General features: G+C 42.5%; 1 protein-coding gene and 1 long non-coding RNA gene across 4 annotated transcripts; both read left to right on the top strand.

Annotated features, from left to right (window-relative positions):
* The first annotated feature begins 17,321 nt into the window (after positions 1-17,321).
* Positions 17,322-42,378, top strand: MAB21L3 (mab-21 like 3). 3 transcript variants are annotated; one of them, XR_006690440.2, is made up of 8 exons: positions 17,433-17,789; positions 17,986-18,243; positions 26,470-26,610; positions 29,597-29,888; positions 33,179-33,357; positions 33,856-34,050; positions 38,557-40,246; positions 41,927-42,378. XR_006690440.2 is itself a non-coding variant. In XM_045364987.2 (7 exons), the coding sequence occupies exons 2-7, from the start codon at positions 18,196-18,198 to the stop codon at positions 38,788-38,790; spliced, it is 1,089 nt and encodes a 362-aa protein (XP_045220922.1). In that variant the 5' UTR covers positions 17,322-17,426; positions 17,986-18,195; the 3' UTR covers positions 38,791-40,429. The 3 variants fall into 3 exon arrangements, 2 of the variants coding, with proteins under 2 accessions (XP_045220922.1, XP_065403313.1); XM_045364987.2 differs by lacking the exons at positions 17,433-17,789; positions 41,927-42,378 and adding an exon at positions 17,322-17,426 and having other exon boundaries at positions 38,557-40,429; XM_065547241.1 differs by lacking the exon at positions 41,927-42,378 and having other exon boundaries at positions 38,557-40,429.
* A 10,506-nt stretch (positions 42,379-52,884) lies between these two features.
* Positions 52,885-59,182, top strand: LOC141409280 (uncharacterized). The gene is made up of 2 exons (XR_012428957.1): positions 52,885-53,034; positions 55,054-59,182. It is a non-coding gene; the product is annotated as an uncharacterized lncRNA (long non-coding RNA).
* Positions 59,183-72,089: the final 12,907 nt, after the last annotated feature.

Below are 72,089 nucleotides of genomic sequence, written 5' to 3'. Positions count from 1 at the left end.
TAATTTTTATATTTTTAGTAGAGATGGGGTTTCACAGTGTTGGCCCGGCTGGTCTCTAACTGGCCTCAAGTGATCCGCCTGCCTTGGCCTCCCAAAGTGCCGGGATTACAGGCATAAGCCTGGCCTTATAATTGTTATGCCTTCTTGATAAATCAACATTTTCATTGTTTTAAAATATCCTTTTTTATTTCAGTAACAATGTTTATCTTAAAGTATATTTTGTCCAATATTAGTATATCCACTCTAGCTCTCTTTTGCTTACTGTTTGTTTTTTAATTCTTTTACTTTCAACCTGTTTGTTTCTGACTCTAAAGAGTATGCTTCTTGTAAATAGCATGTAGTTGGTTTACAGTTTTTAAAATCTATTCTGTCAATGTCTGCCTTTTAATTGGCATGCTTAAACCACTTACATTTAATGTAACTGCTGATAAGGTATAATTTACATTTGTCATTTTGCTATTTGGTTTCCATTTGTTTTATTTTCTTTTTGTTCCTATATTCTGCCATTAACTGAATTCTTTGGTATTAAATAGATATTTTCTATTATACCATTTAAAAGTTCTTGTCATTTCCTTCTCTATATAATTTTTACTTATTTTGTTGACATGGGGATTAGAGTTAACATTCTTAACTCATAACAATCTAATTCAGATTAATGTCAACTTAAGTTGAATTGGATATGAAAACTTTTTTCCTAGTTCTGTTCCTTAATCCTGCTTTCAGGCGGTTACTGTCATACAGATTACATCTTTGTACTTTATTTGCCCATCAACAAAGGGTTATAATAATTGCTCTTTACAGTTGTTTTCTTAATCAGATAGAAGGAAAAATATATAACATTTGTACTCTATTCTTATATTTATCTATGTAGCTACCTTTATTGATGCTTTTGATTTTTTTATGTGGATTTATGCTACTGTTTAGTATTCTTCTATTTTAGCTTGAAGATTCATTTTAACATTTCTAGTAGGGCCAGCTTGCTAGTGATAACTTCTCTGGTTTTTTTTTTCTGTGAATGTCTTAATTTATTCATTTTTGAAAGATAGCACTGCTTAGTATAGTATTCTTGGTTGACATTCACAACCGAGAATATATAATTGTTAAATATGTTAAATTTTTATATGTATTATTATTAAATTGTTTTACGTGTGTTAAATTGTTACTATATTAAGTATTCTTGGTTTGAATGTTAACCAAGAAAACTATATTAAGTTTTCAGATACTGGTTTTTAGGGTTTTTTTTCTTTTGTTGCAGCACTTTGTGTTTGTCATTCCACTGCCTCTTCAGGCAGCCATGAAGTTAAACAATTGCCCACAATTGTTTAGACAAATGCACTCAGGGGAAGGCTATTTGCACTTGGGGAGCAATGAATCAGGTGAAATAGACCGCAGATGAGGTCTCTCAGGGTACCACTAACCAGGTTAAATGATAATTCTCTGGAATGAGGCTTCAAAGGAATTCTAGCCCTGTTCTTTGTCCTCTGGTGACTGCCAAGTGCTAGTTTTCAACATGAATTTGTGCTGTTAATTTTCAAGGCTACTGTGGAGCTGAAGAGTAAATTATGGGACAAGTTAAAATACTAAAAAGCTCACTCTTCTTACCAAGATTCAGCTGTTTTTCTTGAATAAATGCTCCCAGATTGCTGCAAGTCTTTTGTTAATATCCTGATTTCTGAGAAAGTTGATATTGGCAATCCAATTTTTGCCAGTTTTCTCATTATTTGTATGGATTAGAGAATTTTTGGAGATTTTTACCTTGCCATTTTCACTGACATTACTTGCTCCATGCTTTTTTTTTTTTTTTTTTTTTTTTTTTTTCCCAGACAGTGTCTAACTCTGACACCCAGGCTGGAGGTGCAGTGGTGCAATCACAGCTCACTGCAGCTTCAATTTCCAGGTCTCAGGTGATTCTCCCACCTCAGCCTCCTGAGTAGCTGGGACTACAGGCACCCACCACCAGAGCCCAGCTAAATTTTTGTATTTTTTGTAGAGACAGAGTTTTGCCATGTTACCCTGGCTGGTCTCAAACCCCTCAGCTCAAGCATTCCACCTGTCTCAGCCTCCCAAAGTGCTGGGATTACAGGTGTGAGCCACTGCACACAGCCCATTTTGTGCTTTTGAACTTGTTTTCTCTTCCTGGATCACCCTTCCTTTCCTAAACTCCTGCATGAATTCTTTCCACATTTCAATTATTTGTCTGTGTCTTTCTCAACATTAAAATGAACGCTTTCTATTTTATGAGTTTGCAACTCTTCAGCGTGGTGCCAAGTTTAATGTAAAGAAAGGTGTTATCAGTGTTCTATAGCTTAACTTAAATGCACACACCTATCTTGGGTGACTTCACTTAAGGCTTTAAAGGATAAAATGCAAACTCCACTTACCAAAAAAATAAAACTAAGTTATTGATAAACCTCTACATAATAGACAGATATGTCAATTATATATTCTTCTGCCTACCATACCTAGGAGTCTTTCTGGGTGTGGTTGGGCCTTAGATAATTCAAGGTTACAAACTATATGAAGAAGAATCACTGTGTGCCCAGCTTGGGGAGAAAAACTGTTATAAATCTCTAATTTCAGCTATGGCTGTGTAATCTCAGCCTGAAATATTTAGAGAAGATATTTGGTTGAGAAGACTTCTAGAGGTGGTTGATCAAAAGGAGTTATAGTGAGCTGTACTGGGCAATCAAGCTAAGGTACAAAGAGCTGCAGATGTGGTTGACCTATATGCCATGTCTTTCATTTCCTTTTTGATATAGCCTTTAAATGACTTATTTGCTGCACAGTGCTATTCAATGTTACTTTTTAATCTCAAATCATTTTCATCTCATTTGATGATTGAGGCAAAGTAAAACAGCTGGAAGCTGAGGATGTATATAATCTTGCTCTTAATTGGATGTTACAGAAGAAAACAGAATCTGAGTAGTCCTTGGTGCCAAAAGCCTAGAAGCCTCCTTTGCTAATGACTGGCTACTCAATGTTGTAATATGGCAAGAATTCACCAAGTGATAAGATTGTTATTTGAAATAAGGCCACATGAGCTAGGGATAAATGCCTGCTCTTTACTCCTGGTTGGTAGTGTCCTGGCTGCTTATGATTGATAGGGTTTCTCATGGTGATAGAGGAGAATGAATTGGGAGGTGGCTGTGATAGGTAATACATTATGGAATAAGATAATTTAACCTACATATTATCTAGTAGGACTTTGTTAATAGCCTTTCTTTGAATAGAGCTTGAAATGTCAAGTTGTCCCTTCTGATACTAGAGTACAAAAATGAAGACAGTAAAAGTATCCTACAGTTCTACAAATCAAACTTATCTCTGTTTTTATGCCATTTTCTGATGACCCCAAGGAGGCTTGGGTACTGGGGCAGAAACGTGGTAGTGAGAAACATTGTAATGTTTTCATGATACATTTAGAAAATAAAGACAAATGTAAAACAACTATTTCAATTGGTGCCTGTCATTTGGCACTTTGTTTCATGAGTTATTTTTACGAAATGTTTGACAATACAGACTAATTGCTGTTTAGGTATCAAACGTCATTCATTTCTATTCTTTCCTATCATTGTTATTGTTGTGTCTGGACAGGTTGAAATTGACCACTTTTATTGATGGAGCTCCTGCCCAAAAGGCCAAATTTTATTTTCTCAACATTGATTGTAGATTATAAACTCCCATAAACCTATGGTAAAAAGCCATGTTCTCTTGGTATTTGGTTTCCTCAATCATGTTTCAAGAACAAATATTGTGGTTTCTGAATAGTGAAACCAAAATGTGGGATCTGAGTGTTCCTTTTGGTGATGATGACTCCAACATTCACTTTGAGAGATTTTATTATTCTCAGAGGAAGGACAGGATATTATCTCCAAGGTAAACTTTGTGAGCTTTCTTAGCTTCCCAAGGTCCTGAGGGAAAGCTTAGAAGAAATCTTTTGATTCCTAATTTGGATGCCTGAATCAAGAACTTTACGTTATCATGACTGATCACCAGCAGACTGATTTTTGAAGAGTACCTGCCAGGTCTTCTAAAGAAAAATAATAAAGGAGGAATTGAAGTAGTGGTGGTAATAGTTAACTTCCTATGATACTAGGATTGAGACTCCTGAGTAAAGAGGGAAGATAAATCTGTGCCCAACTTCTGATGGAGGTGGGAAGTGTAGTAGAAACATGTACTTAAAAAGCAAAAAAACTCACCTTTCAGAAAATACCAGCTGAAAGGTTGTTGTCCCTGCCTGAGGTAATTGATTGGCGGGTAGTAGGGAGTGCAACAAAGGGTGGTGCCATTAAACTGTCTTTGTCTAGCTCTGGGAAACCCAAGTGAGTTCTTCAACAGAGGTATATTAGTCTGCGTGGACTGCCATAACAAAATACCATAGGCTGAATAACTTAAACAACAGAAGCTCATTTTCTCACAGCTCTGGAGGCTAGAAATCCAAGATCAGGGTAATTTCAGGCTTGGTTTCTCCTGAGACGTCTTTTTTTGGCTTTCAGATGACTGCCTTCTTGCTGTGTCCTCATGTGGCCTTTCCTCTGTGTACGTGTGTGTCTGTCTTCCTCTTATAATGACACCAGTTTTATTGGACTAGGGTTCTTATGATCTCATTGAACCTTAATTACCTCTTTAAAGACTCTGTCACCAAATACAGTCTCATTCTGAGGTACTGGGGGTTAGGACTTCAGCATATGAATTTGTGGGGATATAGTTCAGTTCACAACAAGAAGAGACAGTCAACTTCACCACTGGGAGGAGAAAGCAGGGAGCACACAACAAAGGAGCTGTGATTGACGTGGGAGCTAATGACCACTGAAGTATAGTCATGAGACCTCAAGTGTAGGCAAAAGAACTGAAACCAGGCAGGGGGGTTTGGACCTTTATCCTAGTTTAGCTTGCTCCTGATGCAGCAGGAGAAGGGACAGCAGCAGTGAGCACACAATATAAGGAGAAAAGCTAGTGGAAAGGAGGAACCCATTAACGTGTCCAATTAGAGATCTGTGGAGCACTCAGGAAAGCACTGAGAAGTGTAAGACGTGGACACAGACATCAGAGAGCACACAACACAACATGAGAACATGTGAAAAGTTATGAAATGCAGAGAAACGATCCAAATAGTTACCGATGTTTTGTTGAGTCCTCTTCGTGCTAAGCAGTGGGCCAGGCATGGAAATGCACTGGTGAGCCCACCGGACCTGGCCCCTGGCCTCTGTGGCCTCCACTCTAGGGGTGGGAACAGACCTTTGTCTAACGGTCACACAGATTATTTCAAATGGTAAGAAGTGCTCTGAATGCAAAGGACAGTGTGACAGGGTTGAGTGTGGCAGAGAGAATGAATTCTGATCCCTCTCAAAGGAATTCTGAGGGACCGACATGTAGGTTGAGGCCTCACGAATAAGGACTAGTCAGTCAGGCAAGAATTGAAGGCAATTGAAGGCACTCTGTTCCAGCAGTCAGGGTTACATGTGCTAAAGCATTAAGTGAAAGCTAGCTTTTAAAGAAAAGATAATGAGAAAGCTTTTCTGATTATATAAATGAGACATACTTATAGAAAATGTTTTTTTACACAAGAAAGTATTTTAAAATTACCTGAAATTCTGTTTCCTTGAGATAACTACTATGAGAATATATGCTGTTTTATGTGGCAATTAGCTTTAAGCCTTTTTTCCAGTTTCTTCCCATCCTTCCTGCCTCTTCCCTCTCTGTCTCCTACTCATAAGCCATTTGTGCCTCATTTATTACTAATATTAACCATGTGTGTATATTTCCATACTTTTCTGTTATTATATATAATATAAAATATATTTATAAATATATAACAATTATTTATATATAAATATTTGTCTTACATGTGATAAATATAGAAAATTATTTTTATAAACATTCAGATGTATTAAATGTATAAATATATAATATACATAAAATATTTATATATAATAAATATGTATATAAACTATACATTATATAGTATATATTGTGTATATTGTGTATATGTAGATATAGATAGATACATGCATAGATGAGTTTTTTAATATGTCACTGTTTTTAAATATGGGATTATATAATATACCCTTCTTGGCATCTTTAACAGTTTGCTTTGGACATTCTTCCAAGTTAACTGCCACATGTATAACTCAATGACTTCTGTCCTAACTGACCCTTAAACACTGATTTAATTGGTTTGGGGTGGGGCCTAAGCACCTGTGGTTTTCAAAAGCTCCCTAGATGATTCTATGTGTAGCCAAAGTTGAGAACCACTAATCCAAATCATTCTTTTAAATAGTTGCACAATAGTTGCACAATATCACATTTTATTCAACTATTCCACCATTAATAGGCAACCCCTTTGTCTCTATTATAAAAATACTATAATAAATGTTATATATGTATGTCCTTGTACATATATTTTAGAGTTTATTTGTATAATGGAAAAAATAATAGTACTTATCTCACTGGGTTGTCCATGTAGATAAAATGAGCTAATAATTGTAAAATATTTGAAACAGTACCTGGCATATCAAATGTGCCTAATATAGTTTAGCTATTATATGGCAGGTTTCATCATCATCACTTATATCTGATCATTTATTTCTTTGGGTAGGATTCCCAAGGGTAGGATTACTGACATAGATAGATAGATAGATAGATAGATAGATAGATAGATAGATAGATAGATAGACAGACAGACAGACAGACAGACAGATAGATAGACTCAGTAATCCATAGTGTGAGGCAGGGATTTTATCTAACTTTTCTTCAAGAGTAAACACATATAATTTTGCTAAATATTGCCAGATTATTTTTGAACAAGGTAATAATGATTCACATTTATACCAGCTGTGTGTCAGAAGTACCATTTCCCCTACATCCTTACCAGCAGCAGAATTTTCTACTGTTGAATATTTGTCTGTCAGATAGGTGAGAAGTGATATTACTTCTTTAATTTGCATTTCCCATACCATAAGGGAAAATGAGCTGAACATTTTTCCTATTTTATTGGTCATTTTGAGGGGTGTGTGTGTGTGTGAGAGAGAGATTCTCCTTTTTTTTTCTTTTTTTAATCTTTGATGTTTCTTTTTTAATACACCTAGCAGGAAAGTCTCATAAATATGCAGTCACTGTTCATGACATTGACTAGTCCTTGTTTTCTCCTCATCCCCTACAATGTCAAATATGCACATAAGCAGTCCAAAGCTGCTAATCTCCCTTGTTAGCGGCTTGTAATTTGGTACAGGTTTAGTTCTATTAAGTCATTGATTGAAGGTAGGTACTCATCTCTCTTAGCAATCCCTAGGTTGATCAAAAAATATATATATATATAATATAGTTATATATATTAGATAGATAGATAGATAGATAGATAGATAGATAGATAGATAGATAGATAGATAGATACTTAAGTTCTGGGTTACATGTGCAGAATGTGCGGGTTTGTTACATAGGTATACACATGTCATGGTGGTTTGCTGCACCCATCAACCCGTCACCTACATTAGATATTTCTCCTAATGCTATCCCTCCACTAGGCCCCCACCCCCTGCAGGCCCTGGTGTGTGATATTCCCCTCCCTGTGTCCATGTGTTCTCATTGTTCAACTCCCCCTTATGAGTGAGAACATGTGGTGTTTGGTTTTCTGATCATGTAATAGCTTGATGAAGCTGTAGACTCTCCTCTTATGATCTTTTGCCTATATTTTCTATGGGAGATTTGCCCTTTTTTTCTCATTTGTGAGAACTCTTGATTGGCACATATAGTGACCCTTTTTCTTTATTTACATTACAAATATTTTTTCCCAAAATATTATCTTTTCACTTATATGGTATCTCTTATTCACAGAATTAGTTGTAATGTTTATATTTTCAAACATATCTAACTTTTCTTGCATAGCTTCTGGATTTCTTGATTAAGAAGTTCATCCTAATCCCTAGATTATACAAAAATTATCTTACAATTTATGTCAAGATTTAAAATTTTCAAATGTGTTTTACATTAAAACTATATATAGTGTGAGGTAGATTTTAACTAACTTTGCTTCAAGATGCAGAGTCAGTTTTTATAGCACTATCCTTTCTAGCATGATGCTTTTGGAGAAACAATTTTTAAAAAAATGTCATTAGGGCTAAAACTTTAGAGGTGTGGGGAAGATAATAGTGGGAGATGAGAGTTGAAAAGCAGGCAGAAATCAAGTCATGCAGGGTGATGGGAGCATAGAAAAGGACTTCAGAGCTTAACAATGTAATTACATTTAAGAGACTTTCAGCAGGAGAATAACATGATCCAATATAAATTTTAAGACCACTCTGATTCCAGTGTGAAAATGCTGCATAGGCAGAAGTGAAGAAGTAGAGGGATACGTAGAAGGCATTACAATAGTCCAGAAAAGATATGATGATGACATTGCTTTTGAGACACAATGGCAGTGGTGGTCAAGAGGAGTGGATAGATAGACCTAAGAGCTATTTTCGAGGTGGACAGGACTGAATGGAAGATTGAATGTGGGAGGTAAGGCCTGAGAAAGACACAAAGATGACTTTAATTTGGGGAGAATGATGGTTTCTTGATCTTCATAAAACGAGGTAAAAGCAGACTTAGGGGAAAGAGCAAGAGTTTAGTATAAAAGAGATGAAAAGAATCATAAAGGAACATTGTGTAAAAGTCTATCGCAGTAAATTCAAAAGTTTATAGGAAATGGATAATTTCTGAATCAAACGTAAACTGACAACATTGATCCTAGAAGAGATAGAAAACTTAAATATATCATTAGCCATGAGGATGTTCCAAAATAATTGAGAGTTTTGATTAAAAAAAACAAAAACAAAAAAAAACAGGCCAAAGTGCTTTAGCAGCTGAGTCGTATCTAACCGGTAAAGAAAAGACGTTTGTTACATTATTTAAGCTATTCTGGATGATTGAAAAGAATAGAGTAATGGCAGCATTGTTGTTTCCAGGCAGAAACCAAGAGGCAAAGAGCATGCTGATCAGAAGCAGAGTTAAGTTATGGCACATTCATACTATAGACTGTTATATACCTATTTGAAGAATGAATTCTATCTATAGCTGTAGACATGGCTGGCTGAAGGAGTGGGAATTTCCATGCTATATTTTTAGGATGTGAGAACAGAGAGAGTATATATATATTATCCTATTTTTGTAAAATAAAACAACAAAACTGAAACCTAAATGGAATGTGGTGGTGCTGAATTTTGAATTTTCAAGTTATCTTTTCATATCTTTGAGGATTTTAAAAGAAAGAAAGAAAAAAAAAAGAAGACAGAGTCTCACTCTGTTGCCCAGGCTGGAGTGTAGTGGTGCCATCTCACTGCAACCTCCACCTCCCAGGTTCAAGTGATTCTCTTGCCTCAGCCTCCCGAGTAGCTGGGATTATAGGCACCTGCCATCACACCTGGATAATTTTTGCATTTTTTAGTAGAGACAGAGTTTCACCATGTTAGCCAGGCTGGTCTTGAACTCCTGACCTCAGCTGATCTGCCCACTTCAGCCTCCCAAAGTTCTGGGATTACAGGCGTGAGCCACCGTGCCGGGCCACTTTGAGTGGTTTTACTTGTTACTGTGAGAGTTTTTTTTTTGTTTTTGTTTTTGTTTTTATGATAAGAATAAAAAGCAATCCATGAGGCTTTAGCCGTGTTGATTTTGAGAAATCTTCAAGATATTTAAATAGAAATGCTGAGTGGTGAAGATGCTGTAAGATCTGATGTTCGGAAAAGATGTGTGAACTAGGGTCATCCAAAGGAGTCACACCACCCAAGGCATTTGAAGTCATGGGAGTGGATGGCACCACGAGGTGGGATGTGTAGGTGAGTGAAGTTAAACTCAGGACCAAACCAGGAACTCCAGCAGAGAGATGTTCAGTGGAGGAGGAAGAGCAAATGAAAGAGACAGAGATGGAGCAACCAGATATGCCACGGGAAAATCAGTGTTTCTGGGACAATAGAAGTTAAGTGGTAAAGGGCTAAAATGAACCCCACCTTGCTAGAAGTGGTCTCCATGAATGTCTCAGAAGGCTGTAAGAGAAATAAACACCCTCTGCCTTCATTTCCTTTCCACCACCAGAGAAAATTAGCACTTTTCATAGCTTGTTTTTAAGACAGCATGGGGCCAGTTATTTATATGTACTATTAGCTCTCAGGCTTAAACATCATCAACTGGGAGTGGAAGAAACTGGAGAAACTGGAGCCAATCTATGGAGAAGCCAATGCCTTTGAACAAGACTTTGAGAAGAGAATTTTCTAGCAGAGACATTATTGAGGAACTGAATGGAGCAATTTGTTAGAGAGGCCTGTGTTTATTATAGACAGTACCCAGCATCCTTTACGGCAGTGATTCCTGTTAAAATGCAAGGAGAATGTACATGTCTCTTAGACACTTGTCTTGCTTTTCTCCCCTCGTTTCCCACTGCCATTAGCCTAGTTCAGTGCCTAATCTGCTCACCTCTAAACCAGTCCCTTCCCTGTGGTTCCTTAGGGTCTCAACCTAATGTTACACAGGTTGCATACTGCACAAGGATGTCTGAGTGAGGGGCAAGTAGGGCTGAAATCTAACATGCTCTGCCTGCCAACCCATGGATGCTTGTGTAGGCCTGCTGCTTCCTGGAGAATTTTTCTCACAGGGGTGTGGCAAGCTCATGGAGCCTTGACCTTGCATGGCTGGGTTCGCCCAGAGGGGTTGCTTTCACTATTGGCACAGTGATGTTGAAGTGACTGGTAGCAGCCCTGAGTCCCATGGCAACAATGAACTAGACACAATCTCTGCCCTCAAGATTGACAGGTTAGTAGAGATGGCTAATTCCATAGACGACTAGCTGCAAAGCAAATACTTTAAAGAACAATTGCTCTCATATCAGTCTTCTTTCAAAATGCTTCAAAGGCTCTCTATTGCCTTCCTTAGCCTTGAATTCAGAACTTTGTATAATCTCTCCAAGCTAATCAGGCATCCTCTACTTTGACCCCTGTCCCTGAGCAAGACTCTATGTGTGTGCCCAGCTGTTATTTCTAGCTTAGGACACCCCTCCCACCCACCTCTCTGGGCAGTCACCGCCCCAGTGTGCACTCAGCCTTCCTGCCCATGCCTTCCTGAAGCAATTATGACTTGGGCCAGTTGGGACTCGACCCATCATTCCAAGGCTGGGGACACCCAATCTTTATGCTTTGGCCTTAATTCTCGAACTTTACCTAAAGTAGGAACCTACAGAATCAATAGTATCATTGCATTTTTTGCACCCAGCACAGGACTTGTACCAAGCAGGAGTGCAATGAATTTGTTTGTCTAGTCTGAAGATTCTATTAACATTTTCCAATGTACTTTCAAATATTTCTGTTAAATGCTTGCCCTTGAAATTGTGTAGCTACCTTGAAAAGATAGATGTGTAATGCAAAATGATTTATGAGTGTTCTATTACTGCCTCTGACCTACATGTATTTTTGTTTCTTTTTTATTCATATATTTTCTTCCTCAGCATGATACATCTTAATAAAGAAAGCCAAACACAGAAATACACACTTTACAGTCATACTGATAGTACTTTTTTGCTCTCAGACATTTATACATTGAGACTGGGTCTGTGTTCTAATTATGCAGATGAATGTTGACAAAACTGAAAGGCAAATAAAAAAGAAGCATCAAGAAACGAGTTCATTTTATTGTATTTTTAATGGCATTTGTAGCATTTGTACATTTTTCTGGTTATAAACATGGTTATAAACATATAGCATATGCTCTTTGTAGAACATGTATTGAAACAAATTCACATACACACATAGCCCTAATCCACCATTCAAAGGTAACAATTATTGATTTCTTTGTGTTCCTCTCTGTATGAGGGTTTTTCCTCTGAAACCTTTTATTGTTTTATGTTATTCATTTACATCAATGGACCATTTTGAGTTAATCTTTATTAACTTCGTATAATTCTGAGGTGTGAACTCTATATTAAGGTTTATTTCTTTTCCTGTGGATGACCAGTTGTTCCAACACCACCAGCTGGAAAGGATAAGTTTCCTCCACTGAACTGTGTTTACACATTGTCAAAGATCAAATGGCTGTATTTGTATGAGTCTATTATTGTACTTTCTCTTCTGTTCCATTGATCTCTGGGTCTGTATCTTCGCTATGGGTCTTTTTAAATTAAAACACAGACATATTTGTCATGTGTCATGAGTAATAGAGGCCAGGAGGAGAAAACGGTCCCATATGTGCCCATGAACTGGCAACAATTGCTTCCTCCAACTAGCTAGTCCCTGCCACCTCCCAACACAGAAACTGAGGTGAACAGCTCAATAAAGTTACCACTTAGATCCATCACATAACAAATTAATAAAACCAAATGCCTGTTTTTTGGTTTTGGGTTTTTTTTTTTTTTTTTGGAGAAGAAATCTCACTCTGTCACTCAGGCTGGGCTGGAGTGCAGTGGCACAATCTTGGCTCATTGCAACCTCCGCCTCCTGGGTTCAAGCGATTCTCCCTGCCTCAGCCTCCCGAGTAACTGGGATTACAGGTGCCCCCAACCATGCCTGGCTAATTTTTGTATTTTTAGTAGATACGGGGTTTTTACCATGTTGGCCAGGCTGCTGTTGAACTCCTGATCTCAGATGATCTGCCTGCCTCGGCCTCCCGAAGTGCTGGGATTACAGGCATAAGCCACTGTACCCAGCTTTGTCTTCTTTCTTAAAATCCTTTCTCACTGTCAGTGTTTTTCTGGTGGTGTCAACTGAAAAATATGCCAGCCTCACATGGCTCAGGTCTGAGGGAAAGGAGTTGCACATAGACTTAAGGAAAAGTTTCAGATAAAAATACAAATCTTTTTTTTTTTTTTAAACCAGGAAGGAAAATGTGAAAATGGAAACACCTTTTACTATTTGATTTGAAAATAAAGTGTCATCCAAGCCATAGCAGAAGCTTCATTATATTGACAACTGGTCTCTGTTAAAACTAAGTTTCTGGGTTGCCCTCCAGCTTGCACCATTTGAATGAGGAAGATCCAGAACGACATTCTAGTGTATAAAAATATAGATGGATGGACATGCGGAGAGATGGAAACAGATACAGTCTCCCTTCCCCCAGCCCAAACCGGGATTTTTTATTTATTTATTTTTTATTTTTTATTTTTTTAGACAGGATCTCGCTCTGCCACCCAGGCTGGAGTGCAGTGGCATAATCTCAGCTCACTGCAACCTCCACCTCCTGGGTTCAAGCAATTCTCCTACCTCAGCCTCCTGAGTAGCTGGGATTACAGGCGCATGCCACCACGCCCAGGGAATTTTTGTATTTTTAATAGAAATGGGGTTTCACCATGTTGGTCAGGCTGGCCTTGAACTCCTGACTTCGTGATCCACCCACCTTGGCCTCCCAAAGTGCTGGGATTACAGGCGTGAGCCACGGCACCCAGCCCAAACCAGGATCTTTTATAATGTATGATTTTGTAACTAGAACAGGTCATCTTTGCTGCATAGAGAGCTGGAGTTGACAGCACTGGTTACTTCTCATTCTTTCTTGTTGACCACAAGGCTCAACAGTGGTAGAATTGTTGGTGTTAAATAAACTTTTATTTTCCTCCTTCAGTCTAGTGTTGGGGAACTAGTCCTTTCTGTATGTATTGTGATAATAATTGCAGCTAGGAAATAATGTACTTTTAATTGAAATGGCCAGATGGAGCCATGACTTTTTACAAAGACATGAGTTTTTGCTTCTAAGTTCTACATGGCATGTTCTAATTATTGGGCAGTTTTTCAGCATTCCTGACACCTTTTGGCTGTGAATAGTGGCTTCCTTCAGGTACACAACATCTTACCTGTTTTGCACTTTCTGAGTTGAAATCCATCTTTCCAAGGAAAATTTCCTTATCCCTTTTCTACTTTTGTTGTGTTACCAAATGAACTAATGGTAGCTTATTCATTATTTAACTTTACTTTTCTCACTTTATCTTATGCCTGCAGATGGGAGATAGAATGGGATTAGATTGTAGAATAAGAAAATGGTTCACTGTCATTTAGTCATTAATTCATGCATTCATTCATTTATTAAGCAGCTGCTATATGTCCAATACTGTTTCCAGCAAGGTAAATCTTTTCCTTCAAGGAGCTTTTGGTACCACAGGAGCTAGATACAAGCAAAGTAGCAAAATGCAGTTTGATAAGAGCTAAAGTAGGAGTTTAGCACTGGGAGGCCCAGGAGCATCGTATAGAGTCCCCCACTCAGTCTTGAGAATCAGAGAAGGCCCTGGAGCAGGTGACAGCTAAGATAAATCTTGGAGAAAAAATAGAAGTCCAGTGAAGGGGTGGAAGGTAAGGGGAGAGTCCAAGCAGTGAGCATTGTTGGTGCAAGAGTTCAGAGAAGATGGTGAGGGAGGAGTCTTTCAGGGAACTGTTACTATTTTAGTATTGCAGGAGTGCAGAGTGCAGGGGGGAGTCTTGTGCATACTACAGTGTTGCTTTAAAAAGACAAACAAATTAAACAAACAACCCAAACAAGTTAGAATATCCCAGATAAGTTATGTACTCTTGCATCCACCACAGACCCCCATCCCTTTCCATTATTCCACTCTATCCTGATTAATTTTATTACCCACCTGGCCTATATAGTCATTTGTATTTGGGTTCCCTACCTCTGAACCCAGACCAAAGATCAAATTCAAACTATCTCAGTTACCATGTCAGATGTGAAAGGAAAGACCAGATTTTTGATGGAGCTGTGAAGACCAACCCAGTGAACAATCTTACCCATCAGGTAAGACCAGGAGAATTACTCACATACATTAAAAGAAGGATCTTTCATATGGAACCAACCTAATTGTCCATCGACCAATGAATGGATAAAGAAAATGTGGTACATATATACCATGGAATACTACTCAGTCATGAAAATAATAAAATTATGTCTTTTGCAGCAATTTGGATGGAGCTGGGGGCCACTATTTTAAGTGAGGTCACTCAGGAATGGAAAAACCAAATTCCTTATATTCTCACTTATAGCTGAGAGCTAAGCTATGGGTATGCAAAGGCAAACAAAGTGGTATAATGGACTTTGGAGACTCAGAAGGGGGACCTGGGAGGGGACTAAGAAATAAAAAACTACATATTGGGTACAATGTACACTACTTGGGTGATGAATGCACCAAAATCTCAGACTTTAGTACTATACAATTCATCCGCATAACCAGAAACCACTTGTATGCGAAAAGCTATTGGAATAAAAATTTAAAAACAAACAACAAAACCAAACAACACTAAAAAAAAAAAAGATCTTTTTCCTCAGGGAGTAAAATGGAGTATAAACACAAATATTTATTGAGCTCTTATCATGTGCCAAGTACTATACTAAATTTTTTTATATCGGGCCTTTCTATAAAAGAAGATAATTTAAGCAGTCACAGATGCATGTATATAATTAAATTTATAATCTGTAAGGTGATTTTACACACCTTAAAATATTATATTTTATTTACTGACATTCTAATAATGTCATTTTGCATAATGTTTAATGCAAACAAATAAACATTCAGTAACGCTTATTGAGGGTCAGTTGTATGTTAGGTCCTGAAGCTTCCCTGGAAATACAGAATAGACTGGCCCTTGCCTCAGGTTGTTCACTACTGTGGACTTCATCACATCACAGATGATTATCTCTGTCTGGTATTCTGCATTGTCAGATTTAATCTGAGTCATCCTGGGATTACAGGAAATCTTTTAAAAAGTCAGAGTTTGTAACCCTGGCTAACTTTAACAAATTTGCATATGTAAGGTTGATTTGGATCAAACTAACCTTCCTCTTTCTTGCAATTAAAATCTCAGACACTAAGTAAATCAGTAACAAACACTTCTGCTGGTAAACCAGGGCTAGCATTATCTCCCCGGACTTCTACGCTTGACAGCGTAGGGTTTTGAATACCTTGTTAACCTAACTTGTAGTAAGTTCTTAGTCTTCACAATGGAAACTGAGCCAAAGCAGATTTACATTTCCGTACTTGCATTTGGTGTGAGTCACGAGAAAGGAGAATATTTATTTCCTGAGGAAGGAAAAGAACTTGAGCTAACTTTGAATTTCCTCAGTGGCCTAGCATACAAGTGCCTTAGGCTTACTGTAATTCGATCCCTTTTTGCGGATCCCATATCCAATTACCCAGATATATACATCTAAAAAAAGCTTGCCTTCATCAAACTGTCAGACAGGAGCTGTCAGAGAGTCTGTATTTGTGGGACTGCCCTGTATTTCAGAGCATTTGTCCATAAGGAACTATATCATGGAGTAGGGAACTGAGTTGTGCTCCCACAACACACCTATTCCCTGGATATGACATCCCGGTAAAATCAGACTGTGTAGCTTCCCTGAGCATGTGATTATTTCTTCGTTTCCCAATTGCTCAGTTGGCCCTGTTGGCTGCTTTCCCTGCTCACATCTGGCAATTGTCTCTGGATCTTAGGGCAAGAGAATATTCCAGTTATAACATTTTGATCAGCTGCAATACTGGAGCAATCAAGATAAGGCAGTCACAGGTACAAAAATGATGAAAGTTTGTGCATCTGATGACAGGTGTCTGGGGTAACCCTCGAACATTAGGAAAGACCCTACCAGAGGAGAGGGACTCACAAGTTAATGATTATAGTGAAAGCAGAAGTAACAACAAAAATGAGCACAGGAGAGAAACAGTGGGACTTTGGTGATGTTGAAAATGAGGTGGAGAAAGAATTCTTGCCGTCTGTGAAACACAAATAGTTTGGCACTACTATGATAAGAAAAGCCCAGGGAATAAGATTCTGAAAAATTTGGGAGCACTTAATATCAAAAGAAGGAGATTTAGAATTACATATAGAAGCAAATGGAAAATCAAGGCTGTTTTGAGAGGTGCTATCAGAGGGTCATTGGAGAGGATGTAGCTTTACAATATTTATATCAGGCTGTGCATTGGCAGGAGTTCTGTAGAAGCTGGACTGAAAGCTGGAACTAATGACATGGGTGGGGCACAGAGCAGCTAGGGAGCTCTGATGTGGCTTTTGCTTGGGGCAGAGTATGGGAAGATATGTAAATGTTGGGGCCCCAGATAGTGGAGTGGCCCTTGTGGGTAGCACTTACAGGTGGGCTTGGAAACACTTGCCTTTGGAACATTGCTCAAAAGTGAGCAATGCTCCCAGAAGGACTGCAATTTCTTTAGATTATCTGATAGCAGACTCTGTGATGTTTACCAGCTTCAAGGAGATCAGACCATTGTGAAATTTTTTTTTTTTTTTTTTTTTTCTGTAGTAAAACTAGCCCCGGCCAGCCCAGCTGGGAATTTACTGCCTGAGCTGTTTTCCAACATAAGTTTTGCTGGCAAAACCAGACGTGAGTGTTCCCTCGACTCTCAAGGGATCTGTTTACACTGACTTTATTTTTACTGCCAGCTTTCGAGTTGGAAGAGGGAAATTACGTTGAAAGGTCAGCAGGTGAGCAGAAGGATTCCTGACCAGCCATTCCTGTGGGTGTGTGCCTGTGGGCACTCTGTGTACGTGTGTGTGCCTGTGTGTACGTGTGTGCCTGTGTGTACGTGTGTGCATGCTTTTCTAAATGCCAACCGTTGTGCTCTGCTCTGACTGACAAGACCTGATCACTTGTTTGTGGGCATAATGATGGGTGCCAGGCTGGATGTTGGGCAGTTTCGTATTTGTTTATTGTAAAGAAGGTAAATCTGTCTGTGGGATTTTCTGGATTGGAGAGCAAGGGGTGTTTACTGTCAACAGGATAAGGACGAGGAGATATAAGATACTGAGTTCCACGGTGCATCTAGTGTCGGGATAGGAGCATAAAAGGTGAGGAGAAACCAGCTACAGGGTATTTCTGACTTGGGTGGAACTTTTAAGTACTTGGGTGGGAAATACAATTTGGAAAATTGCTCTCTGGTCAAAGAACCAGTCAGTGTGGCTAAATAAGGTATAATTAGGTTGGACTCAAATTCAATTTTATCAACTCTTTTTTCTAAATTCTTTTTTTTTAATTTCCCAAAAGATGACAGATGGATTTTCACAATTTGGAAATAAAAACATGAGTGAAGGGTTCAGAAGGCAAGTCTCTGGTCCATTACACACTTCCAGAAAAATTTAGTACCCAGAGACTCACATTACTGGGAGTGCTGTTTACTCACAAGTGTTGCACTCCATTGAGAAAAAAAAAAAAAAACAGGAAGTTGCTGTTCTACTCAGGACTGACCAAGAAGCCATGAAATCCCTTACTGTGGGAGGCTTAGAAGATTGCCTACTGAATAAGGTAAGGACAGACCGGGTCTCCCCCATGTACCTCCTCCCCATTCACACTGCTTCCAAACAAACCTTCGTCACTGAATAAGGTAAGGACAGACCGGGTCTCTCCCATGTAACCCCTCCCCATTCACACTGCTTCCAAACAAACCTTCATCCAGAAAGGATCTCAGGCTGTTTCTAAAAGATACATAAAATGCTCCTCAGAAAACAGACTGTCCCCCATAACAATGTTGGGGGACTTAACATATCTCAGCCTTACTTCTCTTTGAGGGTCCAGTGTCCAGAGACTTGCTGGGTATAGAATGGAGAGTCGGAATCTGGGGAACGGGGGAGGAACTCCAGCTCTGCCACTGACACTTGCGTGGTCGTGAGTCACTTAACCTGCCTGAGCCTTGGCCTTCTTCTCTGTAAAATGGGAATAATAATAGGAGCTTCATGGGGTCATGGAAAAAGAGCTAATGAAATCAAAACAAAGCTTTTTAAAATCTCTGAAACTACTAGGTTTTTAAATATTATTACATTTTTAGTACACATCAGTTAAGAACTTAATTTCTTCTAGATGGTCTAGATGGTCATGTCAAATGTTAGAACTTGAAGGAAACTTAAATATTATCTAGTTTAAGCCTTTTCATTTACAGATGAACCTACCAAGGCATGATGTTAATGTTAAAACCAAAATATTTAAATTGACTAAGAAGTAGGCACTGGTCTGTAGTTTTCAGGCCTTTACAAGTACAAAGGCAAAGGTCATTATCATAGTGATAAGTAAAGTATATTTCTTAAGCAAAACCATTAAGAGAGATAAATCAGGACAGCCTGGCATGATAAAAACTAGAGTAAAGAAAGTGATTTCCCATTATTCCTCCCTTTGAGGACTCTAAATGGAAGAGATATTGGCTGGCATTTTTTTCATGGGTCCTGTATTTTTTGTAAGAAAAAACTCCAAAATTTTTAGTGTGGTGTTCAAGTAACTTGAACTGCTCTATCTTTCTACCCTCTGCTCCCCCTGCATTTCCAATGGCAGAAATCCTAAACAGTGTTTGACATGTTGAATCCAGCTTGTGCTCATGTTTTGTTTGGCCTGTAGATTATTTCTAATGTTTTTCACAAACATTTCAAAATAGATTTTGCATAGAAATCCATATTTCTGTCTTTCCAGGGGAAAAAAAAATCAGAATATTTGGCAACTACAGGTCCCAATTTCTTGCCTGGAAACCGTGTGCTGGGGCTGAGTGTTTGTTAGCCAGAGCATGTGCTGGCCAGTTCTCAGGAGGCTGATCACTCCTGTGTCTGACACTTGCTCCTGGCCCCCGCTGCCTCTCTCACGTGTGTCCCCTACTCGATTCCTGTAGGTGGTTGAGTCTTCCATTTCTGCCCAACAAGAACTGGGCCCTGAGCAGGCCAAGGGCCCTAGCTCCTCCTCGCCACTTTTCTGGCTCATATTCATCCTTCAAACTCAGAGTCCACTTTCTCAAGAAAGAGTCCCTGACACCCCAGCACAAAATTATTTTGCCCACATATTCACTCCCGTTATAATTAGTATTACTGGCACCATTTATTTGATCATGAGTTTGTATATCAACTCCTGACACTTTTCTATTATCATCTTGGTTGGCAACTTACATGTCATATCATTTCATTCTTTATAAGTTTCTGGAGGGGAGAATAGTGTCTTGCATGCCTTTCTTGCCTTCAACATTCAGAGTATCTTGCACATATATGATCACAAATATCTTTAGAGTTCATTAAAGATAAGGCAAGATTGGTGTGGAAGGCGACAGATCAAGGTGCATACAGGATCTCATTTAATCTAATCAACAACTATGTGGTGTACATATTGCCTCCGTTTTTACCGAGGAGGAAACAGAGGCTTGTGGAGATTAAATAACTTGTCCAAAGTTACACAGCTAAATTGAGAGGGCTCTGAAGTTTCAGCCTTGTCTTTTTTAGTCCAAAGGCCGAATGTCCTCTGCTAAACTCCTCTGTATCTCTGCAAACACATACTAAGCACCTGCTTTGTGCAAAATACTGTGCTACGGTTTTAGGGTAGACCAAGGCCTGAGATGTGGCCTGCTAAATGAGAGAGAAATTTTGGTTTTGGTCTCTAGGATAGCCCTGTCCCATCTGCAGATTTTGTACATAACCCCAAAGGAAAAAGGAGGGAATTTCACATGCAGTCAGGCAAGTGCTTAATATAATGCATGGTAGACCATAAGGGATGCAGTAGAGATTTCAACAGACTGCTGGAGGAGAACAGAGGTGCATTCGTTCTGATGGGAAAGGTGTCTTACAGAAAGAAGAGTGGAGACAAAGCCTTGGAGGAAGTGTAGGGTTTTAATAAGTGGAGAAGTATAGGAAAGGTCTTCTGGGCTAAGGGAACCCCATTCAAACATTCAAGATGTGTTTCATTCCCAGTCACCTTTTTCTTTTAAGGAGACAGAACAGGGCAGTGGTTAGAAATATGGGCTTTGGAAGGATATGTTCTGTAACTTACTAACTTTGGGAACCTAGGCAAATTATTTAAATGTTCTGAACTTTGGTTTCCTCATCTATAAAATGGGAATAATCATAGCATCCACCTTAAAGAATGATGGATAGGCACAAATGAGCCTTCGAGATTAGGATTAGTCTAAAAAGGAAGGGATATGATGATGGAAAGCCTATGGTCTCGTGTGTATCTATCACTGGATTTAACTTTCCATTTCTTTACGTTATTAGCCCCTGAAAGACAGAGATGGTGCCTGTTTTTGTTTTGTTGAAATTTTTCTAACTGATGATTGGATTTAATGAAATTCTGGAATTAGAGTCTGACTTCTTGTTTTCTGGAAGGAAGTCCTCAGCCTTTTCTTCTCAGTACACTCATTGGGAATGACATACACATAGGCTGTGTGGTCATGGGTGTGACCAGGCCTGTGTGACATTCCTGGCATGCTACTTAGCACCACTACTCTGTCTCTCTCGCAAGGAAGTGTATCGGAATGCAAGTGAGTCAGAGTGATATTATAGGGGTTAACCTTGAATCCCCATAATTTATATTTGAAACAGTAAACTATTCACAAACTTGAGCTATTAATAGCAGCAAATGACTTGTGGGGCAACAATGAGCCTGATGCTGTGGTTAAGGAGGAGGAGGGGAAAGCGGCCCAGGATGGGACATGGACCTGCGACAGCATGGAGACATGCCTTGGAAGAGCGAGGCCCAAACAACATTTGTTTCCATGTTTTGCCATGAACTGAGTTTGGTGACAAGGTTGCCTCAAGGCTGCCTTGAGGCTGCAACTGGTATCTTGCTGGCTTCCTAAAGTTTGAGAGGCAGTAAAGGAATTCCAGGGTTGGGCTTGCAACGGGTCTCTACTTGTGTTAGAGCCTCCTTCTTTAGATCACTGTACAGCTACCCCAAGCCTCACTGCCTGCTTTTCCACACCCTGAAAAGAACTTCTTGCTGTATCTGTTCAGGGTGTGGCCAGAATAAGTGGAGAGAAACAGTCTGGGGGTTCTGTGTTGTCACACCATGAGGGTGACAAGAGGTGTCTGGGACTAAGCCTGGAAACTCCCAGCACAAATCACTTCTGGGGCTACCAAATAGCACGGCGATGCTGTGTGGGTAAGAACGTATGCAGGAAGTGTAGCCAGAGACGTGGGAGGGACGGGACTGCCCATCACCTAGAGGAAGAGGCTTCCACTCAGGTCCCACAGCAGGGGCATCACTGTCTGGCCCTTGCTGCATGACGCTTCGTGCTTGTTAGATGCGGGAATAGTTGCTGACGCCCAAATACATGGAGACTTAGGACTCCTTATTTCATGAGTCTTGACTTTAAATTGAAGGCATTTTTAGGTTCAGGAAGAGGATAAAGGGTAGGCAGTACTTCTGGTACATCAGTACTTAAGGGTGTGGCAAAGTGTGATGGAAAGAAGTGTTGGAGAGCCTGTCTAGTTCTACCTCTAACTGCCAGTGTGATGTTAGGAAAGTCACCTTGTCACTCTGATCCTCCGTAAAGTCACACCAGACAAGGCAACTTCTGGGATCTCTTCCATTTCTAAGATCCTGAGTCTAAGTTGCAGCAGAAGTGATGCAGGAAGAAAATTAAAACTGGAATTTGTGGTTCTGGGTCTCAGAAAGCATTCTCTTACTCTGACTTTCACCTTTGGCAATCAAAACAGGTCATAAGGGTGAGCTAATAACCTGTGTAACAAGTGAGAGATTATAGTTGTTTTCCAGGAGTGTGTGACCTTGCCTGCTCGGTGTGATCTTGTCCTGCTTGTGTCCTCATTTCGCCATCAAATGAGGGCACAATTTGTAGAACAGATTTACAATGAAGTACTTTTTCCAATAGGCTACTCTTCACATGTGTTATGTGCATACCTACACACACATGTACATACATACACACATGCACACACACTGTTAAGCTTCTATTAGTTAAAAATGATTTGATGGTGATGAATCTTTCATGAGTTTATTAACTCAGGAAACAAAATATATATATATAGTCACTGCTATGTTACTAACATTCAAGTTCTATGGAATTACATCAGCGGGGCTGGCAGATTCAGGAGGCTAGTCTTGGTCTTCAACACATTCTGAGAACTAAACTGTTAGAGAATACTATTTCTCAACCACTCTGCCTGTAATGTTCTATCTAGTTAACCCTTGTATTACTTTTCCCCACTGTACCTGCTCAGACTTCAGGTCCCTAAAGTTGCCTAATGTTCGCTGTTCTACCACTAGCTTTATCTGTTCTTTATTCAGGCTGGAAAATATAGCCCACTACCGAAACCCTGTTGCTTTTATATCTTTCTCCAGCTTTTGCCCAGCAAGCTCCAATCTTAGCACCTCAACTCTTACCTTTGGAGGGCTAAGAGATGGTGGAGAAGATCTCACAACTGAGCCTACTGATAGCCCACAGCCTCAGGGACCCAGCCTCAGCCAAGTCTTGATACTGTCGGGTTATCTTTACGCATGTACCTAAACAATCTCTCATTCCTTATAGCAGCTATTACAGCAGTCTATCGCCTGAAATCTCTTGCCTTCCACTTCACTCTTAGCTCATTAACGTCTCCTGCTCTATAAAGAACATAGACAGCAGACTGGAAATCTCTCTGATTTTCACTGCCCCCTGCCCTTTTATCTGTATCTGCATGCACCCTTTTCCCCTTCTTTCCTTCTGCCACACCAAGATGAATTCCTCACTCAGGTTTCCAGATGTGCATGACTCCTTTCAGGTGGGAAATCCTTACCAAATGCTTTTGCTCTCTGCTACCTCTTCTTTCACCACTGACTCTTTTCTCTCAGCATTTAAACATGTTTAAGCCTGTGTGTCATTTTGTAAGGAAAAAACAAAACAAAACTGTTCTCATCCCTGTTGTTTTGGTTTTCCCCATAGTAAAAGTTCTTGGAGCCGGGCGCGGTGGCTCACTCCTGTAATTCCAGCACTTTAGGAGGCCAAGGTGGGCAGATCACGAGGTCAGGAGATCGAGACCATCCTAGCTAACCTGGTGAAACCCCATCTCTACTAAAAATACAAAAATTAGCCAGGTGTGGTGGTGCGAGCCTGTAGTCCCAGCTACTCAGGAGGCTGAGGCAGGAGAGTCACTTGAACACGGGTGGCAGAGTTTGCAGTGAGCCAAGATCACGCCACTGCACTCCAGCCTGGTGACAGAGCAAGACTCCGTCTTAAAAAAAAAAAAAAAAAAAAAAAAAAGTTCTTGGAGGGGTTGCTTACCTCTGTCTTCACTTGGTTGTCTTCCATTCACCCTTAATCCACAAGTAATGCCCACCTCTCCCCCACCATTAATGCTAGTGCCCAGCGTTCCCCCAATGCAGCCATCCTATTCTAGCTGTCACACTCCATGGACATTTGGGAGTCTTAACTTACTCAGCCACTTACTGTTGACTTTGTTCTTGAAACTCTTCCTTTACTTTCGGGACCTCTCACTGTTTATTCTCCCACTTCACCACCTCCTCTAAGGCAATTGTGTTCTAAAAATATCACAGGAACAATTGCACAGGCATGAGGAGCACAAATTCTCTCTTTGTGCGCCTCAAGCCTGGCTCAATACCTGCTATTTTCTCTTTCTAGAACAACTTTCATGCCCCCTTTTTCCTAGCTAACTCCTAGTAAGCTTTCAAGATACAACTCCAACACACTGTGCCTCCAGGAAGGCCTCCCACCCTCCAAACTGGATGAAGTGTCCTTTTTCTATGTATTCATAGCATCAGTGCAAACCTCTACCTTGCACTAGATTGCCGTGATTTTAATTTCCAGGTTATTTGTCTTGCTTTGTCAAGTTATCTGTAAACCTCGTGGCAACATGTGTGCACAGAGCCCAGCATAAAATGGATGCTCCACTCAAATTACTCAAGTGGAATTGAATCACAACACAGAGGGGAAGTCCTGTGCTGGAGAGGACCCTTAATTTTGGACTTCTAAAACCTTTATTTTTGTCATTTGTTATTTTTCTCATAATAGCATCCCCACACTTATATTCTATACAATTTGTCTTCCTCACTGCTGTGAATGCATGACCACGTCTATCTTGTGCATTGCTGTGTTCCAGCATGTGATGGTGCCCACCACAGAGGATGTGTTAAAAAAATACTTACTGATGAATTGACCCTATGTGTGCTATACAACATGTGTACCAGTAGGTGCACAGTCACATTCTTATTCTGTGAACATATGAAGTTGGCTTGCTGGTTGATGGGAAGTATGAGTGAGATCTCAGGTAACTGGCCTAGTTGATGACTTAGTTTAGGAAAACAGGAATCTCTTTGACTTGGGCTTTTTTTTCTGGCTGTCGTGATCCGTTTATGGATGTCTCAGAATGACTCTAGAGTACGTAGAAACAACTGTTATACCAAATTTGGAGAGAATATAAAGATTCATGGATGGGCGTTAGATTGCGATGTATCAGATATTGCCTGAAATTGGCCCCTGGCTGAAGGAGCCTCTGAAGGAGAGTCTCCCTGTCATGACAGCGGCTTGCGGGTGCCTCCTGAGCAAGATGACAAAGCGCCCCCTCCATTTCAGAAAAAATCTTGCAGACCCTTCCGTCTCTTACTTGGATTTTTCTGTGTCTCTCCTGGAGTTCACTAAAAGTTCCTTTGTGTTTCCCACAAACATCTATTTCCCTAAACTTTAAGTATCTGATTAGTGTTCAGTTTTCTATGAGAATTTCCCAGTTCTTCCTAACTCGCTGTGGTAACTATCTTTCAGCAGAAACATGCCTTTTCTTAAGGGTCTAGAAGCAAAAGGCAAGGGTGAGTACAGAGGCAAAGAGAATCATCATTTACTGATGACATCAGTGGGAAGCAGGCTGCTGGGTGCTGATACATGTTAAGCAGTTTAATATTCACACTATGGGCAGCAGGCATGACGATACCATGGTAGAGTCTCACCATGGTTCACAAAACGCTGTGTGATGATCTGGCCCCTGCTTTCCTTTCCCAACTCACCTCCTATCACTTTCCTTTTGCCGGATCCAACCACAGTGGCCTCGCTGCTAGCCTTAGAGCATTGCCTACGTCAGAGGAGGAGCATGGAATCTGCTTTCCTAAGCTGTCTTCAGCCTCACTCAAATGTCACCTCTATAGACAAGTATTCTTTGTCCATTGTCCACCCTAACTAAAATAGCTGCCCCTTTATTCTCTAGTCCCTTATCATATTTTATTTTTCTTCCTGGGACTTATACCTGATATTATAACATATACACACATACAGACACATATACATACACATACACACACACACACATATATACACACAGGAATACATATATATATACACATTTATATGTGTGTCTGTGTGTGTATAATATCAGGTATGATGCTATATATTATAATATTGATATTATATATTATAATTATATATTATGTATTATATCTACATGTATTCCTATATTTTCAGCTAGAGGACAAGTATCTACATTGTTCACTGTTGTCTTAATCACTGTTGTGTCCCCAGCACCTGGCCTGGCACCTGCTACATAGTAGGTCCTAGATAAATATCAAATGAATGCATCTGTTACAGAAAAGAACATTGAGGCACCAACCAATGTCTTCTCAGTGGAGTCAGACCTAAGTCCATCTCCCCGGCGTCTTGGGAAGGCAGAATTTTTGAGCTGAACTCCCTCGGTCACCCCTCGCTGTACCCTTGTCTCCTCACTATCTTATGCCAGTGCCTTGGGGCCCACAGAGGAAATAACCACCTTTTCTGGTCCTTCTCACACCCAGGTGGACTTGAGGCGCCAGCAGATTTCCCAGGCTGTGGAGGAGGTGCAGAAAGTCGTTCATCATTTGACCACAAACATCAGCAACCAAGACATTAGATTTCAAACTGTGCCTTACTCTGACACATACAATGAAAATATTAAGGTAAGCAAGTCTCACTGTCTCTAAGTGCCACCAACAGAGCCAGGATACTTGGGCAGGTGAATCTCAGTGTGTGACAGATGCTTGCCTCACTCAGAATACTCATAACAATTCTTGTTTTCACAGGTACTCTTAGTTTTTAGTATTTACAGTCTCATTTTATACATGTCGTTTCAGCCAGTGGCGTGGCTCATGCCTATAATCCCAGCACTTTGGGAGGCCAAGGCGGGAGGATTGCTTGAGGCCAAGAGTTTGAGACCAACCTGGGCAATGCAGTGAGACTCTGTCTCTTTAGAAAAAGGAAAAAAGATAGATGTTATTTCCTTTGAGCCCCCACATTCCTAGATGAGAAAAACTAGGCTTAGAGAAGTCAAATGACTTGATCAAGTCATATCAGGCACTAAAGCCAGAACTCACACAGAAGCTTTTGATTCCAAAGCACATTCTGCCGTCACAATCAAAGCTCAGTTAAATACACATTCATTTATTAAGCACCTACTTAATAGATTGGAGGTATGGTGGAGGGAACTGAGGGCATCCATAAGAAGACCATTGAAAGTCATAGTCTGTGGGTTGCAGATGGGGAAGGAAGAAAGTAGAAGAGGTGCCACTGAGAAGCTGCAGGAGCAGACTGGCAACCCCTCCCCCTGCTGAGGAATCCCACCCAGTGTAAGCCAATGGGTAACACCAGCATTCAAGCAACACGGTAGTGAGGGCAGAGCTGAACACACAGAAACGACCTCACTTAAACCTGTAAACCACCTTGTGGAAAAGACACTCTGGTTATTTCAATTTTAGAGGTGAGAGAAGTGAGATTCTGAATCATTCTGAATCTCCACCATTCTTTATCTTGATTTATATTATGCCACATACCTCTTTCACTTTGTGTTAAATTTGTGTGTACTCATGGCCCATTTCTCACAACAGACTGCACATCCCTTGATTGTAAGGACCATGTTTACCGATTGTTTTGCTCCTAGCACCCAGCATGGTGTGTGGCACATGGTAGACACTTAACATATGTGGAATGAATGAATAAATGAATGAGCAAAAGAATTAGTACCTGAACAAAAGACCATTGCTGGCCCATTACATCTCAAGTTTGGTGGATGCAAGAACCACCCAAGAGATGCTGGGATTTGTGGATTTTGAAACAGAGTCAGATTGTAGGAAATTAATCCCAGGGTGAAAAATATAAAACTAGATTGAATCCTGGAATGCTAGAGCATCACTTGCCCAACTCTCCCACCCAGGCCAATCTAACTTGGTCACAGTGACTGGAAATAGAGATATTACATTACTTTTCTTAGCACTACACCCAAGGAAATTTCCTTCCGTGGTCCTACTTAGAATTCATAGCTTAAAATATATCTTACATTTATATATGTCATGTCTTACATATTAAGTTTCAAAAATAGCTACAGCATAGCATATAAAATTGCTTTTAACTTAGATCAAATTCAACAAGTTTTTTTTGTTTGTTTTTTAAAGATAGAGTCTCATTCTGTCACCCAGGCTGGAGTGCAGTGGTGAGATCATGGCTTACAGCAGCCTCAACCTCCCAGGCTTAAGTGATTTCCCACCTCAGTCACCTAAGCAGCTGGGACTATAGGTGCAAATACCACCATGCCTGGCTAATTTTATTTTTATTTTTTTATTTTGTAGAGATGGATTTTGTCATATTGCCCAGGCTGCTCAACAAATATTTACTAAGCACCACTTACATGACTAACAACATGATAGTTCTGCTTTTGAATTCACATGAAAGTAAATTGAAATAATGTACAGATCTGAAATTCCAGGGACTTTGGATGTTTTTTTCCTCTTTTTAAATCCAGCTACCTTTCTGTGGGTACCAGAAGTCATGTGGGTACATCATCTAAAACATCAAACTATTGTTTTCTTAGAGTTAGGCAGATCCAGCTGGGGCTGATTAGGACATTGACCCCTCAATGGGTCAATGACTGGCCCTGGGCAAGAGTTAACCAAATTCCATGGTCAGAGCTTTCCGTGAGGAGGAGGCAGCTGACTCACAGCTGAAGGTGTGTGTGAAGTGGGACATGGTCAGAGTTCAGGCTCCTTTGGCTGCTCTGTTTACCCACTTGTTCTATCTCTTGGCTGCTGGTCTGCCTGCTTTCCCCCAGTCATTGCTTCACTGGTTCCTGGAGAAAGGGATTAGGTGGATTCTGATTGTTTGCTTTTTTTCTTTAAACTTAGAATTATCTCAACAGCTCACATTGTCTCAACAAATAAGCTTTCATTTTCCCTTTGATTTTGGAAGGGTTAGTCATGAACACTGACCATGGGTCATCAGTACAGGCCCCCCCAACCCAAAAATAGGAGACATTTTACAAAATCTTTTAAACTCCCTTCCTGTTACTTCCCACCTTTTATTTGTGTCAAAACATTCACCATTCCATGTCATTCATTGTTGGCTGAGTGCCAGCCCAAGGTAGAGAAATAATAACTGAACAAGCTGTCCAAAGACCTAAACTCGAATTCTGACTCTTCTACTTACTGGCTGTGTGTCCCTGGGGAGATCTCCAAGCCCCTCTGCATCTTGGATTCCTCATCTGGAAAATGGCAACAAAGCTCACCTTACTGTGTGATTGTGAAGTTGAAATGGTCAAATGCATTAGAATTGCAGTGTCGCGACTGCAGGGAACTCAATGCATACTCATTCTTCTTTCTCAAACTTTAGGCCTCCTCTGGAGTTCCTGGTCTAGCTCACTGTCTTTACTTGTATAGTCATAAGATAATAAACTCAGCGAGCTAATTTACTTGCCCAAAGTATTTACAGTGATTCAGTAGCAGAACAAAGAGGTAATCCACTTGTAACACCCAGGTCTATGTCTCTGTGTATCAGGTCACACTACTGAGGGTGGAGTGGTGAAGAGAGCTGCCTGGCGAGACAGGTCGGCTCCCAGGACTTCCGTTACCTCCCGAATCTGTGAATTCATGCTTGTTTTCAATCCTTTCCTGACCCTAGGTTTTGGCCCCCAGTCAGTTCCTTGTCACAGTCCCAATAAAAGGCTTGGCTGGGTACAGGGAGGCCAGGGAGCAGCGCTGGCGGTACTACACCCTGCAGGGCACCAGGCTGCCCTGCCCGTTGCGGGACCCTGAGGGTCTGCAGCAGTGGCTGGAGGTGGAACAGTTTATGAAGAGCCTGTGGCAGTGGCATGAGACAGACGTGAACATCGACGGAGACATTGTGCCCGCTAAGGTCCTCCTGGTGTTCCGGAAGCTGGTGGAAAACGCAATTAGAACCTGTCACCTCTCAGGTGAGCTGATCAGGAACAAGTGCAAGGGTAATTGCTGACATTCCCCTTTCGCTCTACAAAACCTCTGTTTGGGTGTTACCTGCAGCTCACAGCCTACATTTGAGAAGATAATCATGTGCTCTTCACATTTATTTAATCTTAATAAGATGAATCAGCTTTTTTCCCCTGCCATTGATGCACAGAAGGTTGGAATTCATTCTAACAAAATAGTGTTGTGGCTTTGAGAAAGTTACTGTGCTGGCATAGATATAAAATGCTGTGGATTATGCACCTTAACCAGGCTTAAAAACTTAAGCATATTTGTTTTAAAAGCAAATTATTCACAAACCCCAGGTCTTCTTTATTAGTACATTTTTACTGCAGCACCTCCATGTGACTGCAGTACCACAGTGTGCTGAGATTCCACATTTGGAAACCACTAACTTGAACCAAAACAGAAAATCCAGGAGCCAAAAGAACTGACTAAATTTGACAAAGTCTTAAGCTACTGTACAGCATATGCCCACACACACACACACACACACACACCCCCTTTTTGTTCACACAAAGTGAAAAGGTGAATTTCTAACTGGAAAGAAATGGCCAATTTTCTTAATTATATAATTAGGAAAATATAAATTTTCTTAATTTATAAACCAATAAGAAAAAAGATGAGCTGACCAATAGAAATAATTATCAAAAAAAAAAAAAAAAAAAAAAGGAATCACAGAATAAGAGTACAAATGGCTTGCAAAAATAAGAAAAGACATTCCATCTAATGTATATTTCAACATATATTAGAATATACCTCATGTTGGGTACATTAAAATACCTAACAAGTTAAAAGAAATGAAAAGTTTGATCATGCTTAGTGTCGAGTGGGCATGGTGAAATGGGTATTTTCCTGTTGTTATTAGAAGTGGAAATTGGTGTCTCCTTTTTAAAGAGAAAGTTGTCTATATTTTATTTTCATAATGTGCTCACTTGACAATTCAACAATTCCAGTTCTAGAAATATATTTCTACAAATTAAATTCTACAAATATATTCATAGATTTATAAATATTTATTTTATATATAAATATATATTATATATTACATATATTATATAAATAATATATAATATAATATATATTAATTACAGTATGTAATATATAAATAAATATATAAATATATTAAATTCTACAAATATATTCTACAAATACACAAAGAAATATGCACCAGGATATTCTCTGCCATAGATTTTATAATAGTAAATAGAAGTAATCTAAATGGCTAATAAAGGAAAACTGGCTAACTTAAATTATGCTGTCTCTGCCTACTGGACTACTACGCAGCCTTACAAAAGAACAGGCATATGCCCATGCATACATACAGAGCTATGAAAAATGCATGGGCTAGATAGCTAAGTGAAAAACCAAACTGCCAAATAATATGAGATTCCATCTGTGTGAAAATAAAAGGATGTATTCGTACATACATTTGCTTGTCTAGACAGAATAGTTCTGAAAATTTCCATAATGGTAATAATTTATGTTTAATAGATTTTTTACTAAGTAGAGTAAGTTTCATGGGTTATTTAATTTAATCCTCATAACCACACAATACAGTAAGAATTCTTTTCCTACCTGTTTTAGGGATGAGGAAACTGAGACTTAGAGAGATTAAGTCACTTCTGAAGGTTGCACACCTCGTAAGCAGAGCCAGCTGCAGAGCAGGGTGGGGGCCAGTGGGCTGGCTGCAGCATCAACTCACCTCTTATGCTGTGTGACATTATTCATAGTGAAAGTGCAAAGCAGAGATTCAGACTGGGCAAGGTTGATGAGACGCTTTTAGTAAATAATGCTAAAGTGCCAGTTGTCATGTTCCTGTCTGGGCAGCTCTGATGACATGCAGACAACAAGCCCTTTATCCCACCTCGGCCAGGGAATGTTTCCATTTTGAAAAGCCTAACACAATTAATGTGCTTCCATTTTCTTCTGTGTGCAAGGAAATGCAAAATAATAGATTCTGATCTATTTCAAAAATTGGGATGAACAAATAAGGATGAATAGATCCTGATCTATTCAAGACTGCTTATCTTTATCTGCAATGAAGGCAAACAAACAAACAAAAACTGTATCTTTTGAAAGAAGAAAGAGCAAATTGGAAATGAGGAAATTATAGTATGTGAGCTGGAAAACTACTAGATGCATAGTTTTCTCTTCTTCTCTTTTCCTGGTTGGAAAATGCAGTGGCGGCTTCTTTCAAATCACTCAATCCTCTGAAACAGTGGTTGTGATGTGCTTTGATGTATTTTGTGGTTACAGGGGTTTCTGATGATAGATACCTCTGAGGCTCGGCTAGCTGAGTGGATGGTAAAAACAAATACCATCTAAGAGACTGAGGCCTAGATAAAAGACAGGTGAAGCCAAATTTCACCAAAGGCGTATGAATAAATAAGGAGGCTGATACTGTCCCCAGCCAGTGTCAGAACATCTAGGTGAAGAAGGAAAAAAAAAAAAGAGCATTAGCCTTCCCTATGTTTGCATTACTCTGAAAAACCAACATTTAGATATTTGGGTGGAATGGAGAAGGATATAGAAAAATAGTTAGGTTTCATTTTACAGTAGCAAATACAGACAGTCCCCAACTTGCCATGGCTCAACATATGATTTTTTTTACTTTACAAGGTTGCAAAAATGATACATGTTTAGTAGAACCTGTGCTTCGAGTACTCATACAACCATTCAATGAATTCCATGAAATATTCAACACTTTATTATAAAATAGGCTTTCTGTTAGATGATTTTGTCCAACTCTAAGTTAATGTAAGTGTTTTGAGCACATTGAAGGTAGGCTAGGCTAAGCTATGATGTTTGGTAGGTTCGGTGTATTAATACATTTTCAACTTACAATATTTTCAGCTTTATTGCGATGTGACCCCATCGTAAGTCAAGGAGCATATGTACTACACTTTTTCTTTTTATTCTATGGCTTTTACTTTCAGTTGAGCCTCTTGAAAATAATCTATTAATTTAAAAGAAAAGGTACCACAAAAGCCTTGGGATTGGGGGAGAAAGAAAAACCCACTAGCAATGAGACTTCTTAGTAATGCTCTGATGCTGGCTAGGTGACTAACCATCTGGTTTTGATGTCACAACCTTGACCTGCTACAGGCATTGTGATCCTTGATGTGCTACAGACATTGTGAAAGTTGCCATACCAGTTGCAAGGTGCTGATCAGAGCAACTGCTCACAAATTTCTTGTTTGAACGCTTGTAATGTGCAAGCCTTTATCTTCTCCTTATCCATTTGGTCATTTCCTATCAGGTAAGGTCAGCATGCTAGGAAACCGCTCTGCAGTTTGGATTGCTGTGGAAACATCTGCATATCAGGTGGAATTGGAGCTGGCCCCCGCGGTGGAGATCCCCACCACCTGGTCCGAGAAAGCCCGGTGGCCTCGATGTCTGCAGCGCTGGCCTTCCCAAGAGAGAGTGGAGTGCATCAAGGTATCAGTGGGCGGGACCCAGCTCTCCAGAGCAGTGGTGCCAACAGCTTAACCAGTCACAGCATTACCGACTGCCAAAGAGTTTCAAAGGAAAGTTGAGGTGTCACTAGATCAGTAGTTCTCAAAGTGTGGGCCCTGCACCAGCGTCACCTGAGAACTTGTTAGAAATGCAGCTTCCCGGGCCCCCACTCTGGACCTGCTGAATGACACCCTTGAACAGGGCCCAGCAATATGTGTTTTAAGAAGCCCTCCGGGTGATGTGATTCTGATGCGTACTCAAGTTGGAGAACTGCTGCAGGAGAGGAAGTGGGTACCACCTTCTAACTGTTCATATCCAAAGTGGCTTGTGGTCTCCCTGACATCCCCTTTTCATGCCCACATAGGATGTGCTGTCTGCCTGGTGAAAACTTCCCCAGACCAGCAGACTGCTTCAGAAATGGCTTTCTACACCAGTGAGTGTTGTTCTTCTCATTTCCCAATGTTTTTCTTTTTCTTCCAGTCGTTTGGGTTTAACTTGTTGCCCTGTTCAAATTATCACTGGCAGCTGAGCTTCCTCCGTGCTGAGCAGGTGTTGCTAGAACAGCTGGATGAGGATGGGGGCTGCCGTAGGAAGTGTTTTCAGGTCATGAGGCAGCTGAAGGAGGATGTCTGGTGCCCAGGGAACAGGCCGGTCATCACGTCCCACCATCTGCAGGTGAGTGTGGGGCAGGTGGGAGAAGGCCCAGGGGCAGCTTTGGATAGATCATTCTCCCTGTGGCCTCTTTAGGGCCTGGCCAGAGCCACTCAGTAGGGCTGGCATGTGTGAAAAATGAGGCTCTAGTATCTACATTGGCCATCCAACAAATGCCTACTTATTATGGAAATATGTAAGCTAGCACCATATGGGAGTCCACAACACCCCTGTCCAGGGTAAAATTTCCTCCCTTCCTTCCCTTTTCCAATTCTCTTCTCTCCCACTTTTCCTCCCCTCTCACTTTTATTTTACCACCAAACCAACCTGAGTGCCCACTAGGTGCCAGAAACCCTGCTGAGGTTCAGAAATAAATTACAAAATGTGATTCGTGCCTCACACTTTGATGGCTTTATGTTTGTGCCAGTCTTAGAACCCACTGCAGCCTAAGCACAACTCCTCATGCACACAGACCCACTAACACAGAGGGAACCAGGAAATGCAACACAAAGGTTACCACACATGTACTGCCACACACCTCTTTCTAGGGTCCAAATCACTAGGCAAGGATTTTCCCTTGCTCTGCCAGCACCTGCCTCTCCTTGCCCTAAACCCAACAGTAACATCCATTCATGCCTTCACTCACTCATTCAGCAAGTGTCTATTGAGATTACTCTGGGCCAGAGGCCTGCCCCAGTACCTGCTGTGGGCTCAACCCCTGCCAGCACAAAGGTGAACAGACACAGATGTGGTTCCTCACTCCGTCACTTCTGGTCTAGCATGGGAGATAGACATGGGTAAGGCAAGCCAGTGGGTGCATGTACAATCACACAGTGAGGAAGCACTGGAACGGGAGGAGCATGGCTCTGTGAAGACTCAGAGCAGCAGAGCCTGACCTGGACTGGGCAGTTAGGGGGGCCTCCTTGGAAAGGGGGCCTTTGACCACCCTCTCGACTCCCTCTTTCTCAAATTGTGGACCACACAGAGTGAAGTGGACTCTCATGTAGCAGTTCTGTGCAGCCTGCTGGGGTAGGGAGGTAGGAGACTCTTGCGGGACACCGCAGCCAGCCTAGCTAGTGTGGGTCTAGGAGCTTCAGCCCTCCTCTCTGGCCCCAGAAAGGATGGTCTGCCTTTCCACTCAGGCAAGCACAGGTCCCTGGGGCAGTCACCTATCTGTGAGGTGCCTTCCTCACATACCTGTTCCTCCTCTCATTCGATAGACAAAGCTCTCTTCTTGCCCCATGTTACTCCATCTGCTCTAAAGTAACTTCTTGAAAGACAGATACCACATTGGTCTTGTGCAGCTAGCATGCTGACCTTACTCAGTGCTCTTGTTCCCTGGGAGAAGGATGAATAATACCCCCAGTATCTCTCCCAGTGCTTTGTACATAGTAGCACGTTAAATATTTGTAGAGCAAATGAATGAGTGGCTTCACATCTTGCTCAACTTTTCTCTTCTTTTTTGCACAAAATCACTAATCTTTGCTTCACCTTCTTATCTTTCTGATAACCTATCCATTTTGACTTGCGGAAGAATCTGTTAACATCTCATTCACATGCACTGGGGCTTTTCTCTGGAGTTCCAATATTCTCAACGTGTCCCAAACACACTCCCCTAAAAACACGTAGGCTGTTCTCCTGGATGGAGGGCATGTGCTTGCAGAAGATACTTTGATTTGTTCTGTAGATTTAGCTTCTCTTGCTTTCCTTTATACAGCCCACACTAGAAGAGGCAGAGCTGAGACACAAACTCAAGTCTATCTCATATCAAAACCTCATAACCTTAACGATTGACTTCATTACCTCTCAATTAAGATGGATGGAAATACCATTCAGTGACATGAATATTTCAGGCATGATTGAATGGGGCCACCATGGATCTCCCAACCCATAGCTGTTTGCAAATCTGTACTCCCCACAAGGGCTGACTTCTATTCTGATAGTTCCTAAGTCACCTAGTGGATTTTAAGGCAACTCCTGAAGGATTATCTGTTTCAGTCTTCCCTGACCCACCTGCATGGCACAATAGAATTGGGCAACATCAAGGATGGGCATTTTTTTAAGGGGGCTATTTCTGGAGTAAGATAAACAGAAAGTGCTAACTGCCTTTTTCTCTGGTCTTCCATCCTTAGTCCACAGACAGAATTATCTTCCATTTAGGCATCCTCACCCTTGAAATGAATGTGGCTGGTGACAAATGTGGTGTTAGACACCATCCCAGATGATGACTTGAGTGTGCTGGATCCTTGCCAAGTCTTCATTCTGGGGAAAGTGGAAGAGGCTGGGTTGCAAAACAGCATTAGGAAGCTGTGGCACTCAGCCTCGCCTCACCTTAAGTCTGACACTCTCTTACACTGTCAGAAAGGCTCTGCCCCAAGACTGTTTCATGTGAAGGAAAAGCTTACCTTTTATTGACTTATTTATTCCTGAAACCCACTCAAAGTACATTGGCTTGCTTATAATGAGCTTAACTGCCCCAGTTTGCTTAGGATGATAAAAGCTTAATTAACAAGAGGAATTAACATTTTTTTCTGGTATCTAGGTTATCTTCACTTGCATGAAGTTATCTCTAACTCATTTATTCATAATCATATAATCTAAATACATAGTTGCTATGAACTTACAACTGCTCTAAAAAATAAAGACTGTATAAAAATAATCAATATCTAAACCATAACATGAATTCATTAATTCACTTATTCAGTAAATGTTTATTGACTTCCTCTCATGGGCTAGCCTCTGCTGGGTACTGGATAGCTTAATAGTGAATAAAAATAGGCATCATTCACTGTTCTCATAAAGTTTATAACCCAGTAGGGGAAATGATACAATTAATCACATAAATATAAAAACTACTACAGTTGTCACTGCTTCTTATGAGAAGTACATGGCTAAGAGAGTGTGCAGTGGCTGTACTAGGGAAATTTGATCTGATGGACAAAGAAGGGAAAGAAGTTTGTCCTATGCAGCTGAAGCAGGAGGTGCAAAGGCCCTGTGGTAGAATGGGGCATGAAACGGCTGGTGTGGCTACATGAAGAGAGCAAGGGAGGATATGGGTCAAGATGCATCTGGAAAGGAAGGCAGGGACCAAACCTTATAAACCACACCATGTTAAGCATGATGTTTTTAGCTAACAAACAATGGGAAGAGCTTAAAGTATTTTAGATGAGAAGGGAAGTGGATGTATATTGGCAGCAGTGTGGATGGTGATAGTTTGGATGGTGGCAAGAACAGGGATGGGCTGATGAGATGGCTACTGCAGAGGTCCAGTGAGATGTGGAGGCAGTGTGGAGAGGGATGGTAGAATAATACTTGAGGTGAAGGTAAATGGGTAGACTCGAGAAATACTCAAGCAAGAGGATTGCAGGACTTGACTGGGGGCGGTAAGGGAGAAGGATGACTCCTAGGTTTGCATGTTGCACAACTAGCTAGTTAAGCAACTCTGGAGGCAGATCAGGTTTGTGCAGGAAGAGCAGGGGTTCAGTTTGGACATGTTGGGACTGAGATAACTTTCAGATAGTCAAGAGATACATGGTAAGGAGGTCAGAGGAGAAGTCTGGGCTGGAGACACAAATTTGCAAGTCATTCATTTGTAGTGAGAATTAGAGCTGCTGTTGTGGAGGGAACACAGAGCTGAGGAATGAATGTACAGTGAGAGGGGAAGAGGGCCTAGAACTGAGCCTCCAGAAACTCCACCCCTCAAAGGCAGGCCAAGGAGTAGAAGCCTGCCAAGGAGGCGCTGTAATGCTAGGAGAAAACCCAGAGAGTAGATTGCTTGGAAGTCAAGTGAAGGATGGCTCAGGAGGGAGGGTGTGGGCGAGAGAACCAGGTCTGCTGAAAGGTCAGGTAAGGTGCAGGCTGACAAAGGCCTGTTGGATTTAGAAACATGGAGATCACTGGGCCTTGAAGAGAGGAGCCTTTGAGGATTAATGAGAGAAGAATCCATCCTGGAGCGGACTGAGGCGAGAAATGGGAGGAGAGGAAATGACGACAAACAATAGAGCTGACTCTGGAGAAACCTGGATTTGCAGAGGGAAGAGTGAGGGCAGGAGGCAGACGTGGCGTTGGGGTGGCAGGAGAGCTTTCAACTTGTGAAAAGCAGTTGAGGAAGAGAGTAATCCGTCATATACAGTTCCTGGAAGATGGCATCCGGGACCCTGTGGAGGGATCAGCCCCACAGGCAGAAGAGGCAGAAGCAGGGAGGAAGAAAGGAGGGTGCTGCAGTAGGCAAGATCTGTCTGGTTTGGGAGGATGAGGGGTTCCATTTTCTTCATAAAGTAGGAGGCAAAGACATTGCCTGGAGTGGTGACCACTGAAAATGTTGGAGGAGATTAGGGAAGAGGTGCGGGAGACCAACTTGTAAACTGAAGGCCCACCTGAAGTTGGGGATTGTGAATTCGTGGTAGATCCAGTCTGCCTAGGCAACTCTTTTCTCCCTTGTTCCAAGGCCACATAAACTCAATAATTGTTTCCAAGATATCCTCCTCAATTGCCTGAAACAATGTCTGACAGCACTTCTTCCTTCCACAGACTGTGCTCTTTTGGACCTGCGAGAAATATCCCCACTTTAAAGACTGGAAGTTCTTCAGCAAAGCGTTTCTGCGCCTGGTGAGGAAATTGCACAAGTGTGTGAGCCAGCACTTCCTGAAACACTATTTCGTCCGGAACAGCAACCTCTTTCAGTGCACCAACCCGATCGAACTGGACGCTGTGGCCCAAAAACTGGCCACCTTCCTGAAGAAGCCCCAGATCAGCCCGCCCTGATGGCTGCCCCAGCCTGGGAGGCTCTTGGATATTTTATTCTGGCTTAACCTTGTTCTTTGGATGGTTCCTAAGTCAGGTGCCAGGATCCTGCCTAGGAGAAAGGCCATGAATGGCAGCAGAAATTACATCAAACCAGTAACACTTCAGCAGGGAGGGAGGAAACTGTGCCCCAGGCTGTCTGGCCCAGGCCTCCCTGGAGCCCAGCAAGCATTTCCACCCTAGCTACCTCTCCTGGAGACGGCTCTCATCAGGCTTCCTCAGGCACAGATTTGGAACTGGTGACAGTTCTGAACTTAGTTTCCCTTGTTCAGGCTCTGATCGTCTCACAGTGAAGATAGAGACAGAACCCCTGGAAGACATGAGCCTGCTGGCCAATACTGTGCCCAGCCCACCGATCATGGGTGCATTCTCCTGCCATTTGTAAAATGGGAATGTTAACGTGCCTACCTCTGAGCAGGGCTGTGTGTCTATGAGACTGTGCTGGCGCCTTTTCAAGGGGAAGACATTGGATCAACACAAAGTGTTCCTGGTTGGTTGAGCAGCTGGTGTTTGCATCCTGGATCGGTACCCACAGCACTGACGCAAAATTGCACCTGTTGAGTTAGCAAGCCTGTGCTTCCTTGCTGCCCTCCAGCTTCCTTAGCATGTGGGTCAGTGGCTCCTGAGGTTCTGTCTGCTTCTCTGGTATGCTCTAAGCAGGGAGGGGAGTGGTTTTGATGACAAGTTTAAGTCAAAGATGAAAGCACAGCTGTTGGCCTGATGCCAACCACAGCCCTCTCTTTGCTTCCCAGGCCATAGGCCATGGATGGAACTTCCTTATATATTTATGTAAATAACCTAGTACTATGATCTGCATGGAGTGACCTTAGGTGTCTGTCACCACTCATTGTGTTCCTTTACTCACTTCATTCACTCACTCACTCATTGACAAATAATGCTCATTAGGCACTGGGAACACAGCAAAGAGCAAAGTGGATGAGGACCTCCCCCTGGGGATGCCGCCTAATGGTGGAGACAAGAAATGAACAACGGATAAACATGCACAGTTATTACAGATGGAAGCAAATGCTCCGAAGGAAATAAACAGAATGTTGAAGTAGAGTCCACAGAAAGGTCCCCAAAGGATGAAAATGCAAATAGCTGAAGGGGAAGGAAAAGTGACCAAAGGCAGGCCTGGTGGAGCTGGCATGAGTCAGAGCACCTGGCCTTGTAAAGCCAGGAAGGAATCAGTATTTTATTCTAAGATCAAAGGTGTGACATTTGGCCTCTGCAGAAGCAAGAGGAGTATCACCATCTGACTGCATTTTAAACAATTGTTCTGGTAACTGCATGAAGAAGGTCTGAGGACTCACACATGAGCCAGGAGCTCTTGAGCCACCCATTTGGAATTTCACAGAGGCCCACAAGGCAGCATATTCTATGTGGCACAACTGATCAGGAATTCTAGGAGTTCTCGGTGAGATCAATGGTTTTTTCTGGCGTTTACGTAATGCTTCTCAACTCAAGGGGCTCCTTTATTACTTTGGAATGTTTTTGCTCAAATATCTATACCAAAGATAAATTTCTAAAACATGAGCTACTGGTTTTGTTTTGATGAAAATTCACATTTGAAAATAAAAATGATTATTTTTCAAAAGTACTGTAACCAAATGGTGGGGTCCCTAGGCTATCGCATAACAAGTAATGAATTTTAAAATATTGAAAACAAGTATTTCCAAACCAACAATGAGTTTACAATTTTTGAAAACATAAAGGCCTGGTGCAGTGGCTCATGCCTATAATCCCAGCTCTGTGGGAGGCTGAGGCAAGAGGGTCACTTGAGACCAGGAATTCAAGAGCAGCCTGGGCAACATAGCCAGACACTGACACCCCATCTCTACAAAAAATTTAAAAATAAGCCAGATGTGGTGCTCAGGAGGCTGAGATGAGAGGATAGAGACCAGGAGTTTGAGGCTGCAGTGAGCTTTGATCGTACCACTGCACTCCAGCCTGGGTGATGGAGTCACCAGGAGGGAAAGCCTGTCTCTAAAAGAATAAAAAATTTTTAAAAAGCATATGAAATGAACAAACTAGCATTTTGTTAAATCATCAAAACTTGTATTTTAATTCTCATATTCCTGTATCTTAAGAAACATCATCTTTGAAAAGGTGGCAAATGTAAAAAGTTTTTAAATTTAACCTTGGCTGGGCAGGGTGGCTCACGCCTGTAATCCCAGCACTTTGGGAGGCCTAAGTGGGCGGATCCTTTGAGGCCAGGAGTTGGAGACCAGCCTGGCCAACATGGTGAAATCCCGTCTCTACTAAAAATGCAAAAATTAGACAGGCATGGTGGTGTGCACCTGTAATCCCAGCTACTTGGGAGGCTGAGGCAGGAGAATCTCTTGTACCCGGGAGGCGGAGCTTGTAGTGAGCCGAGATGGCGCCACTGCACTCTAGCGTGGGAGACAGAGACTCTGTCTCAAAAAAAAAAAAAAAAAAAAAAAAGCAACAAAACAAAACAAAAAAACCCATCTTAAGCAACTTTTAAAACAGCTACACAGTCACAGAATGCTAAAAAGTGAAAATTGACTGTAATATGTGTGTATGTATGTGGAGAGGGAGGAACTGACATGCGCCACACTCTGATTCCAGTATATTCTTTCCGTCTTTCCCAGGAGATTTGTGGGTTTTGGAGGAAGTAGGGCTACCCGCAGCTTCCTGCGTATTCCCAATTCTTGCCAGAAGAGGGCAGCAAGGGACCACATATGACAGGAGCCAGGTCCCACCTATTCTTGTCCTCGGTGCCCAGCAGGTGTCACCCTTCTCAGCCCATAACTTACACCTGGTCCCTCCAGAGCAGGGATCAGTGGATTTCAGCCCATGCTAAGTTGTTGAGCTTTCCTGCCGTTTTAGCCGAGATTTACATCTTTCTACTTAAAGCCCAGATTTTAAAAGGGAGCCTATGAGAGGACCGTCCATCCTGGCTCCTGGAGCATTCAGCTCCATTCTGTTTCCTGGGACAGATTGCACAACTCAGAAAAGCCTGAGAATATTATTCCTTTATTCTGTTCTGTTTTTTGTTTTTGTTTTGTTTTTTGTTTTTTGTTTTTTTTTTTAATTCTCCAAAAGACCTTTCCATCCGTCTTCACTCTTCCAGGCCCAAAACTAGATGTGTGGAGGAATGGTTGGTGTTCAGTCACCTCAGTTGACCTGCCTGCGTCTGCATCCCAGTTCTGGTGCTGAGGAGCTGCAAGCTGTTTGACCTTTCTGTGTCTCTAGATCCTTCTCTCCAAAATGGACATTGTGATGGCCAGAATTGTGTCGCCCACAATTCATAAGTTCAAGCTCCAACCCCCAGCACCTCAGAATGTGACTGTATTTAAAGAGGTGATTAAGTTAAAATGAGGACTTTAGCTGATTCAGTCTGATGGGTGTCCTTAAAGGAGAGGAGATTAAGCACACGGGGAAATGCCAGGGATGTGCACGCGCAGAGGGCAGCCACCCACAGACTAAGGAGAAAGGCCTCAGGAGAAAACAACCTGCCCACACCTGCTCTTGGATCACAAGCCTCCAGAACCGGGAGAAAATACATTTCTGTTATTTAAGTCACCTAGTCTGTGGGATTTTGTTATTTTCCTATGGCCCTAGGAAACTGTTACAGACATCATGAAAGAATATATACCTCGTAGTGTTAATGAGAGCAACAAATGGAATGATGGATGCAAAAAGCTCTTAGTTGAGTACCTGGCATGGGATAACTGCTGAACACACGTTTTCCTTTTAGATGCCTACCCCCTCATGCCATTTGCCCATCTCTGCCATTCCTGGTAACTATACCAGCCCATAGATAAATTATTTGTAAAGAAAATATAAACCATCACAGGGGAAACATGAGAAAATTTCACTGCAAATTCTGTAAGCCCATTCTCCCCTTTGTCCCTCTTGCTAAAATATAGAAGGTATCTCCCTGAAGGGCCAATTTCTCCACATGTGACAGCTTGGATGCCTCCCAGCTCTTCAGTCTTTCCATTTATTTCCTGTAGTTTCCTCCACATCCTCCCGCAATGGCTGCCTCACTCTTTTCTCCCCTTTACTGTCCAGCTTCCTGAGTTACTATATGTGTGTCTCCACCTACTCGCCTCATTCACTCTTCTTTTAAAAAATTGTGAAATATATTTATATATGTGAGAAACTAACCTATTTAAAGAATAATAACAAAGCAAGCTGGGCGCGGTGGCTCACATTCGTAATCCCAGCACTTTGGGAGGCTGAGGCAGGGGTGGGGGCCACATGAGGCCAGGAGTGTGAGACCAGCCTGTCCAACATGGCAAAGCCCCATCTCTACCAAAAATACAAAAAATTAGCCAAGCGTGGTGGTGCACTCCTGTAGTCCCAGCTACTCGAGGAGGCTGAGGTGGGAGAATAGCTTGAACCTGGGAGGCGGAGGTTGCAGTGACCCGAGATTGTGCCACTGCACTCCAGCCTGGGCAGCAGAGTGAGACCCTGCCTCAAAATAATAATAATAATACCACCAATATGCTGTACCTTGGTGAAAAATAGCACATTGTCAGTATATAGAATTCTCCTTGCTTCCCCTTCCTTCCTGTAGCCTCCTCCCTCCCAGACATATGTAATCATAGGTGTCCCAAATTTTATGTTAATCATTCTCATGCTTTTCTTTATAGTTCTACTTCCTACTATATTTAATTGAACTTAAGCTCCCAGCATTGTAAGATACATTATTATTTCAACTCTAAGAAAGAGACTCACAAAATGAATGGTTTGGTTACAAAATTTTGGTTACAAAATGAATCTCAATTTTGAAAAGTGTTTGAAATGTCAAAAAAAGAGACATGGCTTAGCATCAACAAAATATGATCTGCATGCATCCCAAATTGTGTTTTTAGTTTTGACTGTTTCATTTATCTAAAGGCTTTACACACAGGAAATCATACTGTATAAAGTCTTCTGTGATTGTTTCTCATGGCCACAGAGAAACAATCTTTTGAGATTGTTTTTTATGCTTTTGAGACTCCCATGTGTCTTCATGTAGCAGTCGTTTATTCCTTTTCACTGATAAATAATATTCCACTGTGGAAATCTGCTGCTACACTTTATATATTCTTGTTACTGTAATTGGACATTTGCATTGTTTCTAGTTTTTGTGATTAGAATGATGTTTTTATGCTCATTCTTATACATCTTCAGATGCACACAAGTCTTTTAAGGGTATACACATAAGAATAAAATGTAGGTTTGCAGAATATATGAATGTTTAAATTTACTAAATATTGTCAAAATATTTCCAAAGTGATTACGCCAATCTAAATTCTCCATTTTAATATGGGTGGATTTTCAGCTACTTTCTCCATTATAATGGAGCACATTTTGCATCTTGTTTAAGGAATCCTTCTCTCTTTTCAGGTCACGGGAGTGCTCCTATATTGTTCTCTAGAATTTTATAGCTATGGCTTTTAGGAGATGTAACTGTTCCTTATTTTTCCTATTCTATTCCAATAATATTGGGGTAATCTCTTTGCTGGAAAGTTTGGTATAACTCTTGTAAAGAACTGGCTGGACCTTCAGTTTTATTTGCCAGGACATACTTTACTATTAATCTTTTTTGGGGGGTGGGGAGGCAGAGTCTCACTCTGTCGCCCAGGCTGGAGTGCAGTGGCGTGATCTTGGCTCACTGCAATCTCCGCCTCCCAGGTTCAAGCAATTCTCCTGCCTCAGCCTCTTGAGTAGCAGTAGCTGGGATTACAGGTGCACACCACCATGCCTGGCTAGTTTTTGTATTTTTAGTGAGATGAGGGTTCACCATGTTGGTCAGGCTGGTCTCGAACTCCTGAGCTTGCGATTCACCCACCTGTAATTACCCTCTCATGCCTGTAATCCCAACACTTTGGGAGGCTGAGGTAGGAGGATCACTTGACTCAGGAGTTGGAGACCAGCCTAGGCAACATAGTGTGACCTCATGTCTATATTAATAAAATACATAAATAATTAAATAAAATTTAAAAAGAGAAATTCTTACCCTTTCTTGTTTTCTAAGTATAGAAATTTTTAAATGCCCTTTTAGTGCAATTCCACAGGTTTTTTGTAATGTATTTTTTATTGTCTTTAAGTTCTACTTATTTTCTAGTTTCTACACTGATTTTAAGAAAATAGTTTCCAAACCTGTTGGGTTTCCTAGTTATATTTTTGTTATTGATTTCTCATTAAATTGCATTGTAATAACAAAAAGTGATCTGAATGACCCCAATCCCTTGATATTAATTGAGGCCAGCTTTTTAGCTTAGCACTTCTTCATTGCTCTATGTACATACAAAGAAGATATACAAGTTTCGATGTAATGTCTAATACATGTCAGTTAGATCATGCAGTGCTCAAATTTTCTATATTTTATAGATTTTTGGGGGGGACTGTATTTCCTAACATTTACTGAGAGAGTTGTTTTAAAATGTCTCATTATGATAATGGACTTTTCAATTTTTGTTTATAGTTTTGTCAAACTTGTGTTTAATGTACATTGAGATTATATTATTAGGGATATATGATTTAGAATTTTTATAAAGTTGAAGCTTTTTCACTATAAAGTGACCTTTTAAACTCTTGTAAGCATTTTGCCTAAATATTGATTTTTGTCAGTTATTAATACAATAATATCACTTTATTTTGGCTAGTAGTTTCCTGGTACATATTTTTCCATCCTTTAACTTTCTGTTTGTATATTTATGTTGTTGATAACCGCATTCTTTATAAATGGCTGATTTTTTAACAATTCCATCTGATGGTTGAGGTCTTTTGACTCTATGTTTAGTCCTTTTATATTTATTCTAATTGACAATACATAAGGATTCATTTCTATTCTCTTATTATTTACTTTCTATTTGACCTATTTCATAAATCCTCTGCCCCCCACTTTTCACCTTTTTAATATTAAGAGGTTTGTTTCTTCTTTTTAAATTTATTTTTCTTCTTATTGGCTTGGAAAGTCCATACTCTATCTCTGTCCTTTTAATGGTTACCAAGACTATTTACACATACAGACTAAATTGTGTAGATTAAAGTCTAAAGCTAATCAATACCTTCATTTTCCTTTATGACAAGGACTTGAAGACTTTGGCTGCTATCACTCTCCCTACCACATTGTCTGCTGTTGTCATCTGGATTTTGATTCTAGCCTATTTGCCATACTCCTACACACATACACATAAATGAAATAGATATTTTATTACATTATTTAATATTTCTTATTTTATGCACATATTAGCCACTATGTTTACTCGCTACTCTTTCTTGCATCTTGGATTTTCTATTAGGGATCATTTTCCTTCTGCCTGGAGTAGATGCTCTAGCATTTTCTATAGTGAGAGTATACAAGAGTAAACAATTTTTATTTGTTTGAAACTGTTCTTATTCACCTTTATTCTTGAAAGGTAATTTCAATTTTATGTTGAAAAACAAATTTTTTCAGCATATTAAAATTTTTTTTCACTGTCTTCTGGCTTCTATTATTGCTTTTTACAAGTCAGTCATTAGACTATTTGTTGTTTCTTTGTAGAGTATCTGCGTTATTCCATCTAGGCTCTTTTAATACTCTTTCTCTCTCTGTCTCTGTATCTCTTTCTCTTTTTCTTTGGATTTATTAGGCCTCTTGAATCTGGGGAACTATTTCCAGTAATTCTGTATTTCCAGCCCTTAACTTTAAAGATTGTCTCTTCCCCATTCTCTCAGTATTCCATTGTAGAAGGAAACTCAATTTACATGTATAACACATTCTATCATTCTACCCTCTCTTTTACCTTCTTTTTTTAGAACTGGCATCTTTTTTTTATCTCTTAGATCTGCATTCTCAATACTTTCTTTGGATATAGCTTCCAATTGACTAATTCTCTCTTCAGCTGCATCTAATATATTGTTTAATCTGTCCACTGAATGTTAAATTTCTAATGTTTCTAGGAAGTCTGTTTGGTTATTTCTTAAACCTGCCTGTTTGTTCTTTAAGGTCTCATGTTCCTGCCCATGTTTGTAAGATTCTCTTTTGTTTAAACGTAATAGACATAATTGTTCTACATTCCATATCTGAAAATTCTGTTTATTTTCCTTAAAACTTTATCAGTAGGAATTTGTTTGACATTTGGTTTGAAGTTGAGGTATCTAAAAGGATTTGCTTTTAATTCTGCTACTTACCCAAGAGCATACCAACTCGAGACCATTTAAATTAAACTTGATGTTTGTGGTTTTTCAGGCCAAGAGGTAGATGAATCCATATAGAAAACATTTGAGACTATCTTGTGGTTAAAAATCCTTAGGGAATTTATCCACCCTCTTTCCAGTGCTAAGGTCAAGGTAAGCAAGATGCATTATTTATGGCAGGTTTATTCCTCATTCACCCTTATTCTGAAAGCATGGGCATTTGGGCCAAATTTAGGCAGGGGAATCTTAGTCGATTCCTTACCCTTTGCAGGCCATAGACATTCTCATCTGTTCCCTAGACTAGTACTGCTGACCATGAAAGGTTCCAGATTTCTAGGATCAGCAAACCTGTCAGGGAAAAACTTAGTTTTGCTCTGTGCTCATCTAAGGTTCTTAGTTTTATTTCATTTTTGGAGTCTGTGGATTTCTTTCTTCCTGATATTTTTCCTTCTACCTCAGAGACTTATTTGTAAAGCTTTTAGAGTCCATATATTTAACAGCATTTTAGCTCTTTCAGTTGGGAGGTCATCCAGAGTGCCTAATCTGCTATACTGCTGAGTACACAGAAAAATTCATCCAAACAAAACCTCAAGCCAGCTAGAAACTTCATTCAAACATAAACTCTTCCCACCTTATGTGCAAAATCAAGTGCTACTTATTGCTCCTAATTGTATACAACTTCTTAGAAGCATTCAGCAGTCAACCCCTCCTCCTTGCATCCCTGTTTTCTCGGTCCTTGTGACACCACTCCCTGCTTCTCCTTCACCTCCCTCTGAGTCTCTTTTGATTCCTTCTCTGCCCTCCCCTAAATCTTATCATCCTCCCTGTAAGGGCTTGGTCCTGGGCTCTCTTCTTTTCAGACTCTACTCACTCGGTCTAGCAATTTTAGCTACTCCTGTGGTTTCCAGTACTATCCACACTCCAAGGATGCTCACATGTACAACTCCAGTCTGGCCTTCCTGTGCACTGCAGGTGGTTCCTATGAAATGCCACCACCTGATCCTTCACAAGCAGTTCCAACAAAACGAGGTGACCCCCAAGGGTGAGTACCCCTCACTTTGCTCGGATAGAATAATGTAGTTAATAAAGTTCCTCAGGCTGATACTCTACAGGCTATCAGTAGCTTTAAAGGCAACACTTCTATCTTTTCCCCCTAATTGTACAAAGGAAGCTCTTCTATTAGAATACCTGAGTACAACCTTCTCCACTGCCCACCACCTCCAAAGAGTGAAGACAGAAAGGAGAGAAATAGACTGGCTAAATGTGGGATGGGAATAAAATGAAAGGAAAACTAAAAACCATTTCTTAATGTCTTTTTTACATAAAATATAAAATATGATGGTAAAAATAGCCTAAAGATTTTTTTTTCACCCACCTCCTTAAAGTAGACCTCCTTAAAGAAATTGTTTTAAAAGGTCAAATATAATAAGTGGGTCTATGATATTTTTGTAACCTGAAAAAGGCCAGGGACATGAGTCTATGAGAGTCTATGTGAGGAGGTGGAGAGAATGTATAGACTCTGTGATGTGCTGCTCAGGTCCCTCTGGATGGAATGAAAGGCTTATTTCCCAGTGTGATACCAGTGTCATTCTTCTTGGAGGATGACCTCACTGAAGAAAACTGCCTCAGCCAAAATTACTTCCCTTCTAGGGGCAGCCAGACCCAAAGATTGATTAACGTGGGTGTGTAAAGGCCCAGGCCCCTCACCCCAACTCAGGACAACTCTGAAGGCCTGTTCTTAGCTGTAGAGCTTCCTCAGGATTGGCCGAGGCCTGTGTTGGGCTTGCATCAGAGCTCAGTTATATCCTCAGCTCAACCCTGCTTCCTTCCTCTGCCTTCACAGGTTGCTGTTGAGGGCGCTCCCTACTAAACATTCTGCTACGCATCTTTATCACCAAGCTGCCTTCCAGGGATTTCAACTTATGGCACCGTGACAGACAGTCTATAGGCATCCCTTTAAAATCCAGCTCTGCCCTTTAGAGTGTGGCAATCTTGGGCAAGTCTCTTCATTTCTCAAAATGCTTTTCCTCATCTGGGTATCCTGCAGGATTGCAAATGTGGGTTCCCCCATCTAGAGTCAGAAACCCAGGATTGGAATTCCAGCTCTGCCACTTACTAGCCAATAACTCACTAAATTTGGCAAGACCTCAACATCTTCGTCTGTAGAACAGGTAGAGATTATGTCTTTTATCTCATTGAATCCCCAGTGTGTAGCACACAACAGACAACCAACAACCCTTCAGTAGATAAACAGATGAAACTTCCAGCCAGCTGCACACCAAGGGCCAACAATTTTGTTTTAAGCATTTGCTGAAACAAATATCCCCAGTTGCTTTAGAGCTTAGTGCATCTTGACATGGTGTCTGATATCCCAAGGATTCTTTTCCCCCCACGTTCATTTGGAATTTGGGTCTTCCTTCAGTTTTTCAGGTCATGTTACTCATCTGCTCGCAATCCTCCAATCACTTCCCACCTCATTCATACTACAGTCCCAAGGCCCTGGATGACCTGGAGCCCCGATCTCTCCAAACCCATCTTCTCCTTTCCCCATTTCTCACACACATCCCTAGTCACATTGGCTTTCTCACTCTTCTCAGAATACCCCAAATATGGCCCTACCTCAAGACTTTTGTGCTTGTTGCTCCCTCCCTCTGGAGACCTTCCCTAAGTTTCCCATGTAAAATAGTATCCCTGGCTCCATCCCCACCCCACATCAGTCTTGATAAGCTCTACCCCATCCTCTGCTTTATTCTTCTCCATAGCACTCAGCACCACCTGGACTTCCAGCTCTCCAGCTACCATCTGTCTCCCACCACAGTGAAGGCTCCATGAGAAGGGGCTTTATCTGCATTTTCAGGGTTGTATCTTTAGAGCCGAGGACAGAGCCTGGCACATTAGTAAGTATACAATTAATATGTGTTGAATAAAAATGTTTGCAATACTTCTTCAAAGCTATCGTTTTAGATCTTTAAGTTCTTGGACTTTTCATTTATTAGTTCTTTAAGGCAATAGAATCACAAAATTTTCTATCTTAAAGATACAGTAAAAGTGTTTAAAATTAAAAAAAAAAATGTAGAGTGGATATGATGAGGTCCATACAGACTGAATGATTGTCTTGGGCTTTAGAGAGTTAGTGATGACTCCCAGGCCAGCTCTCTTTCCACTAAACCACAAACTGAGGTAGTTTGTAATTGAAAGTCTAAAATAGTTTTCCTTTCAGAAGCCCTTGAATCTTCTAAAATGCAAACATAGAAAGTCTAAGAAATGAACTTTAACTCAAACTGTGGCCAGTCACACATTTCAGGTCGTCCTTCCCCGCCTGTGTCCTCCATCCTGACTGGCTCGCCTCGCCCTCCTCCCATGCTCTCTCCCTCATGGCTGCCAGGACATCAGCCTCCGTGGGACCCCTTATGGGAAACACAGGCTTGTTTCGTCTCTTCTCCTCACCCCCAAAGAGAATTGAAACAGTTCCATCATTTCTATCCTCTGAATTCAGAATATATTGGTAGATTTGAAAGAACACAGAAAAATTAGAAAAAAAAATAGCTCTAATCACCACAGAAGAGATGCTGGTTATCAGCTGGGCCAACCCCTTCATTTTACAGATGCAAAGGCAGAGGTCCAAAGAGAGGAGGGAAAACAATTTGCTCAAAGCAAATGCATTATGTCCCAGGCTGAACTCTTCATTTTCCCTCTCAAAGCTCCCATTGCCTCAGTAAACAGTGTCACTTCAGCCACATGCTTCAGCCAGAGGCCCAAGAGTTAGCCTTGAGACCACCACCCACCACGTTCAAGCCACCAGAACATAACTTGGCTCTCCTTTCTCAATGTAGTCCAGGTAGGCCTCCTCATACCCTGCAGGTCAGCCCACCCCAGGGCAGGTCATGCCTCTCTCTTCCAGACTGCTGCAGACCTACTCTTGCCACCCCACCCCAACCCATTCCTCCCCACAGAAAAGCAACGATGGCCCCTGCAACCTGCAAACCCAATCATGCTTATTTTCCCTGCTCTCATCCTCCCAATAGCTTCTTATCACTCTTAGAAAAAAATGTGGAACTCCCCACCAAGGCCCACAAGGACTATGTGATCTGACTTGGGCCATTCTCTCTTTCCTTGCCACCTACCACACTCCTTCAGCCTGTTCCAACCATACCACACTGGCTTTCTTGCTTTGCTTCAAACACCCAAGCTCCGTCCTGCCCAGGGCCTGTTTCCCCCTTTGCTCAGAAACCCATGCCCCATATGCTGACATGTCCCAACCCTCCCCGACCAGCCTAACACAGCTGGCCCCTCAGCACTCTGCCCCGCACCATACTTCACTCTCCCCATAGTGGTTTGCCGGTTCCCCTATTAGAATATAAACTCTATGCAGGGGAAGACCTTGTCTTGTTCACTGTTGTATTATAACTCCTGCACTTGGAACAATGCTCAGTGGGTAAGAACTCAATGAATAGTTGTTAAATAGATAATTGCATGAAGGAATGGATGAATAAATGATTTTGTTCCATAACATGTTTCTGCTTTGTGGCAGGGCTTGGATTTGAACCCAGGTCTTCTAGTTTTCAGGCCAGGCTCTTTCCTCTACAAAATAACATTTTGAGAGTTTGAAGAATCCCACATCTTTAGTTTTAGGGACAGAAAAATTGCCTGTGGCTCCAGAAGCCTGTTTTCCCAGAAGGGCCTGGCTCTCCTCACTGTGCAGAGCACAGCTTGATGCAGCAGAGCTTGAGAATGCACACTCATGCTGCAGAGGGGCCAGCCTGGCAGCTCATCACGGCAGCCGCTGACAACTGTGGGCACTGGTGCATACTTTATAGCAGGTGTTTGCTGGACATGCTTAGCTTAACTGAGCTCCAACGTGCAACATGTAGACTGTGTGAGCAACACACACACACACACACACACTGCATTTAAACAAAGCACATCAGAAAAGAGTTCAGGCTTTCACCCTCCCTTCCTGCCAAGCACGGAGACAAACAGTAGTGGTCTTGGTTCTCTTTGTCTCTGAATCTAGACCATTCATTTCCTCTCATTCAACCAGCTTTATTTTTGGCGGTGTAACTTGCTTTCTTGAGCATGTATCTTATGTTCTCAGACTTTGTAACCTATGAATCTCCTGTGAGGACCGACCTACCAATGCTCAGAATACAAAGGCCGGAGTGAGCAGTGCCCTCTGTGAGACAGAATGTTACTGCAAATGAAAAAACCACCTTCACCACCTGAGCAGGATTCTTGCTTCTAATGCAAAATGTAACCTGTCTCTATAGGAGGGATAGAGGGATATTAGGTTGAGCACTCCACACACTGGGGTGCTTACTACAGAGTACCCCAAAGTGTGGTTTAGGTCTGAGGGACCCGGTGAGCAAGGAAGGCTGCACCGGTGTAGGGACAGGCACAGTCTGGGTCCTTTGGTGGCCGGGTGTACAAAGGAAGCAGAGCCTGGGCTCCCGTCGTCTCCTGCTGTCACAGCCCCTCCATGGGGGCGCTGGCCCCTCTCTCCCCCTCTCTCCTGCCTCTTTCCAGGATATTCTCCTTTGCCCCACAGTGAGATGTGAGGGGCGTCAAGAAGACTCTCTGCCATTGACTCTCTCTGTCCAGGGGCTGCCATATGTGACTTGTGCTGTCTGTGACCAGGACGCGGGCTCTTGAAGGAGCAGGGAGGAGCAAGAGAGAGGGGAGAGGAAGCCCCGGCTCGCGCGGGGCTGAGGCTGGAGGGAAAGATGCACAGGGACTAGGGTCTAACGGGGAGGCCGCCTTGCGCGCCGCGGCTCGGAAGCGGCAGGGGGCGCCCGCGGCTCCTCGCGGCGCGGAGCCGGGAAGGGCTGGGGAAATTCCTCCCGCTGAAGGCAGAGCCCGCCCCAGAGAGCAGACTGGGACACTGCGGTTCCCGAGATCCGCAGCCCCGCCGCCTCCGCCCACGCCAGCCCTCGGGAGGCGGAGGACGCGCTGACGGCGGCCTCCACAGGCGCTCTGCAGCCTGGGGGTAACCCTCAGCCCACCCAGTGCCCAGCGAGGGGACTCTGATCCACAGGCTCCGCCCAGCTCCTTGGGTCCTCTTTTCAAGTGGGTCTCTTTTATTGCCTAGGACTGGGGGTCGGGACGGGGGGGTGGACAGCTACCCCAGTATAGATACTGGCTCATCTGGACATATCTGTGCTGCTGCAGGGCGCCCAGCCTCCTTCCCTGCAAGATTAAAGGGGCTGTGGAAGACAGAAGAATGATGCTGTGTGTGCTCTTATGGACTCCTTTTCCTTAGACTAATGCCCACGGGGAAAGGAAAGGAAAGGGAAGGGAAGGGGAAGTTAAGCGCTCCATCACCCCCAGGCCAGGCGTCATGGTAGGAAGGTCATAAAGAGGGTGGATGGGTCAGAATGCTCCAGGAAAGGAAAGGACAGGACACCAGATTTGCAGATGCTGCCTATGTGCCTGGCACATATTTTGGGGGCTTTGTGTTTTATCTCATTTAATCCCCTCGGCACTCCTTTGGAGTAGGTAGGCAGCATAAACCCATTTTGCCAATGAACACTTGGAGGCTTACAGAGAAAAGAGAACTTGCCCAAGGTCATGGGCTGTAGTGGACAGAGCCATATTCTTGATGCATTTGTCATAATGAATTCCTTACAGTGCAGGTGACAGGAGAGACGTGAAGGCACAGCCTACCAGGACCAGAAGTCCAGGAGGAAGACTCAGGCTTTCCGCTGGGCCCTACAACCCAATGAGCCCCGCAGGAACCAAGAGAGAGGGAGTTGAGCAGAGAGGGACCCAGAGGCACCCTCTGTGGGTGCTGTTCCCTGACCTTGACATAGAGGACATTTCCCAGCGTGGACATGGGTCAAGGTCCTTCCCTGAAGGTGGAATGGGTGGAGCTCGTAGTGTGCCGGATGGTAGAGAAAGGTGTTCTTAAAATTGCCCTGGGCTAACATTTTCCAGTTGTACCTTTGAACTCTCTAAAAAATCCTGAAAAATCACTTTCACAAAAGTTAATCATTCCCTCCGCAGGCTGGATGACCTTTGCTATGTAGTTGGGGTTTTGTTTGCTTTTCTTAAAAGTCCTGTAGTTTGTAATTGGACACATGTCCTTTAGGTGAAAAAGAAAATAATTTAGGGTCCAGTAAAAGGCTTGCTTTTCTTCCTGCCCTCCATTTCCCAGGAGTTTAGAAACATTTTCTCAGTGAGAGGCTACAAATTGAAGACTGAAAACAAATTAATCTTCCATAACTATGGCCTTCACAGAGTGCTATATACAGGAGACCCCAGAAGACAAAAACATACCAAAAACAAAAAAACCAATAAAATCCAAGCCATCACCCACCCTGCACCTGATTCCTTAGGCCCCTGCTCTCATCTAGGTGGCAGCTAAGTTTACCAACAGAGACGATTCTGGAAATTTCATTGGTACGGTACTCTAACTAGCTTTGCCCTTTGAGAGATGGATCCTGGAAATTGCATTGGTATAGTACTCTAACCAGCTTTGCCCTTAGAGAGATGGACTTTGGAAATTTCATTGGTACAGTAACCAGCTTTGCCCTTTGAGAGATGGACTTTGGAAATTTCATTGGTACAGGACTCTAACCAGCTTTGCCCTTAGAGAGATGGATTTTGGAAATTTCATTGGTATAGTACTCTAACCAGCTTTGCCCTTAGAGAGATGAAAGTGAGGAGCTTTTCTGTTTCAATATTTCAATCACCTAAAAGTTAATTGACCTCCTATAATAATTTGGGAGGTCAAATTGGCTATGCAAACTGGGCAAGCCACCCAAATTCTTTAGGCCTCAGATTCCCCTTCTGTGCAGAGGCTGGGGAGTGAGCTCCAAGTTCTCTTCAAAGGCTAAAACTCTGCAGCCTGTAATCCTGCAGGCTGCCTCAACAGGCTTCCCAGCTCTGTTCCATTAACTATTTTTGGCTCAGTGATTAGAAGGCCTCGTTGGGCCACACCCCTTACCTCTGACATTCTGACAACTGGCTGGACATTTTCACTAGGCATCCCACTGGGCACTCAAACTCAAGATGCACAAACCAAACACACTTCTCCTTTCCTCTCCTCCTCTCAGCCTAACTCTGACTTCCCTTTCTCTTCTCCAGGTATCTGAGCTGGGAACATCAACATCATCTTTAATGTCTCGCTATCCAACAGCTTCCACATTCAGTGAGTTCCCGAGACCTGAATATCTGGCTGTGAAGAGCCCTCCTCTTCATAGTCCTACAACTTCTGTCCAGTTCAGGCCCTTGTCCCCCTCACATGGGCTCTTGCCACCACACCCAGCATGCGCACCAACCTCCCCTCCTTTCTCTCCCAGCTCTGACACAAAGTGTCACTACCAGATCATCACACTCACCCACAGCTCCAGCCAGCCTCTCCCTTCTACAGAAACTTAAATGGTTTTCTTTTGCCAGCTGAGCAAACAATTGCCATTCGGGACCCCTGTGATATAACCTCAACCTAACTTCCCTCCTGCACCCACTCCTTACACTTCAACCAAACTCAGTGTCCTTCACACACAGGCCAGCTTTTCTCGTCTGTCTCCATACTCTTCACATTCTGTCTGGAATGTGCCTAGCTCCCATGCCTGCCTATAAAAACTCTACCTCTTCATTAAGGCCCAGTTCAAATGATACTTTCACCTTGAAACTTCCCAGGAGATCCCACTAAGGATCAATTTCTCATTTATTTATTCAGCCAACAAATATTTATTGAGCACCAACTATGTGCCAGATTCTGTTCCAGGCCCTGAGAATTCAATGGCAAATAGGAGGGATGCGTTCCTACTCACAGGGAGCTTGCTGTTGGTGGGTGACAGAACAAAAGAAAACAAACAAACAAATAAAGGGTAGATCCCAGTAAGGGCGATGGAGGCACTCTTGGAGTGGTTGGCCTTTATTATAGTCTACTTGTAACATGCCTTTTTGCAATCAAATACTACCTCGTACACCCTCTGAGGGAAGAATCTGAGTCTCATTTATCTGTGTGACTTCCACAGTGCCTGACATCACCCCATCCGTGTAATACCCCTTCAGAGTGCATTTGTGGAAGGAAGGGAAGAAGAAAGGAAGGAAGGAAGGAAGGGATGGAGGGAGGGAAGCAAGAAAGAAAGAGAAGGATTTGAAAAACATTTAAACAAATACTCCAGGTCAGCAGTGAAGCACCTATTAGTATCTTATCAAATTAAAAAACGAAAGGAAATTCTCCTTTTGCATTTGTCAAAGGTTGTCAACTTTGCAATCCCTAGAGGTGGCTTTCAGTGTAAGAGCCTCGCTGGAGATAGGAAAGGCAACATGGGGCAGGGGTAGGGCACTACACGGATCTGGGATTTAGTCCCTGCCCTGCCACATCATGGTTGAGAGGTTTTGACAAGTTCCTGAATCTCTCTGAGTCTTAATGTCCTCATCTGTAAAATGGGGATCATAAAACCTGTCTCACAGACTTGGAAAACTAAATGACAAATTCAGCACACCAAAATCATAAAATTAATTCAGGAGTATCCTAGGTACTTATACTGGCTTTGTTTGGAGGATACGAAAGTAGGCTATCTGCCTCCAGAAGCAGAAATCCTTTGGATGTAGGAATATTTAAAAATATTATTTTTAAATCTCTTGTTCTGGATTCTTAAGGAAGAAAGAATCCTGGGCTCTCAAGATAACCTCAGGTTGCCTGAGAAGCAACTGGGTCCTTTCTTGCTCTCCCCTAAAACATGTCCTCCCAGAGTTGCCCTCCTTCCAACCAGTAGAATTTGTTGCTTCAAGCACAGGAGTCATACAATTGCCTTCCCTAAAAGGCATGCTCTGCTGCCTCCTGCTCCTAGAAAATATGGCATACGATGAAGTCATCTATTGCCCTTGGCTATGTTTTGCTAGTGCCAGTGTGTGAAATGTGGCTTACCCATATGTGCCTTACTCCCCAGACACAGATTGCAAAGACCCTGCAAAGGTCTCCCTTAGCCCACTGCCCTATTCCAATACTGTCTCAGACTCAACTTTACATCTTCTGTGCCTTCTAGAATTCACTCATCTCTGTACTCCCTATGTCAGATTTCCATGGGTTTAGAATGGTAGCAAATGATTTAGCCTCCAGATGTTTCATCCAGAATTAAGCCTCTAGAAACACATTATCACTCCAACATGATGTGCTTTCAATAGAGTAAGGACTATGCTGGTGACCACTAGGAAATACATTCACCCCTTGCTTGTCCAAAGTGTGTCAGGATAGGCTCCAGAGTTTTGGCAAAAGTTCCTTGCAGCATCTTGAGCTGTTATTCTGTTTTAAAATTAAGTCCACTGAAAATGGCTCTTGGCAATCAAAATCTGCTTCTCTGACGAAGACAGCATATACGCAGTTTCTTGGACAGATAACCCTCTGGATATTTGATGAGTGTTCACTGAATTAAAGAAGGGAGAGTTACTCAAATATAAGCAATCTTTCATCAGCACGTTCCTCACTCGAGTGTTCCTGGAATATCACCCCTCATCCCTCATTCCTCCTGACCATCTCAATTAACCAGAACCCCAGTGGTTATGTTTCCCAGTTTCTTGGTTTCTCTTCCTTCCTTAACACACACATGATTTTTGTTTTAATCGGTGGGATTGAGAGGAGTAGGTGGTCTCTGAGATAAACGCTTCTTTAAACCTTTCCTATGGTGCTGATATCAGATAAATGTTTTAATGAAGTTGCAGGGAATTGGAGAGAATAGAATGGAATACTCTGGCAACTTTCATTCTTGCCTGAGAGTACCCTTGCCCCTCCACTCCCACCTTTCACCACTTACTTCAAACATGGTGGAATAGCTCACACTCATGGTAAAAGAGATAATCACAAAAGGAAAAGAAGCATCTGGAAAGCAGGTATCGAAGGAGTGGCAAAGCCTTCTCTGGTGTGGGTGAACTGAACTCTCGATTTTATGAAGGTTAACTGGAGCTGGAGCTGAAGAGCTGTGAGTTCCTGCTCCCACTGGAAACCTTTTCCAGCGAGGCCTGGAGCTGCTGTCCTTGGGTGAAATTGCTCATGGGCTCGCTTTCTATTTGGGGGACTCAGAATTTCACTCTGTCACCATCTGGGGACTTAAGGGCAGAGTCAGGGGAGAGTCAGTGGGAACCTCTGCTGGCAGGGGCCTTCCACTGAGGGCCCGGTCCTGTGGCATGGTTCTGCTCGTTAGTACATATGAAGCCATCTCAATTCTCTAAGGCAGTTTTCCCATCTGTAAAAATGGGATCAATAATACACTTCATATGGTTGTGGTTGAGTCAACTATGTGAAATGTATTTGAAAGCACATTGTATTGAAAGTGTAGTACAAATGTTAGTTACTGTCATCATAGAGATGACACATATAAAAACATATAATTTTTTGAACTTTATATTAAAAATTAACAGACAGTAAAACCGATTGGTTTGTATGTGAACAGTTCTATGAAATGTAATACATGTATAGATTTGCATAACCATGACCACAATAAAAACAGAAGTTTTGTTGACCTATTCATTCATTTAATAACACTTATTCATGATGTATTATTATTTCATATATTATTGTTGTATATAGTTTATATTGCTGGATTCAATTTTCTGTGTGTGTGTGCGTGTAACAACATTCAATATGAGACCTACCCTCTTAACAAATTTGAAGTATATAATACAGTATTGTTAACTATAGGCACAATGTTGTATATCAGAGCTCTAGAATTTATTCATCCTGTATAGTTAAAACTTTATACTCATTGAATAGCAACTTCTATTTCCCTTGAGGGATATTGTTTTAAATTTTCTTTCTTTGTACTGTCTTTGTCTGGTGTCAGGGTAATGCTGGTTTCATAAAACAAGCTGAGAAATATTCCTTTCTTTTTTCTGGGAAGATCACTGTTATTTCTTGTTGAAACCTTTGCCAGAATTCATCAGTGAGACCATCGGAACCTAGAGGTGTCTTTTTCAAAGGATTTTTAACTCTGAATTCAATGTCTTTAATAATTATAAAACTATTTATATTATCTATTTCATGAAGGCTAGATTCTGGTAGATTGAACTTTTCAAGAACTTGGTGCATTTTTATCTAACTTGCAAGATTTGTGTGTGTACAATTTTTTGTAATACTCATTATTATTTGTTTTAAGTGTCTGTAGGGTCTGTAGTAATACCCCTTCTTCCATTTCTGATACTGGCAATTTGTATCTTCTTTTTAAAATAGATGTTTACCAATTATATTAAACATTTTCAGTTTTATTGATTTTTCTCTATTGTTTTTCTATTTTTAATTTCATTGATATATACACTTATTTTGTTATTTCTTTCCTTTTGTTTGCTTTGAATTGAATTTGCTCTTAATTGAATTTGATCTAGTTTTGTAAGATGGAAGCTAAAATGATTGATTAAACACCTTTAGTTTTTCTAATATAATCACCTATTCCTATAAATTTCCCTCTAAGAACTGCTTTAGGTATATCCCATAAATTTTAATATGTTATATTTTCATTTACATTCAGTTTAAAATATTTTCTAGTTTCCCTCAAGATTTTCACTCTGATCAAAAAATAATTTAATAATAATGTTTTGTCTCAAAATGTTTTATGATTTCCCCACATGTGCTTTTAAAACCGTTAAACCTAGGAAAGTTGCAGAAATCTAATGAAGCCATTATTTTACAAACTAAGTAATTTATTGAGCACATTCTGTGTGCAAACCCCTAGGCCAAGTGCTGTTTAGGGTGTAAGGCTGCATTTTGTTCCAGCCTTTGAGGAGCTGGAAATCCAGGAGGGAAACCAAGATATCCATATAAACAAGAGGGGTGTATGGTGGTGGGTGACACATGCTGCTGTGTGGTTCATGGCGCAGAGCAGCTCTGTAAGAGGGGTCTCTTCCAGCAGACGTGCTCAAGGTCAAGGGTGTGAGGTAGGACTTTAGAATAGGTAGTACTTACATAATGAAGGTTTTAGGGGAGGACCATTTCTAGTTAGTGGGAGCTTTGTCTAAACGTGGCAGTAGCTCCTGCCCTTTGGGCACTTTTCCCTCCCAGTGCCCAGCTAAGCCTGCTGCTGCTTGGCACACTTGGCCTGCTGAATTACACACATCTTGGGAGTGAATTAATCAGACTCACTAGACTGAGCTTTCCCAAAAGTGAAAGCAGCTCTTAAAGCCTTTAGAGAAACAGATATTTTTCACTGCTTTCTGGACCAGCAGAGGTGACGTTGGGAAAGGGGGACAAAAATAAAGCTAATATTGAAAGAGTATTCTACTTCCCACACATCCTGCAATTTCAGAGATAGAGTTCGTCCTTCTGCCTTGTCAGGAACAGAGCTAAGAAACAAGGATGCAAGATAATAAAGCAACTCATTGGCAAAACCTGGAGCATGCTGCCATTTTGTGAAAGTAAATAAAATTAGCTTTAGAATATTGGTCTCTCTGGCCTCCAAAAGCAGGAGGAATATTGGGGTCACGGAGGCCAAAGGAGAGTGGAGTGGCAAGGGGAGGAAGAGGAGGTATTTGCTTAATCTCTGAAGGCACTGGCTCATTGCACAAGGGAACAGAATGGGAAATAAGAGACAAAAATAGCTCCCATCCCTTTGAGACACATGACAGATCAACCAACAAGAAAGAATTCTGAGGAAGGTAAGAATTGACAAGCCAGAAGTCCTTGTAACCAAGTCTTTTTCACCTTTCCTGATGTTTTTGGTCATATTTTACCTTCTTCATATTTTTCTTCAAAAATTGACTTGCAGGATTTGCTTTCAGCACCTGGGAAGAACCGACTAAAAGCAATGCTTCTGAAATTTTTAAAACTTACATTTTTGTCATTTTTTTTTGCACTTGCATAATTTGATTTTTACTGAAGAATGATTTGTGTTTATGTTGGTGACTTAACAAGAAAAAATACTTTTTAAGTCTTCTAGGAAATATTTAATTTATAGAACACTAGCACTAGATTTAACTTTATAGAAAAGAAGATTTTTTTTAATGGTTACTTTCTCATTAAATTTTCTTGGACAAGTCACTTGAACTCTCAAAATCTCAGTTGTTGTTCTTTTTAATCTGGAAATCAGAAATAATAATACCTACCTCATGGGGTTGCCATGACATGGGAAAGATAGCAATTTAAGAGTGTTAGCTGCAACTGGGCAAATGTAGATCCCTTGATATAGATATGGCCTGCATGAATAAATCAACAACAGAATAAATTAACCTAATGCTTTATGAAATCTTATCATGGAACTTCCAAACAATGCTATGAAATCAGAACTAATCTTGGTACCTTAGTGTCTGGCCACAAAATGAAAGGTCGGTATGACCTGTTTTCTCATGCAAGTAACTAATCTGCTCTGAAGAGGAATAATTCTAAAGCAGAAGGAAGTTTTGTGAAGAAACAGATTGTGATTCATGTAAAAATAAGACTTCCTAAGGGATTTTATATTTTATGGTGCTTTATAGCTCACAAGAGACTTTAACCTGCCTCATGTCTTTTGGATTACCAAAATCACCCCCAGAAAAAAGCTGGAAAGGGGTCAATCACTTTGGTTTTACAAAAGGGGAAACAAAGGCTTCAAAAGAGGAAAGAACTCATCCACAGGCCAGGTGTGGTGGCTTACACCTGTAATCCCAGCACTTTAGAAGGCTGAGGTGGGCGGACTCAAGGTGAGGTGCTTGAGTTCCGGAGTTTGGGACCAGCCTGGGCAACATGGTGAAAACCTGTCCTTACCAAAAATACAAAAAATTAGCTAGGCGCGGTGGTGTGCACCTGTGGTCCCAACTACTCAGGAGGCTGAGGTGGGAGGATTGCTTGAGTCTGGGAGGCAAAGGTTGCAGTGAACCAAGATCATGCCAATGCATTCCAACTTCACGGTCAATAAAGGCTAGAAGTAGCCTCAGTCTTCTATGTCCAGCTCTAACTAAGGTCGCTTTAGTTTAGGAACTATAGTTAAAGCTATTCCAAAGTATGATTGAACCCTTTTCTACTTATGGGTATATTTTTCTGTTTTCCTACATATAAAGTGGCTACAAGCACTTGAGTAATGGTTTAGATAAATGTTTGATTAGTTTTTATGATGAGAGTATATACAGTTTCACCAAAGTTCTTGAAGTACTCATATGCGAATAAACTCCCAATGTATGATGGAGTTGAACTGAAGGAGAAAGAGATAGTCAAGTGGTCTATTCTGCAGGGTTGCTCTGAGTTATTGCATATCATGCTGCTATGATCTGAATGTTGGTTTCTCCCTTCAAATTAACATGTTGGGACTGAACACCCAACATAATAGTATTCAGAGGTGGGAAGTGATGATGTCATGGGGGCCCCCACCCTTATAAATGGGATTGCGTCCTTATAAAAGAAGTGAAGCTGTTGGGCCTCTTCCACTGTGTGAGGACACAGTAACCACGCACCATCTCTGAGGGCCTTCACCATACACTGAATCTGCTGGTGTCTTGATCTTGGACGTCCCAGCCTCCAGAACTGTGAGCAATAAATTTCTATTGTTATAAACTACCCAGTCAATATTATTTTGTTATAGTGAGCCAAATGAACTAAGACAATGATAACCAAGCCTTTCCATTGCACCATTCCTGCTGTTTTGTTGTGCATTTTCAATGAAGCCTGCAGACATGCAGCTTTGTGCCTTTCAACATTCAGCATGGGACAGGACTTTCAGGTGACTCTGGCCTACCTAAGACTGATTTTGATCCATTTTAAGGGATCTCTATTTCAGTTCCAAGCCCTCAGGTGATCTTCCAGTTCCTCCCCTTCTGACAACCCTACTTAGGCAATCCTACTGAGACCTCAGAAAACACAATAAGCTACAGCAGGTCTTGAGGCACTCTACTTTTCTGCTAATCCTCAGCAGCACTGGTGGGCAAGATTCAGGGACATGGAGGCCTCTGTGTGTTAGGCATTGTGCCAGGGACTCAGGGAAGAACCTAAGAGGGTCCTTGCCTTGAAAGCCCAGGGATGAATTCTCATTTCTTTTTATCCTTGCTGCCTAAACAATTGGATCTGTGAAGGAATTGGTTCTCTAATGACTTTTCTTTCAGTGAATTCCCAAAGCAGTTTATTGCTACCAGAAAGTACAAAAGGAAATCAGCAAACAGCCCGCCCATGCTCCTCAGTGAGTACCTGTGGCAGTTTTGGGGACTGTGCTGCACACTGCTACTTGTGCTTCCTTGGAGCATAGCATCCCTGGTTCCTGGGCAGAACGCATTGCTAGCCTCCACCCCCAGCCATGGTGATGATGAAAAAATATACCCATCTCCATACCCTGCATTTTGAGAATCACTGAATTAGTTTGACTAGGAATTGTTTTGTTTAGAAACATCTTACCCAATGACAGTGGAGTCAGCAAACTACTAACTGCAAGCAGAATTTGGCCCAGAGCTGGTTTTTTATGACTCTCAAGCTAAGACTGTTTTTTTGTTGTTGCTCTTTTAAAAAAAAAAAAACAAAAACCAAAAAGCTTTTCAAGAGTTGGAAGAGTAGGAGGAGGAGGAGGAGAAGAAAGGAGAAGAGTTTGCATGTGGTCTGCAAGGTCTAAAATATTCTCTGGTTCCTTATAGAAAAAGTTCCCAACTCAACAAACAATGACCAAGTGCCAACCTAACTACCACATACTGGTGATAGTGTGATGGATAAGAAATCATTGTGGTCCTTAGGAAACCATAGTCATGTGTGGAGAAAATAAATGCCCTGTAATAGCACATGCAATGTGTGCAATGATTGGGTTATACATATGTTGCCATGGAAGCACAAAAGAGGGGCACCTAATTCAGCCTTGGGACTTAGGGCATGCAGATCAGGGAGGCCTTCCAAGAGGAGGTGGCAGGTCAAATGAATCTGGAAACAGAAGTAGGTATTAGGCAGGAGAAGGGTGCAGTGAAGCTGAGGGAAGATGGTGAGGTGAAAAAGACAGTGGAGGGAGATGGAGAGAGGTACAAAGCTATAGAACACACGATAGGGCATGTCAAGAATGGAGGCCAGAGAGGAAGCAGAGGCCAATGCCACCACCAGATGCTTGGACTTTACCCATTTTCAAATGCTGGCCCCACCACTTAGTAGCTGTGTGGTCTTACACAAAGTATTTGACCTTTCTGTGCCTCGATTTCCTTATCTGTCACATGTGGCTAGGGGTCTGTCTCACAGAGACGCCGAGAACATTAAATGAACAATATGTACAATGAATACAGAGCTGTGCCAGTCCATAACTGGCCTCAGCAAAGGCTGGTTACTGTTGCTGTCAGTGCTCTTACTATGCTATAAGCAACAGGAAGGCATTAAAAAGCTGTGAGCACCTACTATGTTCCTGACTCTCCACTGGCACCAGGAATATGGTGGTCTTACTTGTTTTATGACATCTGTGTCAGACCTAGAGCTTGCATGAATACAGATAAAAAGTGTTCTGACTATGGAGTTCCCTGGTGCCAACTGCCACCGTGTTCAGGAGGTAGTAATGGTCCATCTGCTCTTCTGCTGAAGCTGCTTAGAAGTCAGCCTTAGAGCAGACATTTGCATCTGAAAGCTCAGGAAAGCAGGAGCTCCAGCATAAGGGCATGAAGGACTCCTTAACTCAGGAGCCACATGCTTCTTGCTTTCTCCTAAAAGGAAAATATCAAACATGGCTTAACAGTGGAGAAAAGTATCACGTTGTCTTTGCACTAGCTTCATACTTCATCCTGGGCAGCATTTTTTTTTGGGGGGGGGGTGCCTTAAGGACCCTATCAAGTCATCAACTCTCTGAAATGTCTTAGGGTCCATGCAGTCCTTAAGTGGGTCTCTGCTTCTTCACATAAAGGAAAAAATATCTCTCCCTGAACATGAAGTCCAATCCCACAGCAGAAGTCACCCTGGAAACGGAGTCCATAGTGCAGTGAGGGCTTGTGTAGGACAGAAGAGGAATCGCTTCCTGCCCTTTCCTGTGGGTTCTCCCTCTGGTTGCTCTGCCCCAGCTCCAGTGACTGCCTCAGACACAGACAGAACCTGCAAGAGGCAGGAGAGTAAGCAGCAGTTTGGAGCAGACAGGTCTGTGAAACCCCACTACCGATTTCTCCTGTTGACAGTGCAATGAGCAGAGACGGCTACCCTCCTTCTGCCCCTCCAAGGCTTCTGAGTTGGCGGTGGCCCCCAGGGTGGGCGACCTGTCTGTGTGGACTGAGGATGCAGCACTTCACTGAGTGTGGCAGCTCCCGTTACACCCTTGGCTCAGGTTCTGCCTTCTCCACCGCAAAGCAGCCTGGTGCAGACAGCTGGCAGCCTCGGCCACCCAGCCTGGGGCCCCTGTGAGTTGGGCACTGAATATGCAATCTCTAAGTGCTCTGGGCTTCTTTGAGGAGCAGGACATCATTATATTTGATATTATTATATAATAATGCGAAAATGTTCCTGCCTGCTGTGGCTTTCTGGCTGAGTACACTGTGCTCTGTGAGGAAATAGGGTTACAGGAATTATGCTCTTATTTACTGTCCCTCCAGAATATCAAAGTTGACAGCACAGAGACACAGGCCTGTGGTCATTTCCAGATCATTTTCCTGTTCCCTACTTCTCTATCCATCATCACTTACTCTGCCTCCAGTCCCTGGGCCTCAGGCCCCTCACTGTCCACCCACTTCCTCCGAGGGCAATTTCCTCATTTAATTCTTACTTAGTCCTAGGAGTTAGGTATATTATTGTTTTCATTTCACAACTGAGGAATCTGAGGCCCAGTTAAGTAATTTGCCCAGGGTCACACAGCTAGTAAGTGGCAGGGTACAGATTGAAGCCCAGGCAGCCTGGCTCCCTAATTTGTGCTTCTAATCCTGGCTATTCAGCCTCCAGGTTTGGTGCTTTTTGTATGTGGTTCTAGGGACAGAACAAACTGTGGACACCATGAGACTTGGCATCCAGAGGTGGGGACACTCTGGAGACAAGGAGCACTGTGACTCTGCCTAGCCACCCTGCTGTGTGAGATGAGCCCCTGTGGAAGCTTCAGGCCATGCAAAGGGGACAAAGAATCCTCTCCCCTTGGGGCATTTCCAGAGCTTCTTGGATAATCCCATGGTTTGGGTATGGTTTGGGTGTCTGAAATCCCTACAGAAAGCCCAGCACTTCCAGAGTGACTCCTGGGATTCTCAGAGCTTCCCAGAACCAGCTTCGATTTGAACAGCTAAGCTATGCGTGACCAGCTGCAGAACACCCTGGTTGCAGGCCAGCTCTCTGGGCATGGCCAGCAATGCGCCATGGGGACCTCCCTAGGAACACGCAGTCCACACGTGCTGGAGTCTGTCACTGAGCATCTCTGGGTATGAGCCTGTGTGTGGGTGTAAATGGACAAATGTGCATCTCCCCACGGTGAACCTCACTGTGTCGTCATGTTGTGTCTTCACTTTTGTCCACTAGCGTGTGTGTGTGGGAGGGGACTCATGTCTAGATAGGGGTATATACTGATAGGAGCGTACGACATGTCAAAGTTCGTGTGAAAGGGGATAGGCTGGGGTATGTAGATGTGTAGCCGTGTGTGTGCATATGGATACACCCTCCTAGTGGTTCTTCACCCAGTTGTGGCTTACAGCTGTCTTAGCATTTTCCTCTTTTGCTGCCCCAGGATCCCTGGCATGTTCCAATGTAACATGGGCCCTGCCTTGCAGAGACCGGCAGTTTGGTGCACCGTCGGCCCGCCTTTGTTCCTGCAGAGTACAGCTCCTGTCTGCTTTCCCTTGCCTCCCATTGGTTTCTGTTCGCCTCTCTTGCACCACCCCAAGCCTTGCTGACGTCCCCCTGGCCACATTAGAAGGGAGCTGGCAACTATTCGGTTCAGAGGCAGTTTTTCAGCCAATGAAAGGGCAGTGCCCAGACGTCCCTGGAGCTATGGCAGGCCTGGATCCATGAGTTTCTGCAACCCACATCACCATTTCCTTCTGACCCAAGCCTCTGCCTCCACCCTAGGCGGGCACAGCTGGTGGTTGAGGGCCCTCCCTGTCTAGTCGTTCTGTCTTAGATTGGTTCCCAGTGGAAAGCAGCATCACTCTCTGGCATGCCGACAGCCTCTCCTCTAGGTTTCTGGGGATTTCACTCATAGCTTCCATGTTGCCCTGCAAAACTGGGAGAACTGGGAACTACAGTGGCCATTAAAACTTGTGAATGTTCGGGGTTTAATGGAGAATATTCTAAGCTGCTGATGGGCTCTTAGGAGAGGAATGGCACATTCAAAGAGGCAGATCTGGGAGATGTTTCTGCAGCCTGGCAGGGAGAAGCAGCTCTTGGCACCAGCTCTTAGAGGCCTGGTGCAATGCCACTCCCTCTGCAGCAGCACTGCTGCTGAGGCCTCAGGCTCCCCATCCTCAGCAACCCCTGCTCAGGTCTCCCCAGTGCATGACTGGCCCTCAATGCTGCTCTTTGGCCAGTAGGGCTGAGGCAGGGTGCCTCCAGATGGGGACTTTCTTATAATGAGGAAAATGATCAGAAAGTTCCATGACCTTGGACAAATTGCTTAAGCCTTCTGTGCCTGGGTTTTTCAAACTGCAAAATGGGAATAGTAACAGTATGTACCTCACAGGGTCATGGTGAGAATTGAGTTACTCTATGTAAAGCACTTGGAACAATTTCTGGCTTGTAAGCACTCAACAATGGTTTGCTACCATGAGACTATCCCACTGTCAAGCTAGCCTTTTCCCTGGGTCTGCTGGGTGGGGGAAGAAGGAAGGGACAATGCCCTTCCATTCCAGGAAAGGATTCCCACTGACCTAGCATTATAGAGTACATGCAGGCTGCCTGGTGAACCCAGCCCTGAGCTGCCTTCCTGTCAAGGCAGGTGAGGACATCCTGCCTCTCCCTGCTTTAATATCTCTGACGTCTTTTCTTAAAGGTCAGCAGAGCGGAGAGACCCCTCTAGAATTGGTCTCTTGTGATAAGGCCAGAAGACCTAGGCTCTAAAAATAAACCTTAATAAGATTTTAAGTAAACACTTTCTCTACAACAATTCAGATCACGATTCCTTTCCTCTCCTAGAGCAATGTGACCTATAGCGAAGCCCATTCCCGCCGAGTTGAAAATGTCAAAGGCTTCCAGAGTGCGAGGTGAACTCAGATAAGACTCGCTCTGCCTCTAGCCTGCCTTGCAGCCTTCGTGTATGAGCCCCGGTCTCACCCCAGGGTGCACCAGGCGCTCCTGTCCACCCCACCCCCGCAGCTCACTGGGCCGGGTGAACGCCTGAGCCCTGCTGCAGTGTGTCCGCACTACAGCCAGGCAGGAGAGGGAAAGGCGTCTGCTGTCACATTCTGGGTTTGCCCCAGCGTGCTGCTCTCAGAGGTGGTGTCTGGGTACCACCGAGTCTATCTGCGGGTGGGGGCAGCCTGGATAGCCCGGTGCGGCGCAGGGCGGTGCTCAGGGCTGTGGCTGAAGGGCGTAGGCTCCGGGTCTCCCAGCCAGGACACACAAGGCAGGCTGGGGAGCCAGGGCCAGTCAGGGCACGCTGCTCAGATGTCTTTCCTGCTCCTTCTCCCCGGAAAGCAAAAGGCCAGAGGAGTGCTGGGATCGCTGTCCGCAGCACCAGCCTTCTCCTGGCACAGCACCAGCCTCCTCCTGGGACGTGTTCAGAAAGGAGGCTGCAGTGGGCGGGGAGAGAAGAAGGAAGAGAAGGTGGGCAGAAAGGGGGCAAGATGAAGCGGGAAGGAGGAGGGAAAGGAGGAGCTAAGGGGGAGGAGGGGGAGGGGGCGACAAAGGCCGCGCTACCCGTCGCCCGCTGTGCTGCGGTGGGTCGGGGCCCACTGCCCCTCTCTGGGGCACCTGGAGAGGGGGTGCAGTAGCAGCGGGCCAAGCCGTCTGCGGAAATGGGGTGGGAGGAAAAGAAATGAAGACACAGAGGAGCAGAACAGAGGCGGGAGCACCCCGCCAGGGGACCGGGAAGGGGCGAGGAGAGCAGCTGCCGCGCCCCGCCAGGTTTTAACAACGCCCGGGGTGGGGGAAGGGCTCCCACTCGCCCCCAAGCGCGTGCGGAGATGGCTCGGCAGCGCCTCCTGCCGGCCGCCCGGAGGTTCCGCGGTCGCGCCAGTCCGGGTCCCCGCCGCGCAAGCCCGAGGGCCCTACCCGCCAGCAGAATTGCCTTCCACGCAGTAGTATTTTCTCCTCGCTTTCAACTGAATGGTGGAATTGGTTTCACTATTTCCTTCCTGGAGCTGTGGTTGAGGCCGACTGTCCCAGCTAGAATGAAATATTATTGTTGTACTCTTGCCTCTGTCTCTGGTTTGGTATTTGACGATTTCAGAAAAGATGCATTCTCTCATAATTAATGTAGGTGGCTGTCACTGCGGCCACAGCTGGCCCCAGGCAAAAGAGCATAGACTCAGAAATTGAGGTGAGAGAAAGGAAGCAATAAACACAGCTTAGATGGACCACAAATGAAACCTTGTTTAACCTACTGCTGAGTAGTGAAGCCAGCGGGGCACTGCACCGTCCCCACTCCACCACTCCACCAACATTCTACCAAACGCTTTATATATGTTGCCTCACTTAATCCCCAGAGTCACCCCGTATATTAGCTAGTATTAGCCCCGTTTTACGGATCAGAAGACTACAATTTCAAGAGGTTAAGTCACTTGCTCACAGTCACGCTGCCAGCAATAAGAAGGGCTCACATTTGAACCCGGATCTGACTTGGCAGTGTTTTCCTGTCTCCCATGGAGCCCTTCCTCGCACACCGCCCCTCTTGATTCCTTCTCTTGGAGGCCCAGCTTTCCCAGTTTTCTCCGCACCCTCTTTCCCCTACCTCATCCCTAGCCCAGCCTCAGGCACCCATTTGCTCTCTCTAGCTCCACTTCTTCATTGTAGTATGTTCTATGAGGAGGATCTGGAATTAGTTCACACCGAAGTTTCAGTGACTGATAGCAGCTTAAAGGACCTCCCACCCCCACAAAGAGTTGCCTTTAAAGTAGAATCTAAGCCTCCAGTTAGAAAAAGTTCTTAAGGACATTGATTCAAGCGAGGGCCAGGAAAGTGGAGCAGCACTGTGGGTGCAGCAAACCTTATAGGTGCTCCCCAAACCCATAAGCAAGGCCCACTCCTTCTGTAAGCGTTAGCAGATGAGTCTGGGGAGGAGGTGTGATGGGCCCTTAGTTGAGAACCTACTGTGTGCCTGGTACATGCTCCCACACACTTCACAAATGTTACCCCCTTTATTCCTCAGAACTATCCACGAGCTGGTTGCAACTTTTCCCTATTTCACAGAGGAGGAAACCAGGGCCTGCTTAGAGATTCAATAACTTGCCCGAGGAAATGGTGCTAGTAAGTGCCTAAATTGATATTCAAACACATTCTTTCAATCAGTTATTCAGTAAGCATATTTTTTTTCTTTAATTTTTCTTCTCAAATTTTCTTTTTAGAGATGGTGTTTTGCTCTGCTTCCTAGGCTGGAATGCAGTGGCACAATGATAGCTCATGGTATCCTTGACTTCCTGGGCTCAAACGATCCTCCTGCCTCAGCTTCGTGATTAGCTGGGACTACAGGCATCTGCCACCAGGCCCACCTAATTTTTTTTTTTTTTCTGGCGTTGGGGTCTTGCTATGCTGCCCAGGCTGGTCTGGAACTCCCAGTCTCAAGCACTTCTCCAACCTCGGCATCCCAAATTGCCAGGATTGCAGGTGTGAGCCACTGTGCCTGATCAAGCATATTTTTCAGTCTTTAAGTAGTATTTGGCTGTCTGCCAAATAGATGAGATATATTTTATATATCTGCCATGGAGATGAGATATAATTCTTCTCTCCCTCACTGCTTATGTTCCCAAGGGGGCAAATGGACATGTCAACAAATCACCATAGTGAGGTGTTGTAGGCTAGATGTTGTTTGGAGTACCATGGGTGGGCCATAAACACTAAATACACAGTTCTTCCTAAGGGCAGGAGGTAAGGGAACTATGGAACCAGGCCTGTCCCATTCCCTCCAGAAGTACTGTGGTGTTGGGGCGGGGACCACAGTGGCTTCAGATGGGACCTCTTAAAAAGTCCCTTGATTCCCCTCCTGTGGATCATCTGGCTTCACTCTGGCATCTGGAGATTATTAGATCATTATAAAGTGCTTGCATTTCTTGGTATATTTGGCTCACTGCAACCTCCGCCGCCTGGGTTCAAATGATTCTCCTGTCTCCAGAGTGAAACAGGTTGGGGTCACTTGGTGGTTTAATGTATAGGAATCATAATTTTTCTTTGCTTTTCCATTTCAACAGAGGATGATTTTAAAATATACTTGACTTGAAGAATAAGGATGAAAAATAAAATGTGGGCGCCTGCGGTAAAAATGGAAAATAGATGAAACTCAAAGTATTTTCAAGGTGTCTTTTTCTCTCTGTTTCTATTTTGCAGGTTTTAAAAGCAGAATTAAAGTGTAAAGTAGAGGGAAATTTCTCTGATGCAGCATTTACATAAGAAACACATTCAGAAAAAGAGGCTGTGATTCTGAACGTGTCCTTATTATACTGCACTAAAAATCTCCCTTGGGATGAGGGAGGTTTAAATTAGTTGCAGAGAGAAGGAAATAAAATCCTCTTTTTCAAAATGCAAATCTCTCCCAAACTAAAAATTCTACCTTAGGAAATGGCCACACTGTGTTCATCAGCAGACAAAGCCCTCATTGTGTAAGGACCCCACCTTCTCAAGCCTTCAGCACAATTCACCGGCTTCTCCTATATCTGCTCCATAAGTCCCAACATAGAACTTGGTGCCACATCATAGACCTCAGTGCAATTCACAAGGAGGTTCTTGTTTTTAGTTGTTGTACATTTTGCTGTGGAAATGTATCCACAGGCCATTTAGTTGACTTGAGAAATCAAAGTTAATGGGAATAGCACAGAATGGCATGCACCTCCACAAGCCCATATTATGTATGTGTGTATTTGCGTATTTTTCTCCAACGTCTATCAATATGTGCATGCTAAACTGCATAGAATTTCACAGACAAGTATAATGCCATTAACATCATGTGCTGGTTAGCTATTGCTACATAGCAAACAACCTCAAACTTAGTGGCTTAAACAGCAACCTTTTTTATTTTATTTTATTTATTTATTTATTTATTTATTTATTTTTGAGACGGAGTCTTGCTCTGTTGTCAGGCTGGAGTGCAGTGGTGCGATCCCGGCTCACTGCAACCTCCACCTCCTGGGTTCAAGTGATTCTCCTGTCTCAGCCCCCCAAG

This window comes from Macaca fascicularis, chromosome 1 (genome assembly GCF_037993035.2).
Source record: "Macaca fascicularis isolate 582-1 chromosome 1, T2T-MFA8v1.1".
Classification (NCBI taxonomy): domain Eukaryota; kingdom Metazoa; phylum Chordata; class Mammalia; order Primates; family Cercopithecidae; genus Macaca; species Macaca fascicularis.
This window is presented reverse-complemented; position numbering and strand designations above follow the sequence as displayed.

Excerpts from the sequence above, each read along its gene's own strand:
- MAB21L3 (XM_045364987.2), top strand. The coding sequence starts at position 18,196 with ATGAAATCCCTTACTGTGGGAGGCTTAGAAGATTGCCTACTGAATAAG. Across the intron at positions 18,244-26,469 it reads AAGATTGCCTACTGAATAAG|GTGGACTTGAGGCGCCAGCA; the intron begins GTAAGGACAGAC and ends TCTCACACCCAG. Across the intron at positions 29,889-33,178 it reads TAGAACCTGTCACCTCTCAG|GTAAGGTCAGCATGCTAGGA; the intron begins GTGAGCTGATCA and ends ATTTCCTATCAG.